General features: G+C 40.3%; 5 protein-coding genes across 13 annotated transcripts; 3 read left to right on the forward strand and 2 right to left on the reverse strand.

Annotated features, from left to right (window-relative positions):
- Positions 1–4,003: 4,003 nt before the first annotated feature.
- On the reverse strand, positions 4,004–8,520 carry LOC129187009 (cytokine-like protein 1). The gene is made up of 4 exons (XM_054785850.1): positions 8,020–8,520; positions 7,900–7,944; positions 5,909–6,055; positions 4,004–5,822 (listed from the first exon to the last, which is right to left on the reverse strand). Exons 1-4 carry the CDS (start codon positions 8,158–8,160, stop codon positions 5,721–5,723), a joined length of 435 nt encoding a protein of 144 aa, XP_054641825.1. The 5' UTR covers positions 8,161–8,520; the 3' UTR covers positions 4,004–5,720.
- A 227-nt stretch (positions 8,521–8,747) lies between these two features.
- Positions 8,748–20,392, reverse strand: LOC129186346 (limbin-like). Of its 8 annotated transcripts, XM_054784535.1 has the most exons (24): positions 20,160–20,392; positions 19,926–20,067; positions 19,755–19,824; positions 19,349–19,524; positions 19,182–19,238; positions 18,152–18,338; positions 17,966–18,066; positions 17,760–17,825; positions 17,523–17,657; positions 17,145–17,284; positions 16,603–16,927; positions 16,080–16,319; positions 15,512–15,687; positions 15,258–15,417; positions 13,706–13,882; positions 13,323–13,615; positions 13,067–13,241; positions 12,702–12,848; positions 12,214–12,441; positions 11,408–11,637; positions 11,240–11,327; positions 10,960–11,135; positions 9,734–9,886; positions 8,748–9,522 (listed from the first exon to the last, which is right to left on the reverse strand). In XM_054784535.1, the coding sequence occupies exons 4-24, from the start codon at positions 19,517–19,519 to the stop codon at positions 9,105–9,107; spliced, it is 3,843 nt and encodes a 1,280-aa protein (XP_054640510.1). In that variant the 5' UTR covers positions 19,520–19,524; positions 19,755–19,824; positions 19,926–20,067; positions 20,160–20,392; the 3' UTR covers positions 8,748–9,104. The 8 variants fall into 8 exon arrangements, with proteins under 8 accessions (XP_054640510.1, XP_054640505.1, XP_054640507.1 ...); XM_054784530.1 differs by having other exon boundaries at positions 17,966–18,063; positions 19,926–20,392; XM_054784532.1 differs by having other exon boundaries at positions 9,734–9,823; positions 19,926–20,392.
- A 263-nt stretch (positions 20,393–20,655) lies between these two features.
- On the forward strand, positions 20,656–30,276 carry LOC129187013 (evC complex member EVC). 2 transcript variants are annotated; one of them, XM_054785855.1, is made up of 20 exons: positions 20,656–21,030; positions 21,103–21,216; positions 21,297–21,383; positions 21,543–21,769; positions 21,867–21,951; positions 22,164–22,253; positions 22,892–23,020; positions 23,105–23,260; positions 23,363–23,579; positions 24,195–24,343; positions 24,531–24,629; positions 24,719–24,928; positions 25,852–25,961; positions 26,167–26,368; positions 26,918–27,133; positions 27,210–27,345; positions 28,604–28,706; positions 28,781–28,907; positions 28,981–29,077; positions 29,162–30,276. In XM_054785855.1, the coding sequence occupies exons 1-20, from the start codon at positions 20,851–20,853 to the stop codon at positions 29,311–29,313; spliced, it is 2,886 nt and encodes a 961-aa protein (XP_054641830.1). In that variant the 5' UTR covers positions 20,656–20,850; the 3' UTR covers positions 29,314–30,276. The 2 variants fall into 2 exon arrangements, with proteins under 2 accessions (XP_054641830.1, XP_054641831.1); XM_054785856.1 differs by lacking the exon at positions 20,656–21,030 and having other exon boundaries at positions 21,172–21,216; positions 21,634–21,769.
- An 883-nt stretch (positions 30,277–31,159) lies between these two features.
- Positions 31,160–36,519, forward strand: LOC129186442 (major intrinsically disordered Notch2-binding receptor 1-like). Its single transcript, XM_054784723.1, has 4 exons — positions 31,160–31,352; positions 32,168–34,169; positions 35,573–35,791; positions 35,867–36,519. The coding sequence occupies exons 2-4, from the start codon at positions 32,178–32,180 to the stop codon at positions 36,059–36,061; spliced, it is 2,406 nt and encodes an 801-aa protein (XP_054640698.1). The 5' UTR covers positions 31,160–31,352; positions 32,168–32,177; the 3' UTR covers positions 36,062–36,519.
- Positions 36,520–40,473: 3,954 nt separating this feature from the next.
- On the forward strand, positions 40,474–50,110 carry LOC129186358 (rac GTPase-activating protein 1-like). Its single transcript, XM_054784557.1, has 17 exons — positions 40,474–40,836; positions 41,131–41,245; positions 41,834–42,036; positions 42,586–42,740; positions 42,844–42,913; positions 43,127–43,180; positions 44,445–44,519; positions 44,618–44,735; positions 44,838–44,986; positions 45,207–45,371; positions 45,465–45,560; positions 45,643–45,841; positions 45,930–46,035; positions 46,112–46,244; positions 46,345–46,453; positions 46,575–46,683; positions 49,007–50,110. Exons 2-17 carry the CDS (start codon positions 41,161–41,163, stop codon positions 49,074–49,076), a joined length of 1,896 nt encoding a protein of 631 aa, XP_054640532.1. The 5' UTR covers positions 40,474–40,836; positions 41,131–41,160; the 3' UTR covers positions 49,077–50,110.
- The last annotated feature ends 3,469 nt before the right edge of the window (positions 50,111–53,579 follow it).

Here is a 53,579-nt window from a genome sequence, read left to right on the forward strand (position 1 = left end):
GCTGATGCTTAGTTTTAGGCTTACTTATTGCAGCTGCAGAAAAATGTGTAAAAAATCTAAATTTGACACACTTCTGCTCTGAATAATGTTTCAAAAACCTTTATAGAATTTTTTTTCCATGATTGCCACACTTGCAAATTCTCCGAGTCAGAAATATCCAGATCATATGAATAATTGCACGGATATAATTGCTGCTTTGCAACATTTATTAAAAAGTAATATACAGAGACGGCTACTGCACATAGTTCTGTGAGCACGTGCCCTGCACATCACACATATTAACTTTATTTTATTACACCGAAGGGCTGTTGTTGAATTGCAACACTTTCTGACCATTTCTTTCAAACTCCAATAGAAAAACAACCCTCGGTATTTCAACTTGTCAGCTTGTCGAAAGATGATAAATCCTTCATGTGAAACCTTCCAAGCGTATGTTTTCATATTTGTCTTCAATCCAGGGCCTGTTGCGTGCCCTGCTACTATTATCAATGAAGCATGCAGTTACAGAATGTTATAAATCAATGTTCAGTCACCTGCTAAGACATCAGCAGCAGTTTCTTCCAGCTATCTAAAAGATCTATCATAAGTAGCACTGCAGAAAAACAGCTGTTCTCAAATATGAGAGACAGGAACGGAATTAATAGACATGTCCTGTAATTACTCCAGAAAAGTACATCAATCTGCAGTACGTCGATATAACAATTTGATCCGTTGATCAGCCTCACATAATGGTGAGATATATTGGATATATCCGGGGTTTCTCATTTGTAATATTTACGACAAACTGAACAATAACAAACTGCATTTCCTCTTTGGAGGAATTGAGGGCTGGAAAACGCCTCTATTTTTACTGCAGTGACAAACAGCGCCCACAAGAGGGCGTTAAAAGACTTGAGTTTTACAACAATGCTCTTATTTACCACAGTCACGGCAACTAACACCACCGTGAATATTTTTAATGATTACAAGAATTTCTAACTGATCTTCCAATGTCTATTATGCAGCGTTTGTCATCTGACCCTCAACTGCGGAATGACTCCCACATACAAATAATGGAACTATTAGTTGACTGTTCTAGCATTTATAAGAAAGCGTTCGTCAAACCCTGTAAGACTGGCAACTTTCTGCAGCCACATTTACCAAGCAGCATAACTAGTGTGCAGAATGTTCCAAACATCTACTTTAAGTGGGGAAACATTTTCTTATGTTGACTAATGAGGCAACACGTCTTTTAAGGTGTAATAAAAAGTGCTTAATGTGATGGAAAATTGCCTGAGAACCCTATAAAGCAAAGTGAATCACATACTGCATCACCAGCCCTTTAATGTAAATAGGTTTGTGATCTCTACTTTACAAGCATATTTCTTTCAACAAAGTAGAGAATGATTACTGTCACCCCCTGGGCGAAGTTTTTATGATGCAGCGTTTAACATTTTTTGGTGCAGGGTCACAGAACATAAAATGGGAAAATGATCCGGTCGCCTGCTGACTGAACGGTTTGTTTTCATTTTGCCTTTAATGATACAAAACAATGTGAATTCTGAAGCCCTTTAATGATGATAATGACGATCAATAACAACAACGATTAAGCATTAGAAAACACATTTTAATAGGCCACATGCTGATGACTAACATTTTGTTTTTTTTTGCAGGATTCCTTAATAACCCACCTTCACGTGGTTCAAAAGTGCATTTGAATGAGGTTTTCTGTAGTGTGAAGAAAAACACGCTTGTCTTGACAAAGACACACTACTCTGCATGAACTGTCATGTAATTTCTACAGTACAGTGGCTCCCCGCACATTTGCCATTTTTGTTTTTGCCCCACAAAAAACGCATCTCATACCCTCATTTACAAGTATGTGATAACACAGGTAAAACGTACCCAGCACATACAACACTGTGAATAAATCCCACAATTCTTACATGTTTATGGCTTTAAGCTTCGCTGCAAATGTTTTTTGTCAAACGTTGAGATTTCGCACTTTGTTCGGCCGTCCTTGAACGCACCATAGTTGCTGCGAGAGTGAAACTTGCATACAGTATAATGTCTGTAGCGTGACTGAGTTTCCATCTGTTCATTGATCATCTTACATCATTAATTAGTGTTGAGTACCTGCATATTTTATGATTTCAAACGTGTTTAATAAGTGTGTGTGGCATATTGGAGAGAGAAGGGCAGGGTTCTGAAGCGGAATCTACTTGAATAATTACCACACTCCTATTGGAAATGTTGATCTGAAATGGGAGAACGTCAACGTCAAACTTGCGGGACGGTTTGAAGGGGCACGGGGAGAGAGCCGTGTGTCAAAAATGGATGTTTTTATGGACGTTTCAATTGCTCAAGTTTCGCCATTCACTTTGTAACCTCCACAAAAAACTGTATTCACATTTCAGCAACCATTTTATGATATCTTCTCAAAAGGGACAATACGAGAGAAATTAAACTGGGACATAACTTACAGTAAGTTACAGCTTGTGTAGCGGGATCGATTTATCCACTGAAAATACAGTGTTTGCCCCTTTCCTGATTTTTATTTTTTTTGCATGTTTGTCACACTTAAATGTTTCAGATCATCAAACAAATTTAAATATTAGTCAATGACAACACAACTGAACACAAAATGCAGTTTTTAAATGAAATGTTTTTGTATTAAGGGAGAAAAAAAATACAAACGTACATGGCCCTGTGTGAAAAAGTGATTGCCCCATCGTTAAAACATAACTGAGATGAATCGAGATCTAAAAGTCTGGAAAAGGTTATGAAAGACATTTCTAAAGCTTTGGGACTCCAGCGAACTACAGTGAGAGCCATTACCCACAAATGACAAAGACATGGAACAGTGGTGAACGTTCCCAGGAGTGGCCGTCCAACAAACTGACCCCAAGAGTGTAGCGACGACTCATCCAGGAGGTCATAAAAGACCCCACAACAACATCGAAAGAACTGCAGGCCTCACTTGCCTCAGTTAAGGTCAGTTTTCATGACTCCACCATAAGAAAGACAATGGGGGGGAAAAACGGTTTCCAAGACGAAAACCACCGCTGAACAAAAAGAGCATTAAGGCTCGCCTCAATTTTGCCAGAAAACATCTTGATGAGCCACAAGACCTTTGGGCAAACACTTTGTGGTCTGACAAGACAAAAGTTGAACTTTTTGGAAGGTGTGTGTCCCATTACATGTGACGCAAAAGTAATGCCGCATTTCAGAAAAAGAACATCATCCCAACAGTAAAAACACGGTGGTGGTAGTGTGATGGTCTGGGGCTGTTTTGCTGCTTCAGGACCTGAACAACTGGCTGTGATAAATGGAACCATTCTGCTGTCTACCAAAAAATCCTGAAGGAGACTGTCCGGCCATCTGTTTGTGACCCCAAGCTGGAGCCAACTTGGGTTCTGCAGCAGGACAATGATCCAAAACACACCAGCAAGTCCACCTCTGAACGGCTGAAGAAAAACAAAATGAAGACTTTGGAGTGGCCTAGTCAAAGTTCTGACCTGAATTCTATTGAGATGCTGTGGCATGACCTTAAAAAGGCGGTTCACGCTGGAAAACCCCCCAATATGGCTGAATTACAACAATTCTGCAAGAGACTGCCAAGTTGCTGTAAAAGATTGCAAGTTATGGCAAACGCTTGATTGCAGTTGTTGCTGCTAAGGGTGGCCCAACAGGTTATTAGGTTTAGGGGGCAATCACTTTTTCCACACAGGGCCATGTAGGTTTGGATTTCTTTTCTCCCTTAATAATAAAAAGCTTCATTTAAAAACTGGATTGATGTTGTTAAGTGTGGCCCGGTTTCCCAAGGGTGTGCTGTGTTGTCATCTATTTAGACAATAATGGCTGTGCTGAGCTATTTTCAGTACTCTACATCAATATCCATACAAACTGTACACTGCTTCACTACTCATTTCTGTAACATTGTCCGTTGGGAAGATATGCTGTAGTAAAAATGGTCAAATATGAGAGGTGTACTCACTTTTCGTAAAGGGTGAATTATAAATTTCTTAAAACCTCAGAATCTACACTTCAGTCACATTTTGATTGTGTTGAAGTATATTAAGTATGAATTATTGTCTAAATACTACCTACCCAATACCTCACTGCATGGACGTTAATATAATAAATGAGTTGGGATTAGTATAACAGCGTAACACATTATAGAAAGAGGTGTGAAGAAATACTGTAAATTATAAACTGAACTAAATCTGGATAGCACGCTGTAAAATGTACTGTAAAATGTAGAATTCTTCAAATTATTTAATCAATGTTGCAAAACCACAATTGTGTCGGTATAAGTATGCATCTGATCTTTAAGTTCGGTCAGATAATTTGTAAGTGATGTGATGGCGAATGTTAGCAAACACTACCATCTTGTGGCAGATAACGGCATTGCATGGTTTGTTTTCTGTAAATACAGTACATATGCATGTATTATTAATTTAACGTCCGTGATGGATCTTACCAGCACGTGGGAGCAATTAGGGAGATTAGGGACCTCTGTCTTCACCTCGGTTACTCCCCCATGGCAATATCTCAATGTCTAGGACGAGAGACATACAGCAACATTAAAGGATTTGCAAGTATTTCTTGGAATTACTGTTGTATACTGCATGTGCCTTTATATGTGCAAACACACAAAAACAACAACACTGTACTTCCGGGGCATTATTTACACTCAAAACAAACATACAGGAAGCAACACCGTACTTATTGAAAAGTACTCACTTTGACGCATTGTCGTGATCAGCATGAAGGTCTGTGGAGTGGCCTGATGGGGGCAGTGAGTGCACAAGCGACGCCCTCGCAATTTGACACATTTGGAGCACTTTTAAAAGGTGACATCATGGCTGCCTACTCAGTTGCGGTTGCCATAGCGAAGCATGTGGATGGGCTCAGAGGGGGTTTTGCAGGTAAACTAGGATGTACTACTTTGAAAGAAAACAAAACACTTGAAATGTTTTTGTGGTACGGGTCTCCACTGGTGGTCAGCATTGTGCTTTGTCCATTGAAAATCTGTGCCCTGGCATTTTAACATTTGGAAGCTTTGCAAGGAAGCGTGTGTAAAGTCAAGATGCCCCCAGTAATAAATCACAGACAGATAGATAATCAATAAATCATTACAAAATGAAATGTTTATTCTTGTGTACTGCATAAAGGGAAGCTTTGAAATATAGAAGACAAACAAGCATGAGGCAACTACAATTAATATGAAATGTTAAACCTTGAGCACCTATATTGCTTTCAAGCCATACAAACAATGACTTTGCAAAGTCTTGGCCTGACTGGAAGCAATGCTACTGTACATATTCCTTCCATAAAACTTTCAACAAGCATGTTCAATTTTAAAAATGGTCCCCAAAAGCTGCAAACAGTGCTCCTTTTAAGACATTTGAGTCAGAGCAAGGGTTATGGCAACACAGCCTATTTCTCTTAATGACACACAAAGCTTTGATCAGCCCTGCTAAAGTAAGCAGAGGCTAAGCCCGACTCACAAGCATTTATTATTTCAAGGTTTGCATCGGCATGGTTGGCATTCGGCAAATTTCCTGTGGAAAGTTCTGCCCTCATTGCAGGAATGTAACCATGCATGTCCACTAAAATGAATGTGCAGTTAAGTCGTACCATGGTGCTTATGGTTGAATACGTTGCTAAATGTACATTATACTTGTATGTGTGCACTGTGTATTTGAGTGCTTATTTCACGCTACTCCTTGTGTTGCTTATCTCTCCTCCTGCAGAAGCTGTAGCCTGTCCTCTGCAAAGTGAGGCCTGCTGTGTCCGGTATCGATGGCTTCGCAGTCGTCTGTGAAAAACACCAGGTCCTGCCAAAGCAATAAAGACACAAGGTCACGCTGGAGCTGCAAAACAGATGAGTCAGACCCGAAGCAGATATTTGAGATGCTCTCACCCGATAACAAATCCTTGTGATGATGGAGTACAAGTTTTGGATTTTACGTTTGAGCAGCACTATCCTGGGTCGTTCCCTGCAGTACGGGCTGGGGTGGTTGAGCACCACGTATAGGAAGTCCCGCAGCTTGGTTGTGATGCAGGAGTTCTACAATGATAAAGCCATGTTGTGTTTTGTTTTGACTGGCATTAAAAAGGTCCACAATGTCAAAAAAATTGAGCACAAGTAGGTTTAGTTTTGATCTGTTATGTTTATTTAGACTGTGTACTCGCGCTTACCACAGCATTTTGGTGCACCTGTATAATCTAAAAAGATTAAATTCAGGAGTTGTATAGAGCAGCAGCTTTCAAAGTGTGAAGCAAGCCTTTAGGAAGCCCGTTTCTGCCACTGAAAGAAAAAAAAATTCCAATGGGAAGTCATAATTATGAAATAAAAAGTCAAAATTATGAGATAAAAAGTTGAAATTGCAAGATAAAAAGTCATAATTATGTGATAACAAAGTCATAATTATGGGCTAAAAAGTTTAAATTATGAGAAACAAACTACACATGTGCCGAATTCTACGTGACAAAGGCTCCAGTGAAAGCGGCGGCACATGCACAGTTTGTATTTCATAATTTTGACTTTTTATCTCATAATTCTAATTTACCATTCGGATTTTTTTTTCCTTTCAGTGGTGCAAACAGGTTTCCATCCTCGGTTTGAGAAAATGAAGAAAAACACATTTTTCAAACATACTACCCCAAGGCTGAACTATGCTACAGCATAGTCACTATATGCCCTCCCTTCTCACAGCGTCTCCATCCGGTTACAGGTCTTCCGCTGGGCCTGAGCGCGTGACTTGCAATTCTCTACCAAAGCGCTTGGGGCAGTGTTTTTCAGAGAGTGAACAACCACAGTGGCAAACAATGGTAACTTAATAGACCTCTAGCGCGTTGTTGGAGCTGGAAGTAATCGATATTGTACATCAGTCACTCATATTTATATATTATTCATATAACTAAACCTACTTGGGACAGAAATGATGTCCGAATAAACAGCTGACCAATCACAGCTCATCGGTTAAAATTATTTGGAGGTGCATGTTAAACTCCGCCGAAGGGTTGGAGGGGGAGGAGCCAGCCGGCATTGCTCAAACCAGCGGCGTGTCGCGGTAGCATGTTAGCCTTAACTTCAGTTATGTCACAGACAATATGAATATATCATTTCTATTCCTATAGTAAGAGCAAAGAGAGTCTGGCATGATGAAATGTGCTCTACTTTTTTGAGAAGTAGGTGAGATCCCACCTGCATTGTAGCGACCCTGAAGTGTTGCTGTTATGCATGTTTGTGTTCTGGAGTGTCTGACCTGTTTTGAGTTACCGTAAACGCACCAGGTTTGGGGGGGGGGGGGTGTCGTCTGGGGCGTCAGTTGAGGAAGCGCCATGTTGTGGTTGCTGGTGAGCTTTTAGTGGCGTGGTTACGGCCGACAGTAACCATTATTGTTGCAATAAAAACGTTGTTACTCAACTACCATCTTATGGCTTTACTAGCGTCAGTGGCCACTACAGTATTATATTCTCTGTGAGGCTCACTAGTGTGCTTCAATTTCAAAACCCCTGGTATCGAGAACTGTGCCTAATAATGCTCAGTGTTGTTTAACACTGTCATAGATGCGTTCATTTAACAATATGTGTTACTGTGGTTTTAGTTTGCGCTGCAGTATAATGAGAGCTGATTCAAGCATTTTGGGACATAAGGGCAAAACATTTCAGTAACAACTACATAACAGTACAGATCAATAAGGTATTGCAGCATCGTTACCCACGAGGGTTTGTAATATCCATCCATTCTTTTTCTATGCCGCTTATACTCATTATTGTATTCCATTTACCACAACAGTGCAATTCAATTTCCATACTAGTAAAGTCAAAACTGAGCTTTAGCATTCTCACTTTTGTATTGCATTGTAGGTGTACCTAATGTCGTGACCGGTATCTACTGAAACTTACATGCACGTCAAGGAAGATGGTGGGCAGGTCCCGAGCACACGTTTTCTACCAAAACAAGACAAGCCAAATGAAAATAATGTACAGTAGACAGTGGACTGGCTCGAAGAAAATCTCGCTTACCGTGCGATGATAAGTGTGAATCTTATCCAACAGGGTCATCACTTCTTTGCTGAGGCTGAGTGCCCTGGAGTAACAAGTCGGAGGTGCACACTCCGACAGACACACAAAGCTCAAGCACACAATCGTCAATCCCCACTTCATGTTTTTGATGGTTGAAGCGCGCTGCTTGCCTGTCAGTCTGCGCGCAGGGCTACCAAAATGTTATGCGGCCACTGAAGCAGTAAAGAGGAGGACGTGAACTTTAAGTGATGGAGGGGTAGAAAAAAAGACAGATGACGTGTAAGCATAGCAACACCGAGGGAAACGTTTGGCTACTGCTGCTGTGTTTTGGAGTGCAGTAGTGAAGTGTCACTTTGAGATGAAATCCTTTACGTTGTCATGCACTTCACCAACGTAAACAGCAAAATGAACCACTGTTTTGGGGAATCGATGACTAGTGTTACACTGGATTTTGACGGGATGTGTTATGAGAGCACAGAGCCAGACAGGCACCTTGTTCCCATGTCACACCAAACCACAAAACCACAGACATGCAATGTTTTGCACTTTATGGTACAACGGAACATTTGGCATCTGACTGTGACTATATGGCTATTTATAATTTGTTCCATTTGCAAGGATTTGAAAAAGATTGAGACTATATGTTTGAGGATGTGTATCCATCTGTTGTTAATCACAATGTCAGCAAAGAAAAACACCAGAACAAGTCAACTGACTTTACTTTAGAAGTACAAAGTTGAGTGCCACATAAAACGTCATGAGTATAAAAGATACCAAGGTGAAACATACAAATAAAGTTTGGCAGGCCTGAAGGTTCAACAATGGAAATACTGCCTATTTTTTGCTAATAAAGGCAATTCAAACAATTTTTTGCGCTTCCCCTCCCCCCAAGTCTTAAAAAAATATTTGTAGTTTTTCAGCATATATTGGAAATGTATAAAAACACAGAGGTTTATTATTATTATTGCTAATTAAATGAGGAACATCTCTGTGACTTGCAACCCCGTTTCTCACCCGTAGTCTGCTCACCCATGACCCTAATGAGGAGAAGCAGTACAGAAAATGGATGGTTGGATGATTAAATGTCAGGCTTCAGATGTTGGAGCCACTAAGCTTTTCTTCAAATTCAGAAAGTTCCGTTTCTTTTTTCTCCTGGGGGAGGTAATACTAACGTGGGATTGAGGCGGATCGCGAAAGACAAACAGCCTTTCACCAGTGGCCTGGCAGATCACATCCACGTTGGCCGAGGTCGGCATCACGTCCTCTTCTTCTGCTGAGCTGTGCAGTGTTTCGTTCCCTACCTCTGTGTTCCTTTGTCTGGCAGCCTCGCTGTGCTGCTGCTGCTGTGCATTTTCAGTCATGGCTGATTTAAACTGGCGCTGCTTTGCTTTCGTAAAGCTGTCCATCTTCCCTTTTACTGCAACATCTGTTGGAAGTGGCGGGCAAGAAGAGGGAAGAAGTCTTTCCATCAGGCTTTGCCTCTTTTCCTGCAGTCTGTGAGATCTGGATGACAAAGGAGCCGCTGTTTTAAGGAGTGTAGCGTTCACAACTTCACATATATACCTCATGTACAGTGTATCATGCATCCATTGCCTGATGACATGCAAATTTCACCTCATTATCAAGCACCATGAGGCCTGTGGAGTTCATGACTACCGGAGGTCTAATTGGGCCTGATGGTGAGACATGTCTTAATAGGCATCTGGTCACTCACCTCATGCTTTCCACACAGCAACTTGGCATGTTTATCATACTTCTGTGCACAAGGTCCTCCCTCAGTTTGACAGGAAGAAGCAGGGTAGACCTGGTCAGAGTGTCATTAATGTCAACTGGATGGCTGTCATGCCGTCCATCAAATGTAAGAGAACTGTTAATAAAGATATTGATATCATAATAACCGTCAATGAAAAGGAAGGTTGCTCCAACTTTCTCTTCCCGTGACAATGACAAAACAACTATTTGCCAGCTTTATGTTAATATGTCAAACCTAATCCCTTTTCAGATACTGTAAGTGGTAAACTGGAATCAAATACCAAAAAAAGGAAAGCACAAGAGTTAGAGGGGAAAGAAAAGAAAAACACTGGCATTATTTTCATCCCTTCAGTGGTTTCCACTCAGATCCAAAGGATCTCATGCGTGAGACATTATTCAGCAGTAATTTAATCCAAACTCAACTGGGGCCAGACTTGACTAAATGATGGCTAAAACCATTTATCTCTTCATCTTGGTTTTGGGAAAATGACCCTTGTGGAACTGTTCAAACAACATTTATTGTTCCCATGTTTCTCCTACTCTCAGTGCGTTGTGTTTTATTTTTTACCTAACGACTCTCTCTTAGACAGATAGAAGTAAATGAAGGATTACAAATATAAAATCATGACTTTAAGGGGTATACTCTCACGCAGCTCTACAGCATTCATTATACTGTGCAATACTGTATTTCCTAACTTTGTGGCTTATATCAAGTCATGTTTTTTGTATTTATGTTGTGCAAAGTGACTGGCTATCACATTATTATACAATATATGACACATATGCTGCATGGAAATTGGCACTCACAAGTCAAACGAACCACACTTTATATATCACGTGTGACCAAAGTGCCACCTAAGTGTTGAGCAAAAGTATTATCCCGATAGGAGAATTAATCATAAATAAAACACCAGGCTTTCTTTTAAGATGTGTGACAAAGCCTGTTTTATACAAAGCTGCCCTCTGTAAAGAGGAAGGCACATACACAGGCCAGGCTCACCTAGCTAGGGACGGGTCGGAAGTGGTAGCATGTCAATGAGGAAGGAGGGTTTTTCTTCATGAATTCATGAAAACCCAGAACTTCATAAGCAACCGTTTGAGTACCTTTTGATAAAAAGTCGATTTTGCATAACAGGTGACCTTTAATGTATGAAATGGTCAATATCAAATCAGTGATTCGATCCTTACCCAGAAGGCTCCTGCTCTGTAGAGGATGAACCGCAGTGCTGCTTGGGGCAGAGGGCATCAGTGATGCACAAAAGTTCACTCTCAGGCATTGTGGGCACGAGCAGTCGTAGAAGCTCGAGAAGAACCTCAACAGATATCCGACTCTGTTTTACCAGTTCAACTGCAAACATTAGGTCCTGAGAAGGAGATATGATCACAGGATAACATGGTGATTACAAATAGCAAGCGAATGAAGCACGTGCACATACTGTAGAATTCCATTCATAAGTTTGTATAACACCTGATCACAGTTGGAATGAAGTCTCCTGAGCTGTATCTGTTCTCTTAAATCTTCCATTGCCTGATTGCTGGTGGTCATCTCCTGCAACCTGATATACAAGTTTGAACAGTTTGTAGGTGAACACAAAGCCTGCACTGTTTCCTTGATAGTGACAGTCTGCAAGCCCACCTCAAAGCCAGTCTTGCAATGACTTCATCACACTTATGGAGAGCCTCCTGGAGGATGTATGACATTCTACTCGTCTGCTGTAGCCCAAACAGGTTCTTCTCCTTGTCGTCCTCTTCTGCGTCATCAGCGTCAGCGTCCTCTGTGTGTGTTCGATTTGACCTACGATCCGAGTCTAGCCTACCCAGCTTTCCAATCTCGTCCTGTAGATGCTCTTCTGCTTCCTCCAAGCCCTGCAGAAAACAAGCAAAAGGTAATAATCACAAATTGAAAGTGTTAACTTCAAGCAATCTACTGACTACAACATATATGAATATATTATTTTGGCTAGAATGAGACGATTGACCATTATACACTCACTGGCCAAAATATTAGGTATGAACTAAGGCCAAATGCATGGGCTGGATGAAAAAAATAATGCTCAGTTTTGATAGGCAGAGTCAATTACAGTGTTTAGTGTTTTATGTAAAATTGTAATGCGGTTGTCATGTTGAAACTTTTTCCTCAGTGGCCCTGCTTCTATTAAATTCTATGTCCATGTGCACTTGTCCTTAAAATGTAAGAAAACAATTGTTTCAGTTAGGCTAGCGCAAATATGCTTTTTGTTGTAGAACGTACACCGAATAATTCTGAGAGCTTATTTGGGTTACTTTAATTGGCTACAAACGAGAGGTAAAATAAAACATAAACCTCTGAGAAGTCATGAAATGTCCTGTGAGTGTAAATTAATTTAAACCAAGCCATGTGCATCTCTCTGGTCACAGTGCAACACGATCTCATAGTTAATCATGAAGTAAAATCCCCCCTACCGTGCAGTGCTTCTGTATACTTTGGGCCATTTCTTGTCTCTCCAGACTCTTTGTCTCTCGAAGGTGATGAATGAGAAGGCTGTGCAGGGTGAGCAGTGCTCTGGACGTCTCCAACACTTTGGTCCTCCTCTCAGCTTTCTGGCAGTGAATGGCAGTCATCTGCATTGCCACACTGTCTGCCTGAGAACGCAAGTAATCCTCTCTCTCCTTTCTCATCTCCTCCATGACCTGCAGGATATGTTCCAGTATTCATAATAAATCAAACATCACCTCATGATCCATTTAGACAATAAATCTTATACAGTCCAATCATACACTACATAAACAAAATTGTGGATATGCTATAATTACTGATTGTTTTCACTTCCTGTAAGTGTTTCATTATTTTTGTCCATACAATATAAACTGATCAAGGGTTGCTAACATATAAAAACAGGGTTGACATATTGAACTCAGGAACAAAGACCCAACACGATTTTCTGTTGTACCTTGTCTTTAACTATGTTTTCCATCTCCCTCTCCTTCTCAAACAGTTGTATCTGCTCTTTGAGCTTTTTGTGGACATGAAACAGGTCAGCTGTGTCTTGTGTTTTCTGACTGGACTCAATGGCTTTTCCCGTGAAATGTGGATTTATCTGCAATAAAAAGAACAGAATGGCCACTGCGGAGTTTAGAAATGAATCCAAGCCTGCTGTTCTGGTGTGATTAGAAATGAACATGCCTTCTTGTTTCATAAGTCAGTCATATCACAGTGGGGCGCAATCTGGGCATAGTATCACTATCTAAGCCACTGAGGCTTTAGTGGCAAATTACAGTGAAGCACATTTATGACGCATGAGGCTGATGTGCTCACCATTTGTCGCTCGCTGTCCTTCCTCCAAGTTGAGAGGGAAGTGTGTACTTTGGTTCTGGACACGGCGTGAGACAGCATAAGGCAGCGGTCCATCACAGAAAGACATTTCTGGAACTCAAGTTTGATTCTTATCTGCTCATCATCAGAGAGAGTCAACTGGGATGAGCATAAACATCTGAGAAGAAAACATGAGAGGACTATCATGATTACGGTAGTATGACTAACTGGTGTCATTCCATACTATCAGCACCCGGACCTGAAGAAAGCTCTGTAGTGAGTCCTGAGCTCCCTCTGCTCCTGCAGCTCCCTCTCCAGGGCTTTCTGCAGGCTATCCCTGGTAGAGCTGAGGGTGTGTAAGGCTGCTTTGCCTTCCTGATGCAGTCTCTCTTGGCCTTGCAGGAGTGTGCTCCCTCCTTGGCCTGCCTCGGGTTCTACCTGTAGCAGGGAGCGCTGCATGCCTAGAGGCAGGAGAGTGAGCAGGGTCTGCGTTGTAGAGGGCTGAATGGCTTTGACCTCTGCCATGGAGATCTGGATCACACGCATGGTCACCTGGACAACAGACAAAGGACACCCCAATAGTTCAGTGTAGCCCTTTGAGTATTTTTCATTGGGTCAAGCATGTTTATATTGCTTGTGTACCTTGCGGATGTCCGCTGCAGCCTCCTCGTCAAGGTTATTGATAAGCTCAGCAAATTCCAAGCTATGAGATGTGAGTAGATCCTGCCAACAGTGCAGCTGTTGGGCTACTTCTATGCTTCCATCCTGATTTTTTGACAGACCAGACAGGTCCTTCTGTCTCTGTATGTGGACTCTAAGCTGCAGAATGTAGGACAACAAATTCAGTCTACAAATACTGTGCACCGGTTGGTTGCACTCAAATTTATACAACCAACTGTAAATTACATTTATTATTGAAAGGTGGAAACATTCAATAGATTGCCAGTTTATTATGAAATGTGACCATTTGTAATATTAGATCTGCTGAGCTATTTAACTTGTTTTCTTGGTTTATTGCAAACTACTTCAAATACCGGTAAATTTAATTTACAATGAGGCTTGAGTGCAACTGCGGATACAGCATACCAGCAGAATCTTTGACCCAACACAAGATTTGTATCTAGGGGCCAAAAAGGAGGTTTGGCAGAGCTCTCTATTGTAAAAGTTGAACTTGGAGTCAGTTCTCAAAAATGGAGTACACATTTTAGCTGTCAAACAAAGAGCCAGTAGTGAATAACGGTGTGCAATGCTGAGAAACCTTTGCCTACGTGGTTGCCTCTGGTTTTGTTAACTAAAAGGTTATCACAATAAAGCCTGTTATTATTTTATGACCATCTGCCACCAATAGACAATCTGTCTAATAAAGTTGATTTTGAGTGAATTAAGATACGATTCCAGATTCCATCACTCACTTAAAAAAATATATTTAATGGTTTCAAAACAAAATAATTTAATTTATTTTGACTAATGCTGTGATCCAGGTCTGAGAGATTATCATCTCTTCAGGAGCATGACCAGACGTTGCTGAGCATACACAATCAACATGTGATCTCAATTTTTGATTTTGAGTACTGAACTGAATCCGCTCCACAATAGGTTTCTATTGATTGCTATTTATTCTCAACAAATTATATGTTGCAGTATCAATATTTTTTGGGCAATAAATTTTCCCCTCACATTGAGCTAAAGAAATCTGCCATGATGTAGTCTTGTTCCAGTGTCCCCATAAGACTGTAATCTATATGTGGTGTTGGGTTGCCAGGTGGAGGGACGGTAGATAACAGGGGTAACATGCATAAGATAGACTTACAGGTATTGGTTTCATTTCATTTTGCTGATTTTAAAGATAATGTACATGTCATTGTACATCTAATATCTCACTATATAGATGACCTGATGCATTATAATGCACGACCAAGTCAGTTGTGGTATACCCATATGAGGTGTGCTATGAGGCAGAGTTAAGATGCCATCTACTGTACGGAGTTGTAACGACAAGCTACACAGACAGTCCCATTATAATGTGTTTACAAGTGAGGGCAATCAGGTAGCGCCAAATCTAAAACAAAAAAAAGTTGTGCCAAATCTATCTGTGGCAGTCGAAATTTATTTGTGGCGGACCACCATGAATGAATGTATAGCAAACACTGGGTTCTACATCACAGCAAACTATACGACTATAAATGCTCCAAACCATGTCAGAGATGAGCTCCCTCCTCTTCTTGATGAGTCCACATCGCATGGCTCTCTTCTCTTGGCCCAGCGCCTCATCCAGTCTCTGCCTCACCATCACCAGATCCTTCTGGGCCTTCTCCTGGAGCTGATTGAGCTGTTCTGCAGACACTGTGCTCCCTCTGGTGGGGAAGAAACCAATGTGTGATCAACTTAATAGCTTTCATATTGTGCATGAACTCATAGCAGCAAATGATTATATTACAACGCGGCAACCTTCTGACATGTGCGAACAAGTTGTCCAGATTGCAGGAGGTGCTGGAGAAGGTGTCAGAAATAAGACTATTGAGGCTGTGCAGGCTGTGTAATAGGAACTTCCTCTGGGCGTGGCGCTCAGCTAGCATATAACGCCAGTTGGCCACAACCACATCCAGAATATCCTCCAGCTGATCCTGGACACAGACAGAAATGTCATACCATGTGCTTGCAAAATAAATACCAATTTTCAGGTTGGAAGCTGTAGTAAAAGCTTCTGTACCTATACCGTTTATTTACCCTAAATCCCAATAAAAAACATTTAAACTAGAAATAAAATGTCTCCCACTGGGCATCATCCAGTTGTTTATGATACTGACACTAACAATCAGGTTCCAATAATAATGATACAGTATCCGCATTTTTCTTTTTTTTGGATGTCTTTGACCAATTTCTTGTGTTATCTCCCATTTCCCAAACATACCCACTCAGCAAACAAAAGTCTACTTTAATGCTTAAGTGTAAATTATTCATGAGCAAAACATATATACCTGTACAGTAAGTGACCATGACTTCACTGGTTGCTCACCTGACATTCAAAGTAGCTGTGCTGAAGAATCTTGGCTATGCCTGTTTCCAACTCGCCCATCTTTGTGGCCTCCTCCAGCTCCTCAGAGAAGATCTTATGAAGCTCTACACGCCGCCATTCAATTATTTGCCTCTGGACCTTCGCAGAGGCTTCTTCGTGGCGAACCAACAGGATGCGCTGCAGGTGAGCCTGGCTCAGCTTGTGCAATTTCTCCAGCAGAACATTATACCGGAGGAGCTCCTAAAGGAGTCATCATGATACACATAAACGGCTGCGTGCAATAGAAGAGATTCTTCACCAGCCAAATAAGCACAATGAATGATATTTTAAGACTTAAGAAACCACACGAGCAATATTAGGATAGTTAAGCTATGCTTTTTTGTGAGCTTACACAATGAGCACCAAGGCGCTACAGCTAAGCACCAAATTATTATTATAGCTGCAATATGCCACACAACTTGTCTACCCACATCTGCGATCTAAAGCAACTAAAGCACATATCTACTGATTATTTTAGGACAACCTGTTGATCTGCATGATGACACAGCAGTTCAGCCTGGGCCTTCTCTGCAGCTACCCTATGATGCTCTGCTTCCATCTCCTCCCTGGTCTCCAGGTTACACTGGCCTGCAAGCGCAGCCATGCGGACCCCTCGCTCCTCCTTCAGCCGACCCTCCATACCGAGCAGCTGCCCATGGAGAACACTGAGAAGTCTCTGCTGGGCCTGGGCGCTGACCTGGCCGTGAGTCCGCAGGCGGCCCAACAAGATAGACAGCACATCCTTGTGAATCTGAATCCTAGTGGCCTCCAAGTTGTTGGTGGCGTGCAGCAGTGTCGACATTTCAAGGCTAAAAGGGACAATGCATCGGCATAAAAAAATGTTAATTGTAACAGTTTGTTTGAATTTGTCATATGTGACATTCAGGAAATATCACCGTTAAAATGTCTCTATTTCCTAAAGGTAAATGATTGGAGGTAGCAAGCCAAAAATACTATTTCATTTGAATTACTGCCCTTTGACATGGTTACGTATTGGAAGATTATTGTTCGCAGTCTGCTGCTCACTTTTCCAAAGCCTGGTTCATGTTCTGTGGGTCTTCCAGCACCATAATGTCAACAATCTTGTCTTCAAAAGTTGCTTCGTCTTTCGCAGTCTCATTCATGTTACAGTCTGCATACTCTGGATCTGGATCACCTCTGTTTTTCTGATCAAATAAAATTAAAAAAAAACAGAAAACTAGTAAATTAGGTTAAACTGAAGTAAACCATGTACATATACAAATGTATGTTTTAAGTAAGTAAAATGTATTGATAGAGCAATTTTCACAGACAGTCACAGGGTGCTATACATAGCATAAGACAATAATATTATATATATTATATATAAAATGTAATAAATTAAAATATTGTTTTTTTTTAACAGTAGAGCACACATCGTATTACCTTTTGCTGGAGAAGACTCAGTCTGGTTCTGGGACCTAAGACGTTCATGGCCAGAAAGCCAAGAAACAGTAGCACCAAAGTAACAAAGAACCCGCTAACAAATCCAGCAAAGTGCACACCATGATTTGGATGAATCTAAAAAAACAAAACAAAAAGAAAATAATATAATATTGCGCACAAGTTTAATATATATATAAATATATCAACACATTCATAACATTGTACAGTACAGCTTACCCTGTCAGTGGAATTAACCCTCAATGTTAGATTAGCTGTCAATGGACCATACATGCTGACGTCATTCTGTGGGAAATGGGAAAAACAGGACTAAGTGTGTGAATAAGTGCTAATGCTCTAATGGTCTTTAGTGGTATTCACCAATAATGTATAAGGGATAAAGTTTTAAACGTTTAAAAGAGCACACATTGAACAATAGAAAGTACCTGTGATAAATTAGAGAAGGTGAGAAAAGCAGGAAGGTCCAGAACCTCACTTTTATGACTCCTTATTTGAGCAGTATAATTGACAATAATTTGAGATCCTGCTGAAAAGTTGAAATGATTTCTTTTAATATTACTGAAAACACAAATATTTAAAATGGGACGTTAAAAAACAAAACCCTGACATACCAGAAAGAGAATCAACAGCAAACATTTGGTATCCTCTTTCCACAACTCTGCCTTCAGTTCTTAGAGGCACTATTCCAAATATCGAGTCCCGAATGGCCACCTGGGACAGGTTGGTGCCGCCCACTGGACTCAGGTTGTGAATCAGAAGAAAGAACGTCAACTGTGGAGGGTCCGCGTCAGCCAGGACCTGGGGGTCAAATGACTGGTAGTAACACTCCAGAGCAGATTGGTATATTTGTAGGTCCCTTGTTATGCAAAATTGAAAACCTTTTTTTATGCCGTTTTAAAAGTAATATGTGTCCCTAAAACCTGTTTATGACCACCAAATGTAAGAAAAATCTCCCTCACCTCCTTTCAATTGACAGAAGAGGTGCTCAAATGGTACCTTTCGAAGTTCTGTGTTTTCATGATGTCATGAATGGAAAACTTCTTTCTTAATGGACATTACACCCAAGCTAGATGACCCCATGGTGTATACGTGTACCACTTCATGTAGGACAGCTTTGTTAAAAGTCAGGCTACGCTACACATCTTAAAATAAAGCCAGGAGCCACCTATCCACCTGTCAGCTATAAATGTGGAAGCTGCAAGATTTATCATTGTTTTTCTTCAGCCAAAAGGCTAACCTCGCTTGATGGTGCTGTTAAAATGTGACTGTAATGCTAGCACTGTAGCTCACATAGCTATGCTAGTGTTGTTAAAGTTTGTGTCCTCTTGTTCCTGTTGGACAACTGTATAGGTAAAAAGTGGATAAAGTGCACAATAGCTCTTCTTGGAGCCAAACACTATGTGGAGACAGGGTGGACAAACACAGCTCATTAGCATTAAAGCTACAAACACAAAACACCATGTTTCCAGCAGGGCTTACTAAAAGCACTTTTAAACTGTCTAAATTCCAGCATCCAGGCAAGACTTTGACACCTCACTTCAGTTATCGGTACACTTGTTTGCGACCTCTGAAACATATTTAAAATTGTTGAAAAATAGTATAATACTGGACTTTTAAATAGCTGCAGCTACGGTAACGTACCTGAGCACATTTGTGAAACTTGACCCCAAAGGTGGATAGAGATGTCAAACCTTGAAGCTGCAGAAACATCCAAGAGTTACCTTCAAGGCTCTTTCTTTTGGAAATGTACAGTATAACAACAGACGATGTTTGGAAAACCTTCAATTAGAAATAATACAAAACGTCACCTGAGGCAGTGTGTGGCCAGGGTTGTACCTGGTCAGTGAGCTTCTGCGCTCTCGAAGGTGTAAAATGGTTGTGATGTGGCTAAATGAGGTGTAAACTGAGTGTGTCCAAGGGCCGGAAGGAGCAGATGAAGACAGAGGCCTTTCAGAAGAATATTTATCACAAAATTCCATTGCATCTGTGTCACCCAAAGAAAAAACAATGTCACATGTGCACACATTCTAGGTTCAGTGCTAAACCATATGGACAAACGTAGTGAGCCCCCTAAAGGAAATGAACATGGAATGCTTCGAATGCTCGAATTATCCTGTATGTTTCGGTATGAGGAAGAATTTCAACACAGAGGTGCGTTGCATTACTTTTGTCCATATGTTGCGCATTGTAAACACTTCCATATACTGTACACACAGTGTCTATGAAGCTGATGCCCTGCTGGGTTCCCTCCACTATGTTTCGTTTCATGGAAGCTCAAGTTGGTCTGACAGTTGGAAAATAAAAAAACAATCCAGTAAATGCAGTGCACTGACATCGGTTTATTAATGTTAAGCAACAAACCATATTCATTAATGGGCTACTTACTTTGTTGATGGACAAAATGGTTGTACACGGTGTGGACCACCAGCACGTATACTGACATATCCCGTTACATGGACGTTGAGGGCCAGTAATAAACTCCCAAACAACGCCCGGCGTCTCTCCTCGAAAGCCATTAGGGCACAAGCTGGACGATGGAGTTGTCGGAAAAAAACACAACACCTGGAGCTTGACTAAAATAATGCAGCATATTGTGACCTTTACCGCCATCAAATGTACCTGAAACTTTGTTTTGGCTAGTTGGCCGCTGCCAGCTCTCACTCGGGAGAGCCGCTAGCCAACAACTTGCATTGTCGTGGTTGAAAAACGTAAATTAATCCCTTCATAGTTGGAGAGCAACAAGAGAACAACACAAGTCAAGTTATGCGCCCAAAGAATAATGCGCCCATTTCACATCTATTGCTTTCACCGTAAGCATTTCCCAAAGTTGGGAAGTTAGGGAAATGTTTTTCGAAACAGTCGACTGCAGTGTCTATTTCCGGTTGGGTTTTTCAAACTAAAAAAGTCACCGACGAAATAGTTCTGTTAACACGTATATATCGTTAGTCAAAATAATAAATAGAATTAGAATATATATTTTTAATAAATCGACTATTAATCCATGCTGGTTTAAACACGTATGCCCGGGTCTCCTTTTAGCGCCTAAACCTTTATATTGAAAGCAAAGTTGGTGTTGTCGCTGATTGGTTGGAATCTTATCCGAGTTTTGATTTGGTAAAAGTATAGGTACAGTAGAAGATGCAGATAGTTTTAGCAAAGATTCTTCTTTAACGCGATGAAACGCACACACAAAACTGCGGTGATATGTTGGTGGTAACAGTGACAATCGCCATTTTGTTGTCGAGGAATTTGAGGCTTCCAGCATTTTGTAACTTTTCCCGAAAATGATGCTTGATGCTCGGATTTAGAAATGTCGGAGCAGGAGCTAGCAGCCGAATGTAGTTCTGATGTTTTGGTGTCTTTTGGTGAGTCGCTGCACGTCAACACAGGACTACTGACAGTCGCCACAGTTTGTGGAGGACTATGTGGGATATTAGCTGCTGCCCTCTTGTATGTGTTTTGCCTGAAGACTTTAATTTTGACAAGACAAGTAAGCAAACGCCATTTGTATACACCACTCATTCATTTTTAATACTTTGACGCCTTTCTAACTTTTCATCAGGGTCACAATGCAAGGAGGCTGCTTGAGCCCGATGATGGAGAAGTGGAAAACAATGCCAGTGATCATGCCAGCAACAGCAAAAAGGAGGCTACGAATGCCGCAACGAATAACAAAGTATTTCCAGGGCTCTATTGTGGTTTTTCATTAAACATTGTCATTTAATGTCATTAAATTTACCATAACTCATTGACCAGGAGAAGAAACAGGCGCCTATAAATAGTGACGTGGCAGCATTTGCATCCAAAGCAAAAGTGGTGTACCCCATCAACCAAAAATACAGAGTAAGTCCATTACAAAATCTTAGCAGACATTTTGTGCAGCAGTGGTAGTATTATGTCCAAAGACATGTGTGTACTCATGAGTAAATCAATGTCTTAACGGGGCAAATAGTTAACCACTGATATGACGAGTTTTCTGTAATGTGTCAATTTGTGCGGCAGCCTTTAGCAGATGGAGCATCCAACCCTTCACTGCATGAGTGCTCCAAGTTACCAGCAATACCGAAAGAGGACTCCTCCTTGTCCTCCTTAGACAGAGAGTCAATGAGCCAAGAACTGGACAATGATGACAGCAGTCAGTTCATCTCCTCCTCAATGGTCCCCAAGAGCCTGCAGAACCAGAGCTTTGCCAGGGTTTCCCACTACCCATACACTTTGACACAAACGGGGTGTGTGTCCTACAGAGATTTTTTACCTTAACCTTGCAGTATGGCTAAAATTCAAAGTTTGTATAGCTCGCTTTATACCTGTGTATTTTTTCTCCAGCTTTGAAGCAAGGATCAACCTCCACTGTTTGGCTCTGCAAGATGTGCAGCAGCTTTACTCTCAACTTCAAGAGGAAACATATATTGTGAGTTTTTACTTTTACTTGAATTGGGATGGACAAAGAATTAGGAACACAACTCATTGTAGGTCAGTAGAGAAAACTGAGCATGACATAAGCATAAAATGCAAGACGACCGGCATAAGAAATACCTGGCAAGTGACTGAATGTTTTAAAAATGCTAAACGGATGGTATGATGGCAGTTATTTCCCTAATTAGATCATTTTTTGTGTCATAGATATACCTTCAGATGGTGAAAAAGATATTTTGCAGCCATTTTCCAACAGACAAAAATGAAGCAAAGCAAATTCTTCAATTGCAGCAAAAGGTAAACTTTTACTTAAATGTTTATTCACAAATTATATTTAATCTAAGTTTGTGTTTGAAAAATATTTAATGACTACGATGATTGAATGTTGTTATATGTCGATGCACTATACACAGTTAAGACAACTTTTGAGTTGGTGTTATTATTTGTGAAATGTTCTGGCTGGAAATGGAAAAAGACTAAAATTGTGTTGAAAGTTGTGGACTTTTCTGCTCACCCAATCTCTGTTTACTCTCTCACTATAGGAACATAAAATCTATTAATGTTCCCTTTGAACCTGGATGAAATTAGTTTAGCAGGTTTGATATATTTTGTAAAGGATTTTTCTCAAGCTACTGCAGCCCCCTGAATACTTCTGGCGCCCCCTAGGGGAGGCCTGCCTCACACTTTGAAAACCTCTGATCTAGAGCGTTCAATTCAACTTTACATTCAGGGCCTTGGATATGTCTGCATTGATAAAGTGTAGAACTTTTTGTAAAAAAAAAAAAAAAAAAAACAATTAAAAAAACATTTTACTGTATTTTCCCGCTGTGTTGTGTCATTTCCAGCGAAAAGATAACTTTATCTTAAAATTTGGCAGAGTATGAATAATTTTGAACTCTTCCCCGTATATCTTAAAGCATATGTTGTCCTTGCAGGAAGTGGCTGAGCTGAAGAAACAGTGGTCATCGGGCCATGCTGCCGGTGATAACAATTCTGATGCTCCTTGCACTTTGGAGGAAATAGAGAGAGCTCAGAAAGATTTTCTAGAATGCAACCTTCAAATGGTAAAAGGCCAGAATGCATAGAGAGAATCTGATTAAAATAATATCAAATCAGAGTTGAACGGTAACGTGCAATTTTCTTTACAGTCCAAAAGTTTTAGCAAGTTGGTGGAGGAGTTTTGCCATGTGATGAAGACCAGCAGTTTCACTGTAAATGAAGCCCTTGATGCTACTGCCTCTCTCAGCCATGCTCTACTGGAGGTCGAAAATCATCTAATGAAAGCACAAGATGCAGAACTAAAGGTGAACAGGACTAGTCCAAATTAATTAGGTTTCTGAATTGTGCCATTATTTGAGGAATTAGATGGATTGACTGACAAATGCTTTGTTGCCTTTCTTTTCAAGCGAATCCACCAGAAGCTGTTGTGGTGGGAGGAGCTGACAGGGCTTCTCCAATCTCAGCCTGCCTTGATACAGCAGGAAGGGTTTCTGAGGCAGAACTTGATGGCTACAACACTGGAGCAGCTGACCAGTGAGGACGTTTTGACCTTCAGCAGCATGGAAACAATACTTTCAGAGGTGCAGCACGCTCTTGCAGAGGGCCTTCAACAGTGCAGGGAGGGTAAGATGAATTATCTGGTGTGCTATTTATCAATATCATGGAATAATGTAATAATAATTCACCGAATAACTGCTCTACTTAAATTAGACCCAGTTTCGCCTTTCAAATAAGGTCAGGTTCTTTCAGGACAGCTGTGACTGTCCTGCTTATTACGTCATCCCTAATTGTTAGACAGCTCCATTCAGCATAGTCCATTTATAGGACACTCATTGAAATACTTGGAAATCATTTCAAACCTAGACAATCAAGGAATTACGTAAGCCTGTAAGGAGTTGGGCTTGAAGGATTATCGTTCGTATCCCACTGCAGACAAAAGTAAGTAGCATCTAGTCTGCTTACTAACGACTGTCAGGGTGCTCCTGAGCAAGGGACCAAACCTGCCTAAACTCAGTTATATGGGGTGCCCCATCATGCCTTTCCTGCATCCCTGCATGTGTGTGATCTGGTTCTGTGTGGTGTAATGCAAGCAGGACAACATAGACAGCAGACTGAAATTTAATATAAGAATAAACTGTAGCAAATGAATGCCATCATATTTTCATCCTAACTCCATCCTTAAGTGTTGCAACCTCGGCTTGTCAGGCTCACTGCTAAAAGCTTTTGGTTACAATCCAGATTACACAATCAAAACAAAGGAGTTGGTGATGGAAAAGTGCAGCAAAATAGATGCCAAGCGAAAGAAGCTTCATAGGAGCCAAGCCAAGGAGAGGAGTCGTGCGCTGGAGCTGAGACAGATTCACGGTGACTCACTGCAGCTGACAAAGGTCAGTTCATTAGGGATACCATTTTGGTACGCTATCATATGCATACTGTCCAACTGACTGTGGCACTGTGCAATGTATCAGTGATGAAATTAATGACATTGATTAATAACATTTGTTGTATTTTGTTAATCGTTTATGTAGTTACAAAAACAATGTTTAAAATGGGAACCCTGTGTGTTTCCACTAGGAGTACCAGGAGCTGCTGTTAAAACAAAGACAGCAGCTTTGTGACTTTGAGCTGCTGCAGGATGACCGTATGGCTGAAAACCTCTGTAACCTTTGGACTGTGAGCTTTTTCAAATACTATAATTTGTATTTATAATGCATACTGGTCTATGTTTGTGCTATTATCTTACCATAAAATGTCTTCTTTAGAAACTCCGCAGTAACTGGTCAAAGAGGCTAGGGGAGAAAGCCAAGTACATCTTTTGTACGTCCGTTTCTCAGTCCAAAGTGTCTGCCGAACACTGTCAAACGCTGTGGCTGGATGTGCAGCATCAGCTTGCTGCACAGCAGCAGCAGTTAGAGAGAACAATCAAATTGCAACTGGATCAAATGCGGACTCAGTTGGATCAAGAGCGACAGGTACATACAGCCTCCATTATGGTATGATGGTTTGTATTTAATACAATAACTGAAATACAACATGACACATTTTTTACATTGCATTTACACTAGAGATGCTAGATATTCTTACCAATATCCGATATATAAATATTGCCCAGCTCTTCATTTACGATACAAATAACGGATACGGTTATACAATACAGGCAACAGCTCTTTCCTCAAACTAATGTCAGGTCACATCTTGTGTAATGAATGAACACATTTTGCTTACTTTACTGTGATGTGACTGTAGCATGTTGGCCACACAGTCAGGAGATGGGGAAGACCTGGGTTCGAATCTCTGCTTGGGCATCTCTGTGTGGAGTTTGCACGTTCTCCCCGTGCGTGGGTTTTCTCCGGGTACTCCGGTTTCCTCCCACATTCCAAAAATTAGATTAGAGATTAGATTAGAAGTACCGTAGTGTCCGAGATGTACAGTATTAAAGGAAAACTGCACAATTTTATGGTTTGCAGAACCTTAAGCAGGGAACAATTAAAGAACCAAGAATAGAAATGTGAGGCGGTTACACATGCCAGTGTAACAAGTAATAATTCTCAATGCTCCACCCTTTCACGAGCGACTGTACAAGTAAAGGTTGCCTCTGAAATAGAATCCTCGTTCAAATAAAGGGTTGGTGCTATTTGAGGAAATATGATACAGAGGATTTGACGTTGTTTGCCACATCTTTAGAGATTTCTCGTCAGACATGAAAACAATATTCAACCAATCTGGTCCTAATTTTGAAGGATTACTGTTAACGCTGACAGAATTTAAGGAAAGCGTGTCTGCCAAAAATAACATTTGAGGCCTAATTTTCCAACTTATCTTCACATTACAGTAGTGTCTGTGACAGTTGTCTTATTCTGAATAGGTTTAATTAGATTTAATACATTTTCTGTAGGCATGGACTGAGTCAATGGCGCTGATGCATGCCAGCCTCAGTCGTCTGAGTAACCAGCAGATCAAGATCCTGCGAATCATGGTGCTCAGACAGAGCTACACACTTAACAGGTAACCACTGTCTAGAAGTCCCTCTGGTGTCCCTAAAGGCAACCTCCTATTGCTTGACCAAATGCTAGTCAATTACCTAGAATGCCCTACACTGATTAACATAGCAATTTCTTGGATTAAAAGAGACTACCGTAAATTTGAGCGCACCTGAATATAAGATGCACCCACCAAATGTAAAGAGAAAAGAAAGAGACCTTTCTCTCAGCCAAGTAGGGATGCTGCTGGAGAAGAAATATGAACACCTGCTGGTATCCATACAACGCCATTTCATGGCCAGACACTTCTGTCTGCACGTGCTCAAAGAAATGAGGCTGGCCAAGCTGAAGGTTCTCTCTCGGACTGACTTTCGAGCTCTGCTGATTCAGGATCCTGCCACAGTCCAGTCCTCTGTTGATTCCACGCTCAAGGTAGGGGAGAATAAACACAATGTATTCCAGATTGGACATTTGACTCGATGATATGTTAAAATACTTTTCAGATCAGATGAACTTAGCGTATTGACCTGAATCTAAAAGGTTGGAAAAGACAGTCTTACAGTATATGCTAGACGTGTATATAAGCACACCAACAGATGGCGCCAAACGACTTCTTCCCAAGGGGTTTTCTTCCTGCTACTCACACACTCCAGTGACCTGCAGAGTGGTAGCCGCAGAACAGAAATCCACTAAAAAAGTGTCACAGAGGTTGGAAAAGTTTGCAAACAACAGATGAGGATTTATGATGCAAATTTTGAGATAATAATATTAAGCACAGTCATTATAATGTTGAATTACTAAAAAATCTGACTAATGAAATATTATTTCTCAGATTTTTTTATGATTAATTGGGCCTTTTTTAAAATTAGATTTTGTATTTAAAAAATACAGGTCTTGGAAAAAGAGCGTCTTATGTTCAGGGTCATCTTACATTCTGGTCAGTATGGTAATTTACTGTTCCCTATGTCCTAACAATAATAGACCAGCAATGTCAGCCTAGCAGAGAGGCATCTGGGTCCTGAGAGCCAACTGGTGAGCCACAGTTTCCAGCAAGAGTTCTTGTCTGAGCTCGAAACTGGGACTGAGGTTCTTCAGAATCATGCACAGCTACTGCTAGGGAACGCCCTCAGCCACGCTATCCTACAGCGGATGGAAGGCCAGGCCTCTGACTCACAAAGAAAAGATGACGGCCTGAAGGTACTAAGTTGTCATTTCTTTGACAACAACTAAATTATACAAACTGCACCTGCCTTGACATTTGTTTTCGTTGTAGCACCGACTTACAGAGGGTGCATCTGAAAGCGTGTACGTGACCAAAGATTCTCTTGCCGCTCTCGTCCAAAGCTACTATTCTCACATGCAGGATATTGCCAAAAATCTGCAACCACAGCAGTCAAACATTAACCTTGGTGAGACTAACGCACCACACATTAAAACACATTACTTCTTTCTGTTGACAGAATATTATGTATGTATGAGGTGAAAAGAGGTCAGATTTGAACTACTGACACCAAAGTCAGCATTACAGTAATCCCTTTCTACTTCATGCCTCGAATTTCATGGCTTCACACTATTACGGATTTTCATAAATATATTAATTAATAAATCGTGCTGTTTTGTGGATGAATACGGCCTATTATTAGTCAATAAGTATGCACATTTAAGCAGATGTTTCTTATTTTTTGCCAAAATGAAGCATTTTCAAGCATACAAATGGCTGAGTGAACTGAAATACAAATATAAGGCTTTCAGAAAACGCATTCAAAGACATTGTGATGATATGTTGTATTCTACACAGGCCACCAGGTGTCAATAATGTTCGATGAGACGCACAATCACCGTAACAACAGGCTTTTATTGCAGGTTTAAGAATAGAATAATTCATATTTATTCCTATTAAAAAACACAGTCTACCGTTGCGGCTGTAACGCACGCCAAACTGAAACTCAACTCTGAACCCCCGACATCATTTCCTGTAACCCTGCCCACTCAGGTCCTCTAGCGGCGGAACACATTGACAGCAACACACACGAGCACAAATTTTTTTTATGTCTTAAATTATGTACTCTTGTTATGTCTACCATATTGAGTAATATATGAGTGTAAAGTTGACTATAGGGGTGTTTGTGTCTGTATTCCGTAATCAGGTTTTCTATGCTTTATCTATGGAAATTTTCAATTTAATAATAAGCAGTCAATAATAAGTTGTACTTTGCGGAAATTCACGAGAGGGTCTGCAACCACTGTGATAAACCAGGGGTTGCTGTATTGCTCTCAGGTGTGCAGCGCTTGTCACACTGCACCACTATAGGTGGAGCCAGAGTGCAAAAGAAACCTTAATTTTACTAATTTACCCAGTAACTTTCAATAAATCAGAACTCTGCCTATGTAAAGATAAAAATGCAACAATTAATTAAATTAATAAAACAATGTGTTTATTATTGTGCTTATAGTTTTGACTGCATTACACTGAGAACTGTTTTTGTTTTCTAATATATTGTCCCTCCCATGTAAAGGCAAAAATAATAGTAACAGATCTCAGTATGATGTTCTTCAGTTGTACAACTAAACCAATAAACTACTGTTTATTGCCAGTGGCCAGTGTATGAGTCATCATTTAGCATGCGTTCAATGTGTGTAACTTAACTTCACTTAATGTCCATGCAGATGAGACTGAGCACAACTGCAAGAGCAGTGAGCTGAACAAAGCTCTGCTAAGAGAGCTGGAGAACTGGGAGAAGAAACCCAACTCTGCTAAGTTTCAACAGAGGTACATCAAAGTATTTTTTTTCCCTTTTGCTTTTATTGTTGAAAAGCGTAAGCAAATTCAATTTTTCTGCTCAGAGTTGAGCTCCATAAAAGGAAGTTGTTAGAGCAGTGTGATCTGGAACCGGAGGTGGTGTGCAAGGAACTGAGACAGAGAAAAGTAGCCCAGGATCAAACCTTAGAATGGATCAATGGACAGCTACAGGTAAGGTATTATGGAGGTGCTCAGGATGGAGATGTTAATCTGTTCCTGCGAGCATTGTTGTTGTGTCCATTAGGAGGCAGAAAGAAGCTTCATAAGTGAGCTGGCAGCCTTGGCTCGGGTTTCTCTCCACTGTCCAGACTCAGAACCCAGCGATGAAGATGACAATACAGGTAAGCACACATTCTCTGGAGGGTAAAAGTGCGCATGTGAACGCTATTGTTTCTGGTGTACTTCCTGATTTTATAATTCAACAGGGGATGGTAATGCCTCTGTCATGGACCTTCTTGCCCGGAACCCAGCCCTAGATCCAGCCTTGAATCCATCACTGACTCCAACAGTTGTAGCTCCAGGCATCATGAAACCAGCAAAAAAGAAGAAAAGAGAGCGCGAGTCTCATCTCAGTTGACACCAGATCATGTTTTTACGTATAAATCCAGTAATAGAGTTTACACTCATTATTAGAATTCTCTAAATGCTCAAATTAACACCTGTATTCAGTTAGCCCCTCAGTCTCCTATAGTCACCAGCCATGTGGTCTACAAAAGCAATTAGCCATTTCTAATGGTCTCTAATTGGTGCCGGGTCAGAAAACATTGGCATTAACTGCTGTGGCTGTAGGCAACCTCCTGATGTTGTTTTTATCAACTCCACAAGATGGCAGTAGTTGCATTTGAAGAGTAGTCCGCATCCAGCAGCTTTGTTTAACTCTGCATGCCCTTTAAAATGTTGGTATTTTACACAGCTCTTGCACTAAACTGTTGGTGTTAAACTCATGTGTGTTACGCATGAGAAGTATTAATGCTGGCTAAGCATCTCCTAACCTTATAACATTGGTTCTGTTGCTGCTGTGTTGGGCAATACATAATAATAATAATAAATAAAAGTATGTAGTCAAAGAGCCCGACATTTTGCTTTTGTAAAATTTTTAAAAAGTTGTTATATGTAAAGTTAGTTTTCAAATATGAGCAATAGCAGCTTAGCTACAATTATCACCTGCTTCAAATTAACACTCCATCCTATTTGCAGTTTAGGTAAATGCCCCGGCTATAATTACAGCATTTATGGTATGTCTACGATACTGTTCAAACAAAATAAATCTGTTCTTTCCATAGCTAAAAGGTCCACTCTAGTTATAGTTACTGTACGATGAAATATTTATTAATTATTTGTCTGTTTGGTTATACTTGTATGTACACACATGGGTCATTTACTTATTTGCTTTGCACAGAATAATCATATACAAATAGTATATCATCTAAAATAGCTGGTTAATTACTTCTGCCAACAGTGAAGTCTAACTGCATGAGTGTTATATTGACAAAAGTATTGGGACACCCAGCTGTAACACCAACAGTAAATGAAAATGGAATAAAATGACTCCTACTCTTCTGGTAGGTTTTTGTTGTGTGTCTTTGGGATTTTTTTGTGAGGAGAGCTCACTGATTTTGGCTAACTTAGATTAGGTTCTTCCACACCAAACCCACCCAAGCACGCCAACATGGACCTTGCTATGTACAGGCGGGCACCAGTAAAGTATAACTATCCGAAATATCTCGGCGAGGGAAAATAAAGTTTGGGGGTTAGTTTCATGATTCTAACTCAGATGCTGACTATGGATAATTAAGGATTTAAGATGTACAGTATGTCCCTGGACTTTGTACATATCGCATATGTTGCACATTGCCTTCATAACCCAACCTCCTCTACTGCATTGATCCCCATCTGGGCCATTGCAGGATGGATGTGCTTCTGACTTTCCAGGTGAATTAGAGACATCAGTTGTGATTGGAGTAGAGTGCAACCACTCAGATGAAAGCCTTGACCCTCTCTTGTCCTAATGGGGTTTTAAGTACAACCCTTTATGGCTGATAATGTAGAGTAATGGTGAAGTCTGGGAGTGCTGGAGCAAGGGAGACAGTTCTGTTTGTAGACAGCCATCCAGCAAGCAGGCAATCTGCCCCAGATTGATGGGCTACTGTCAGTTTGGAGTGTAAGGCGTGTCAATTAGCGAACATGAATGTTTAATCTGCTCTTTTCATATTCTCAAACTGCTCTCATGACCAGTCTGGCACCTTTACAAAGAATGCTCCTATAGGTATAGACTTTTGATCCGGTCATTCAGAGGGTGTGTCTACCATCTATTAGGAGAGTGGCTGTACTGACAGTGCAGTTAATGACACTCCTCAGTGGTGGGGGAAACCGTTTTGGATGTATGTTGAGGTCCCGTAGGGGACTGCAGGGACTTGTGGGAAGATGACCTGATTTCTAATTTTCTCTCCTGCCTGAGCTGTGGGCTCGTCGCGGCTACAAACACAGGAAGACTCCAAAGGAGAAAGGCAGTATGGTTTGGACCGGATCTATTTGGTCTTTGGTCTTTATGTTGGATCTATTTTTCCACTTTTGATGGCTCCGTGAGTGGCTGAAGTTGGTATTCAATATATTCAGGTGAGTCAATATGCTCTTGAGTACCCTCTGCTCAGTCCTACACTAGATGTTTACAGTATTACTTGCAACTGCGTCGTGTCTGACTGCAAGTAAACGCAACTTGCGCATAGAATAATCATTTTTATGGACAATCGGGAATAATAACGTCAGTAAATACTCCATTAAACACTTTGACCCAGATAAACTAGCCCATGTCATGATGCTGTTAATAAAAAATGATGAAATGGAAGTGACTCAAAGACACACCGGCGTCATCGCGTCAGATGATAGGTTATTTTAGGGCCCCAAAATAAGGTCGCTTTCCAAATTTTCACTCGAAGGGCTTTTTACACTAGAGCTCGTGAATATGATTCAAATTCGACTTTTTAATTCGGTATGTGAAATTCTGAAACAGAAAAGTGTGGACATGGACATTGAAACAAAATAATATTCAAACTCTGCAAACAATTAACTGTCCCTGCATTTATTATTATAATGATGTCATATAGGTAATTTTTACATTAATATTTATTTTCTTGATATTCATTATATTCTTTTCAGTATCTTTTCTTTTTACATTTCACAATTTCTTAGCTATTCAATTATTGTCTTTTTTATAATGTAATTTTTTGGGGTACTTATGTTTTGTATTTACAAAATACATAAGAATTAATACATATAATAATATATAAAACATATATATACATCTACTACAGTTATGATGAGCAAATGCCAAACACTATAAAATATGTATATATCCACCTGCAATTTTTATTGGAAATGTCATTTGCGTTGCTGTTGTGATTACATTTGTCGTGTCTCTATGTTCCCACCAGGTGAGCAACCATGGCTAACCTACAACAGGAATACCCTGGAGTCCTCTTAGGGATCCTGGAGGAACTGGCCAATATGCGTCAATGGTTGACCTTCCAGGACCTTTGCCGCATGGTCAGCACCCGCTTTGACTTGGAACACCTCATCGAGCTCAGGAGTTTGTTGTTTGCTGCTGCTAGCCGGGACCCCTGTTTTCCAGCCACTCTTTTTAGGGACCGTGTTTCCACCAGAGGACAAGGCCTGTCACCGATAGGTGTCGCTGCTGACATTGTGACAATATTTAATCTTATTCAAATGACGGGTGGGGCCTCTGATGAGAGCCAACCAATGAGAGCTCAGACGGTCCTCCCTGTTGACCAGTCCCCGGGCCCAAGTTTGCCTGGAATCCACCAACTGAACATTCCTGGTCGGGAAAGAGCACGCGCTCACTCTGACTCCACTGGCAGCCGTATTGACCAGCACTTGCTGTTTCCAAATTCCAATTACTCTGCACGCAAGCGCGCCAGTCTTCCCCTCGAGCCTATCTCACTAGTGTCCCCTCCTCGGGTCAGGACGCGGGCTGTCTCTTTCGACTTGCCTCACACCACACTTTTGTACCCCAGTGGTCAAATCCCCAGCGAAGTCATGAAGAGTATTTACTTGCCTTTGGAGACAGACAGCGAGTCAAGTGGCGATTCGGCTCCTGCTGAGGTGTTTGAAACGGAACAGGACTCATCAGTCGACCAGAAGAGAAACATCTTCAAGAAGGACTTTCACAACCAGCCGCCTCTCATACCGCAAGTGACCGTCAACAGTGAGTCTCCCAGTCCCAAAAGGGAGAAAGGCTTTGACAACCACACTTTTGAAGTCATTCCTAACCCTTACCCCTCGCCCACCACACTCCAACAGTCTCCAGAGAAGCGGACTAAACATGAAAGTCTCGATGATTTACAGGACTCCACTTACTTCGGACCTGTATCAGTCCCTGAGCGGTCTCCGAAACACTTGCAGCCCCCCAGAAGCCAAAGGCCCATCTGGAATAACAAGAGTCACAGTCTAGAGGACCGAATCAATCCGACTAGCACTGGGTTGGGACTTGAGTCCCGTGGCGCACAACAACCAAGGCGATCAACGCCTGCGATAAGCAAACTGGGGGGTTCTTTGGGAGGTGAGATTGGAGATACTGGAATTGATGGATTCAAGGCTCAAGGAACCCAGACTGATCCTCCGGATCCCAGGCGCCTTCGTAGTCTGGTCCATGCTGATCGCCTGTCCTTCATGACTTCATTAGATGATCCTGAGTTTTGTGAGGATGACATCAGCGCCATCTTCCGCTTCTTAGATGACATAAGCATGTGCGGGTCTACGGGAGTGCTGCACCCAAATGATGGATCCGGGGGTCTTAACCAGGACACCCCAGAAGCCAGACGGGGCCGCCTAGGCCAACTTCAAAGGCTGTTTCACTCTCTGGAAAGCAGTGATGATGGCCTAAAAGCCAGCGTATGTCGACTCTTGCTCCGCATGAACCAGATTGAGCGACAACTGGAGTCACTAAATGATGTAAAGGCAGAGATTTCACAGGTGTTGTCAGCTTTGCAGCGTCTGGATGAAAAGATCCCGCAGCCTGCTGTTGGCAGTGGACAAGGCATCGGTGACCGATGGCTAGAGCCCCTCAGTGGTGTCTCCTCCTTCATGAGCCACCCTGTCACTCCCTCTGAATCATCTGAGCCTCAGCCTCTATCTGTGTCAGGACATCTCTTCCCAGCAACCAGCACTAGCAGTCTGGACTGGAACAGATGGAACAATCCCGAGGAGCAAACTGGCAGCAGCAAAGCTCAACGTGACGCAAAAGTGACTAAAGATGGGAAGAAAGATGCATCATCTTTTCGTGGCTCAAAAAATGAGGCTGGAGAGAAAGGGCGCAGCGATTCCAAGCAAGCAAACACGTCAACCACTGCAAAAGACTGGACGGTGTCTTTCTCGAAAATTAAAGGTGGAAAATCTTCGCACGGAAAAACTGGGCAGGTGGAGTATTGCTCTAACTTTGTGTGCATGAAAGGCCATAAATACAGTGGAAGTCTCTAACGTCCTGGTCGACATCACACATTTTCCCTGGCATTATTAATTTACAGTTATTTTTCAATGAAATCTGAAAAAAATAACGTGTGATTTGCAGTAATGAATGTGTTTAATTCATCACGTTAAATCAACACATACATCAACAAAATAAAAATAGGCTGTAGGTGACTATTGGACGTCCGTGAGTAACTAAAACTACTGAAGTTGATTCAAGCAATCCTATTTTAGACATGAAAAGAGCAATGGCTGAGATGGCCCGATTCAATTGTTTAGGATCAAATATGATTCTCACTGTAGGGTGTTAGAAAATTACAATACTGGTCTAAATACCTGGAACTCCAGTTTATAGCTAGTTCAGAGGAATTGCAGCGAGCCATTATATTATAGACATACTATATATTAATACAAAGATTTCACTTTGTTTGGAGCTGTTAGTAAACATGCATTATGTTAAGTACAGTATATGTAATCATGTCTTTCATTTCATTTCCTGTTATGAAATACAGTGAAAACAGGCTTATTTCAGACATAGTTGCAAATGGTGATTAATCATGATTAATTAATTTATAAACTGTGAATAATCTGATTAAAATATGTAATCATTTGACAGCCCTGGTAAAAATAACTAAAACACTTCATATTTTATATTAAGATATAAAAACAGTTCGAGCTACAGGAAGGCATAAAGTGAATGAGTCAGGTTGTTTTTTTTTCTAACAGTCCAACTTCACACAAGTTAACAGTAAAATGTCAAAGACAACAAAATACTCTGTCTTAACTTCAGAAATCACACACGACCATCCGAGGCAAAAGTATTGGAGTCATACACTGCTTTAATTTTGAATTTAAATGCGGCTTGTCCTTCTTTTGAAATTGTGTTATGAAAAAGTCCCAAAAAGCAAAACAAACACAATTATTCCTTGAATGCTTGCTGTGTTTAGCTTCCAAGGGATTTGCTGAAGTTTTGCATGATGTCATGCATGAAGGTATTTTAAATTCGCAGCTTTAGGGTTGCATTTACCTCCCAAATTTTGGTAGCTTCAGACGTTCCACTGGACGTAATTATCTCATCTAGGTGCAAAGTGCACGGTCGGAGGTCATATTTTTGGTGTATTTTATCCTATTTTACAGCTTTCCACCAAGCATTGTGGAAGCATCGTGAATAGACCATGGAAAGAAATATGATAATAATTTTATTTGCATATAACATTGTAAAAATGTCAGATATCACTGCCCCCTAAAGAACGCAAGTGTTCAGCTCTGCTGTGTACTTTTTCTGCAAGGATGCACAGCTAAGTTCATATGCATTTTTCTTCACACATTTTACAGCAAATTCTTCACTTTTCTAGTCAGATCAGTCAAGCAGAACAGCAAAATTGCTCTCCCAGAAGTCGTCCAGCCTTGTGGAACAAGTGTTTAGCTCGTCTTTGTTCGGCAACAAAGAAAGCAGCTTGACTGGTGGACTAACTTCTGGGAAGATTATGGACCCCAGACTGGCTGAAGGGAGAGGAAGGCCCATCTGGACTGTTGATGACAGAGAGGCACGAATATCTCCTTTTGATTCACAGGTAATAAACTGTAACTAGATATCTGTCATGCAAGCTCTGAAATTGTTTTTAAAAGTAAGTGTTCATGACCTGCAGGCCCATGATTCTCTAAATCCCAACAACATGGAGTTCTGGATGGACGACATCTACACTCCGGGTTACGATGCCCTACTCAGGCGTAAAGAGGCTGGCCTACGTCGGGCCAAAGTCTGCAAGTTGCTGGCACTCATTGCCGCCGCACTGGCTATCATTCTCATCGTCGTCATTCCCATTTGCACCATGAGATCATGAGGTTGTTTGATGACATTTTCTACATCTACTCTCTGTAGCTTTGTGCTTGCACGACATCCTGATGGAGATTATTTGGAGGTGACAGACTCTGACACTAGAAGCCTAAACTTGTGAACTGCAATTTTTCTGCAATAAGCATTACCAACTGAACAATAGCTTCATTGATTCAATGATTTTTATGCCTTATGCATGTTACATACGTTTTTTCCTTCCCCAGTATTATTTCTTTATACAATAAATGCACTTTTGAATATATTTTCCTTTTAGTTAATAACAATAATGGTGATATTCAAAATTAAAAACCCTGTTAAATCAGGGGTGTCCAAAGCTGTTTGCAGCTGGGTTTTTTTTTTTTTTTTACTTTCTAAAAATATAATTTCACTACAAAACTAAAAAAAAAAAAACAAAAAACAGCAGCAAAAATGGAAAAATCAGCAGTAATTTGAATAAATTCAAAATATTAAAAGGAAAAAGTTGTAATCAAATGAGAAAAATTCAGAATTGTATGAGAATAACGTCATAATATTATGAGGAAAAGTAATGTTATAGTTTAATAGCATAAAGTTGAAATGTCCAAGAAAGACGTTTTTCATAATACTATGAGAAATAAACAAAACAAATAAAGTTTACATTTTTGGAAAATTGTGTTGCGGAAGAAGTTATAATGTTACGAGAATAAAGTCAAAATATTATGGGAATAAAGTCATAGCTATGAGTAGAAAATTTAAAGAAGAAAGTTGAAATAGTTGGAAAAACAAACAAAAAACAGCACAAATGCAAAAAACAGATCGAATTTTATGAGAATGAAGTCAAAATATTAAGAGCAAAAAGTTGCAATTTTAGAAGAATGCATTTATATATTATAAATATTATGAGGAAACGTAATGTCATTTTAGTAGCATAGAGTTGAAATCTCTTTTTTTTATATATGTTATTTTTTAAAAGTAATAATTTTATGAGAAAAAATCAAAACATAATAAAGTTGTAATATTTGGAAAATTAGAACATTTATGAAGATTATTCAAGAAAGTTGAAATATTTTGAAAAAAAAAACCAACAGCAAAAATGGGGAAAAAGAGCAAAGACGGAAGTTCATCCTAATAATATGCTGTTTCACCTTCATCACAAAGCTGAGATGCAGTTTTTTCTTGAAATATACATAACTTCTTAGCATATCTACGTGTGTTGCTTTACAAAATATCAAAGGGGCACTTGCATCCTTTAATTTTTCAGTATGTGGCCCAGGGTGGACAAAGTTTGGACACCCCTGTCTTACTGTACATGACGATTGTCTGGCTCTCTCATCAGCATGAGTTTGAAATATGCAATTATGTATTTTTTTTATTGTCCTTATACTTCATCTAAGCAATCGAAACTGAAGAATGCAAGTGTTAAATCTGCACAAGGATTTTATCTGTATTATTAATTGTTTATCAAGGGTGAGCTTTCCAGAAAAGTATGTCTTGCTGCTGCTGATGTTGGTGATATGGACAAACAGAGCAGATAACCTAAAGAGGAAGCATTTTCCAGGAAATGCTCTCTTTAAGTGGGAGTTTCCACTTGTAATTCAATTAATGGGCTGTTTGGAGTGCATCCTATGTAGCACATTAGTGTTTCACTGTGCTCACTCCGCCAAGGTTTTTCCCCCCACATGCAGACTCGATAACAATTTCATTTGCCTTCCCCTCACAGTGATGAATGTGGTTTTGACTGTGGTGTGAGGTTCCATTTGGTAAAAACTTCCTGTTAACCCAAGAGATATAGACTGACTTTTGGTGCCTGGCTGTTAACAGTATAAGTGGTTGACGGATACGGTGGTGTGAACAATTGTTTGCCCCCGTCCTGAGTTCTTTTTTTTTGTTTCTGTTTCAGATCATCAAACAAATTTAAATATTAGTCAATGTCAAGGCAGCTTTTAAATGTAACTTTTTATTATTAAGGGAGAAAAAAAACCCTACATGGCCCTGTGTGGAAAAAGTGACTGTCCCCTAAACCTAATAAGTGGTTGGGCCACCCTTAGCAGCAACAACTGCAATCAAGCGTTTGCGATAACTTGCAATGAGTCTCTTACAGCGCTGTGGAGGAATTTTGGCCCACTCATCTTTGCAGAATTGTTGTAATTCAGCCACATTGGAGGGTTTTCGAGCATGAACCGCCGTTGTAAGGTCATGCATGCCACAGCATCTCAATAGGATTCAGGTCAGGACTTTGACTAGGCCACTCCAAAGTCTTCATTTTGTTTTTCTTCAGCCATTCAGAGGTGGACTTGCTGGTGTGTTTTGGATCATTGTCCTGCTGCAGAACCCAAGTTGGTTTCAGCTTGAGGTCACCAACAGATGGCCGGACAGTCTCCTTTGTGATTTTTCGGTAGACAGCAGAATTCATGGTTTCATTTATCACAGCAAGTCTTCCAGGGTCCTGAAGCAGCAAAACAGCCCCAGACCATCACACTACTGCCACCATATTTTACTGTTGGTGTGATGTTTCTTTTCTGAAATGCGGCGTTACTTTTACGCCATTTGTAATGGGACACACACCAGCCGAAAAGTTCAACTTTCGTCTCGTCAGACCACAGAGTATTTTCCCAAAGGTCTTGGGGGTTCATCAAGATGTTTTCTGGCAAAATTGAAATGAGCCTTAATGTTGTTTTTGTTCAGCAGTGGTTTTCGTCTTGGAACTCTGCCATACAGGCCGTTTTTGCCCAGTGTCTTTCTTAAGGTGGAGTCATGAAAACTGACCTTAACTGAGACAAGTGAGGCCTGCAGCTCTTTGGATGTTGTTGTGGGGTCTTTTGTGACCTCTTGGATGAGTTGTCGCTGCACTCTTGGGGTCAGTTTGGTTGACCGACCACTCCTGGGAAGGTTCACCACTGTTCCCTGATTTCGCCATTTGGGGATAATGGCTCTCACTGTAGTTCACTGGAGTCCCAAAGCTTTAGAAATGACTTTTAACCTTTTAACCTTTATCCTCAATTCATCTCAGTTATGTTATAATTTAACAGGGGCAATCACTTTTTCACACAGGGCCATGTAGCTTTTTTTTCTCCCTTAATAATAGAAGTTTATTTAAAGACTACATTTTGTGTTCGGTGGTGTTGTCATTTAAATTTGTTTGACGATCTAAAACCATTGATTGTGACAAACATGCAAAATAAATCAGGAAGGGGGCAAACACATTTTCACACCACCGTACATATGAATCTCCAAAATGTAATGAATGAATTTTATCACACCTGCAGAGTTAAAGATGAAGGGATCTATGTCATTTCAATCTGTGGTCCTCCATGCGCTTGCAGGACTACACATTGAATTTGCATGTAGTGTATTAATGAGTGACGAGTGGTTATTTCATACTATTTTACAGTATGCAAAGTAAATGTCTAAAGTTGCAGATGTTCACTGGTGGACTGCCTTTTTTTTGCTTTCTCAATTTTAGAGTATCCAACATTCTGGACAGAAACTATGCATATGACTGGAGTTCACAGTGTAAATTTCCAAAACATGTTTTCTAGTAGGACCTAAAACCTTCCCTCTTGTATTGAGCGCACAAATATGCACAGGGTCTAATGAGAGTGTTTCGCTTCAGTGCATCCTCCTAAGTGGATGTACATCTGCCATGTGTTCCCCACGAGAGTGTTTGAGGATCCATTACCAATGTTGCCACTGAAGAGGTTGAACTACATAGTCAGCACAATATGCAGGTGCTTTCTCTAAAACTTCTGTGCATTAGAGCCTCTTATTACCTTTTTCCGCCCCTCGAGATGCTTTTATGAAATTTAGACATCTCAGGTAAATACACACTTCTTCTAAATGAAAATGATGAGCAGATATTATGGCACAAGTTGGTGGTTGGCAGTGCTTTGTAAATGAATGGACAGTAGTTTAGTTTGCCTGTGTGAATAAAATGTGAATAAAACTCACCTTTGCAGGAGATTGACTGATCTGATGAATGATCAAACACGTTAAAAACATACAGGAAGTCGAAAAAGATACTGATCAAATGCGGTGTATTCATGTTATCTTTATTAGTTCCACAAATATACATGAATATTCCATTTTGAAATAAAAAAATACTGATTTTTTAAAATGCTGCACATGCATGTATTCACTGGGCAAGGCGCGTGCATAATCATAATCATTCATAATAATAGGAGTGTACACATAGACTGTGGTTGTACTCGACATTTTTCAACTCCCATTGTAAATGATCATTTGCAAAGTTTATAAACTAGTCGTCGTTAATAATAGCAATAAATCAACAGAACAAAATTTAATTAGCTCAGCACAACTAATACAATGTCAATATTTATTGATATACATTTTGTGCACTTTCGACATTTGCTTTGAATGCATTCATTATTTGTACTCGTGCGGTTATCATGTTCCTCCACATTTCCTCAATGATGTGCTCTGAAATGCACTTTTCACATCTAATTATGGGTATTTATGTTGTATTTAAAAATACACGCTAAGCTTAAATTCAATATGATATAATAAATGCGTGAATGTGGGTCTCCGGTTGAGACCAGTTGAGAACCTTTCCCTCTTCAGTTACACTGTTGAACATGAGGGGGCAGTATAGCACAAACTCCAATACAACGAACGAAGAAGACAAAACGGCGCTGATTTTGAACTTTGAAGAAGGGAGCAAACAGTAGGTGTGGCTTTCTCTGCTGCAGTACTGCCGTGGGGATCTCTGCGTTTCGTCTCTTGACATCGGACGTCGACTGGGTCATTCCATGCCAGGCACACTTTTACAGCGAATATATTGCCTAGGTAACTTTTCGCTTTTTAAGCAAAAACGTGACATGTAGCTAGTGCACCAGTGCTAACCTTACATGGGAGGTAGACATATTCGCCTGCTTACTAGACCTAGCATAAACATGATCTGTTTTATAGTAACGTGGGCACAACATTGTCTAAATACAGGGAATGTGGATTTGTTTGTAAGACTTGTACTTAACATAATTAACGTGTTATGTGTCCTTATTAATTTGCAGCAGTGTACTATTTTTTAGTAGCTTACGGCATTTTATTTAGCCTCTGTATCTAACGTTGGTTTCCATCAAGGCTAACGTGACTAGCCGCAGGCAAGACACAATGGAGTCGACTGTGGTGAACTTGTACAACCAGTTTCAGACTTTACGTTCCCAGGTGGACTGTCTGAATGAGAGCGTTGAACCACGTAAGTTATTTCCACTCATCTCTAATATTTGCCTACCTTATAGTAAAGTGGGATGGTTCTTATCTACATAGCCCTCCTTTTTTCTTTTATCTTCTTTATTTAGTGGGGAGAAACTAGCTAAGTAAGAAATTAATTGCCCAGTTTACTGTGCACATAACAAATAAGCATCTTGAATCTTAATCGAGTCACACATTTGATGGTGCAGTTTGTAGGCTACTCTGATGATTTGTTGATTTTTTTTTGAATGCATCACTTATGCATTAATAATTCACTATTAAATATTTTTTTGCATGACTATTAGTGATCTTCAGATGTAATAATATAATCTCAACATGGGGAACATTTTTATTACAGCAAAAGTACAAATTATAGAAAAACAACAAGGGTGGAACGGTTGAAAAAACAAACTAACTAAAAAGCATGGACCATGAAAATAAAAACTGTTTTACTAAATTAATCACAACAAAGATCGTGTGCCCCACTGGGGCCTTTTATGTCACAACATAATCACCACAGGACAAACATAGGCTGATGCTCATAACAAAAATCTAAATCTTTTGTCTTTTTTTTTTTCCTTCTATCATCTAGAGTTTCTTCAGATGGCTGTGAGCTTTGAGGAGTGCCGTAAGAAGTGGCTGCGGGCTGGTGAGGAGCTGCTTTCCTGCAAAGAGACGCTGGCTAAAGCAGAGACTGAGAAGGGTGCTCTGGAGGTCAGACTGAAACATGCACGCAACCAAGTAGATGTGGAGATCCGTCGGCGGCAGAAGGCTGAAGCTGTCTACGAGAAGCTGGTTGGTGACCTACTGTTTACAACTCTTACTATGTACAGCGGAACTTGACCCTGGGCAATTTTCAAATTGTTGCACGGACGTTTATTACAAGTTTGACGGACGTTGGTCTTACAACTTCTGTGCAAATGAAGCAACAGCCGTACGTCCGAGCAGCCTCAGACTTTGTGCGTGGTCTGCACGTTCTACTTACAGGTTGTATGATGGGTACGCGGGGATCTTACTCCAGCCATTTGGCGAATGCAAAAAATCGTATGTGCAGTTGTGACGTAGGCTTTAGACTACCACCACAACAAAAGCTTTGCTCTTTGAACTCCTATCATTCAAGTGTACAGATGAATTAGCTGCTGTTGAGCAAAACTGTCTTTTGAAGACAGTTTACAAACTTTGAAGACAGCTAACAGACACAGTGCTCTTTGATAGCAGATGACAGACATAATGGAGAGGTAACAGGAAGTCATAAAAAAAACCACAAACACACTTTAGATGCTGATGTCACCCCACACACTTTTTATTATGATTTTTTTTTTTTACCTCTCACCGTGCCTAAAGGAGCGTCAGCTACAGTTGATCCGGGACGTTCTGATATCAGAGAACAACGGGAACAGTGTCCACCTGAGTGAGGAGCAACGCTCGGCCTTGGCCTTCCTCAGCGCGCACTCCCAGGCTGCGCAGGCCGCTAAATCCAACCCTAACTCCAGCAGAAGGTCAGCTTTTCAAGACAGGGCTTTTCCATAAAGTGTTTTTTTTTTTTTTTTACCCAAATGATCAGAATGCCAGCATTTCAGACTGACGTTGGTTGTCTTCCAGGCTAACAACAATTGATGAATCAGCCTCCATATTATCAGGCATCAGTTTTGATCAAACAGATGACTCTCTGGTGAATTTCTTTTTCTATTTCTTAAAAAAAAAAAAAAAAAAAAAAAAATATATATATATATATATATATATATATATATATATATATATATATATATATATATATATATATATATATATATATATATATATATATATAAATAATTTTTTATTTTTTTTAGCTTCTACACATTGTATTCAATAAACCCTAGGTAAATGTGTCCTTTTCTTGTAGGAATGGGATTCTTCCGTGATGAAGACCGCAAGATTGCAGAAACGTCAGAAACGAGTGAGCGTTAATTTTGATATTTTTTGTTCTTTGATGTCCTTGTTGAAAACACTTTTTTTTTTTAATGATGGATCACAATGACAACACATCAATGTGAAAAAGTACCTGTAACATTCAGTCGAACAGTTTCTATCCTACAGGGCAGGGGTGTCCAAAGTGCAACTCAAGGGCCATTTGTGGCCTGGGGCTGTTTTTTTTATTAGATCGTGGCACAGTCTAAAAATATAATTTGAACTAGAAAATAGAAAAATTGAAAAAAATCTGCGGTAATTTTACAAGAATAAAAACAAAATATTAAGAGAAAAAAAATTGTAATCCAACAAGAAAATTTTTTTAATTATATGAGAATAATGTAATATTGTGAAAAAAACGTAATTTTGGTAGCATAAACTTGAAATGTTAAAGAAAGGCAGTTTTTTTTTTAAGTTGTTATATGAGAAACAAACAAAACAAAAGAATTTGTAATTTTTTTAGAAAATAAGGTTACAGAAAAAGTTGTTAGAGAATAAAGTTCATATTCTAACAAGGAAAAAAGTTTAAATTTTACAAAAATAAATTTGTAATATGAGGAAAAAATGTCATTTTTGTAGCATAGAGTTTAATGTTTTTTTTAAAAAGCATTATATGAGAAACAGACTAAACAAAATAAAGTTGTAATTTTTGGAAAATTAAGTTGGGGAAAAAAGTTATATTATGGGAGTAAAGTCATAATATTACGAGAAGTTAATGTACTTAAAATATATTTAAGATTATTTAAGAGTAAAGATGAAGTATTTGTGGGGGTAAAAACCCTCAAAAAAGGGCAAAAACTGAAGTCCATACTAACAGTGCGCTTTTTCACCTATTGTATATCGCAAAGCAGAGATCATTTTTTCTTTGAAATATATACAATTTCTTAGCATACATTTTTGGTTTCAAAATAACAAAGTGGCCCTTGCATCCTTTCATTTTTCACTATGTGGACCTCTGTGGAAAAAGTTTGGATACCCAGAGTATGGGGCAAAGAATAAGATAAAATACTGTGCCTGCATGTGTGTAAATACCCTGAATCTAATACCTTGTTTTGGTTTTTATTACTTCAGTCTTTCAGAGTAGGGGAATGATTAATTTGAGTAACAATACCTGAAACACAACTGAACAGGTCTGTTGAGTAAACCCAGTTTTACATAAAGTTTTATTTGTAGTTGAATGTAATGTTTCACCTCACCATTTTTTTTTTGTTTAGCACTTTTAAATCAACTAGTTTAAAACCTTTTATCCGCAGCGATCCTCCCGAAAACTTGAGGTTCCTTCACAGATGCTGAAGAAACCTCGCTCCACTGGACACCCGTCAGACAGAGTAAGTCTGTCTCACTATTATTCAGTTTTGTCGGTTGTCTGTCTCTATTATTTATTTTTTATTTTTTATTTATTAAAAAAAACGGATGTCTTTTATAGATGAATGAGTCCATAATTGCCACAACCACCATTGCTTTGCCTGTGAATGGTGGTGCTGTGGAGGCTGTCTCCACCATTGAAAGAGTCCCCTACTTCACACGCAGTAGAAAAAAGAGTGGTGAGCAATTTTTGATCACCATTTGTAATTCTGCACTGGTACAGTTTGTTGTAATAAAAGATTAAGATTGTTAAATGTAGTGTGATGTGACTGCGTTGACAGTTCCTCAATCCTGGCCTGAAACAACCTCGACTGATCTATCTGAAGCCAACAGTGAAGCACCCAGCACACCAGTCTCAGATCCCCCCAATCGCCTACAAAACCCCAAAGCCAATGGAGGAGGGAAGCAGCATCAGTTTGTCAGCAAAACTGTGAGACATTGCTATGAGCTTGCACTATTACCTAGAGCACTTGTCAGTCTACACAGCCCAATGTTGGGAACACAAACCATAACCGCCCTTTAATTCCAAACTATATTGTGGCCAACCAAAGTGAGTTGTAGCGCTTAGTTAAGTGTCATCACTCACTTACAGTTTCACGTGTACTTTGTGGTTTTGTGTAAATGTTGTGCATTTTCTTCTCCTCGCAAAGGTGATCAAATCAGAGTTCTGTGCACCATGTGGAAAGAGGACAAAATTTGGCAAGATATACCTTCGCTGTCAGGACTGCAGGATTCTGACACATCCTGAGTGTCGGGATGGTTGCCCCCTTCCTTGTAATCCTGCAGCCGTCAGCACTCCCATCAGGACTGCAGAGGTGCAGCATGCTTTTCCTCAGTGTTTCCAGGCATATTTCCACTCATCACTTTTTCAATGTCATGTTGTATAAATTAACGTAACATGTTTGCAGAGCACCCTGGCTGACTTTGCTCCCGTCACTTCTCCAAGGATTCCAGCTTTGGTCATCTACTGCATCAAAGAGATAGAACACAGGGGGCTTCATGAAGTAAGACAGCCTGTTTTATGAATAGTATTTAATCGTCATTAATTAATTAACTAATTAATTAATTAATCTCCTCTCTATCTAGGTTGGCCTGTACAGAATCTCTGGCCAGGAGCGTCAGGTGAAAGATCTGAAAGAGAAGCTGATGAGAGGAAAGACTCTGCCACAACTTAACAAGGTAGAAGACATCAACGTCATCACAGGTGTCCTCAAAGACTTCCTCAGGAACCTTCCAGAGCCGCTGCTCACCTTCCGCCTGAACAAAGCATTCATGGAGGCAGCTGGTCAGTTTCTGAGTCTGACGTCATTACCTCCACTCTGTAGCGACGAAGATTGAAACTGATTCAAAGGTTTTAACAAATGTTGTTATAGAAATCCAAGATGATGATAACAGTCTTGCCATGCTGTACCAGACCATTAATGGGCTCCCTCAACCCAACCGAGACACTCTGGCCTGCCTGATGATTCACCTCCAGAAGTAACTTTCATTCCTGCCCTTTCAGCATCTGAAGTTGACATTGGCCATTAGCTACTTCTCTATTTTGTCCTTGCAGGGTGTCTAAAAGTGTGGATACAAAGATGGATGTGATAAACTTGGCCAGGGTGTTTGGACCTACTCTTGTAGGCCATGCTACTCCCAATCCGGACCACATGACTCTCCTAAATGACACTCACAGACAACCACGGGTAGAGCGTTAGCAGTGCATTATTAAATAACTTGCTCTCTTAGTGCATTCATAATTTTGTTTGTAAGGATTGGCTTTGACTTAATTTTCTGTCTTTCCAGGTAGTTGAGCGCTTGCTCAGTATCCCGACAAGCTACTGGGGCCTCTATGCCTATCCAGATGATCTTGACGCAGACAATGCTCACCTCACTGAGACTCCAAATCGTAAAGGTACTGTGTAAGCCTGCACAACAGTTTCAAGCTCTTGATTGCTTTTGAACTGATGAATTGATTGTGTACCATTTAACAAAACTGCAATTAAGAATCCGCTGATCTCGGTGTGTTTTTTCAGTAAGCATACTCGGACCAGTGACCACTCCTGAGCAACAAATGATGACCAAGACCCCTTCGTCCGGCTCACTGTCACAGCGTATGATGCAGACCCTCTCCAGCACTACCTTGTAAGTTTACATACTGTCTCACACACATCTAAGGCTGAATTATGTCCACGTGCACAATTTGTCATCATCCAGGCTACACAATATTCTTAAACATTTTGTGTTTCCTGAAATAGAGTGTTTATAGGTTGTTTGTGTGCTGCACTGCAGAGTACAGTGAAACCGTGGTTTTTGAATGCCTTCGTTTTCGTATGTCTTGGTTTTCAGCGAAAATGTTTGCCAAAATTTTGCATCAGTTATAGTACTTTGTCTCGTTTATCATACAGTTTATTTGTATTGCACATAAACTTGTGTCTTACCCTTTCGGCATGTTGAGTCTTCTGGTATCAAAGAGGTGGACGGACTTGTCCCAGCGTTGCTTGTATGTCCAACATTCTTGGATCACACCCCGATCTCTTGATACTTAGTTTACACAATACTACGGGATCCTGTAAGGCAGTGGTTCTCAACAGGTTTGGCTGCGGGACCCACCGTCACCCCTCGCGGACAACGGCAAAAAAACAAAAAGTGCAATTCATAATACACAAATGTAACTTTTTTCTGATTAACTCAGTAGGTAAGTTTTTAGTAACAATAGGAGGTCTATTTCTTCTGTAGACTACTCCTCTGCCTGGGTCAATGGATCTAACTGGGCATGAAACTGTACCTGCCATTCTTCATTTTTGGCAGAATGCCCTATGCAAAACAACGTGAGCTGGAGCTGTGTGACGCTTGTCTTTTATACAGCGTGCTCTCCAACAGATATGAAGGCTATCTAGCTGTGTGTAGGACGAACGGCACGTCGAAGGGATAGTTTGGATTTTCTGACATGAAGTTGTATGACATCCCCATCAGCAGTGTAGTGCATCGGCAGTGACTTACCCCCCCACTTGGTTCCGTGAGCCCAGTCTGGTCGGATTTCACGTAAAGAGTTTGGCTTCACAAAACAGTATGCATTCAAGAGCAATACTTTTGCATGACAAAAATGCCGCTTTTGAAAAAAAAATCAGACCTCACAAAGCGATCAGCGTTACTTTTCTCTTTCGGCGTATCACTGCGCATTCTCACCTGTCCATTGTTGTGTATGTGATGAAGATGGCTGCAACGCTCGCATCTTCATCTGCTGTGGAACACATACTGTACGTAAACAAGATGGCTGCGATGCTCGCGCATTATCGAGTTCGTTTTTATTTATCGTGCGATTAATTGATTTATCGTGACAGGCCTTTAAATGTTTGTCCCTTTCATTCGCCATTTATTTTATATGGATTTCGAATTGTTTTCTGCATGTACAGTGTTCCCTCGCTACATCACGGTACACCTTTCACGGATTCGCTGTTTTGCAGATTTTTAAAGTGCAGTTAAGCTAGCAAACTAGCTTAACTATGTGAGCTGCTTGCTAACCACCAATAAACTATTTTGCAAAGAAACACATGTAGATATGCTATGAAGTTATACATATTTCAAGAAAAAAAACGCATCCCAGCTTTGTGCTATAGGTGAAAAAGCGTATTATTAGTATACATTTTTTAAATTTCTGCTGTTTTTTTTATATTTTCCAAATATTTCAACTTTCTTTTCAAATAATCTTTGCATATTTACTTCTCGTAGTAGTTCATTTCGATAAGTTTCACTTTATTCCCATAATATAACACTTTTTCCCCCAACCTAATGACAACTTTAATTTGTTTTGTTTCTCATAACATTACGATCTTTTAAATAAAACATGTTTTCTTTAATATTTCACCCTTATGCCACTAAGATTTTTTTTTACACAGTTATTCCTGTAAAAATATTTTCTCTTAATATTTTCTTGTAAAATGACTGCAATTTTTTTCATTATTGGGAGTTTTTTTGTTAAATTTTATTTTTAGAATATGCCGTGGACCAATAAAAAAATCAGCCATAAACGGCCCCCGAGCCACACTTTGGACACCCCTGTTGTGTGGGGCTGAGCTAGACACAATGATGTTTGTTGATTTGTTGACAAATTTTCCTTTGCAACTTCTTACTTCCTTGTTAAAATGCTAGGGGAATATGTGACTGTCTCCCATTGGAAGTTTCCATAAGTATATGCTGTCATTCTTTGTTCTTAAAACTTCCCAACCTGTCATCATATGATAGCCTGAGCATCATAAGTCTATTTAACTTAATTGCACTTGCACGAATGTAATGTGTAGATATGTAATTTGTGGACTACTTGGTGGAATCATCGTTTTAGTAAAATAATTAAAGCTACCTGGGGGCATTAATTGAGGTCTGTTAGGCCAATATTTGAGGAAATCTGATATACTTTTTAAAATAACTAACAATCCTGTTTTGTTCTCAACAATCCACCATCTTTTAGATTTACAAGCAAGAGCAAAGGATCTGCTAATGCCCGTGGAAACTTCTTCGAGTCTCCACAACTGAAGTAACGGCCAATTGGAATTTAGTCGAATGCTCGTGATTGTAGTATCTATGTATTATGTGCAGTAATAAGTTCTATTTCCACATATACACATAACTAATGTGCAATTTTAGCATATAACTGCATTATACAATGTTTTTAACCACAACTTACAGAGGAAATCTGTGACGAGTTGAAGAATTTTTGTATCTGTGATTACTAATGACTTTTTCTGAACTGTGATATCTCTTAAGCGATTCAAAGCTTTGATCACCAAGCAACCACACAGTCAACCCATTCTAAGCATCTTGTCTTTTGTGCTCAACATTTATCATCCACGGATGAGTCTGTGATTGTTACCACAGCATCTGGGATGGCAAATATGGGATTCAGCACTGGACTGAAGGGAAAAAAAAATGAAGGTTTTGGCTTTGGATGCTTGGATGGTTTGCTGATGTTTCATTTAAAAGTATATTATGTGTTTATGTTGTGTGGTAACGTATTAGCATACATACCAAAGATTATAACATTCAACACTAATACTGAATGGGAATGACGCAGTACTTGCACTGTATCTACTGTATGCAACACACAGACTACTAGGTCTTTTACTGTATGTGAATGGCCGCCACTAGAGGCCGCTGTTGTATTATTAATATGCGATTCTCAGCGCACAGGCAGTTCATATTAATGACTGTCCTTTCATTACAGTATTGAACAAATCAGTACAAATGGCTTCTATGATTCTTCTGACAATGGGAATAGCAATATTACTTTTTACACTACTGCATTTCTAAATGTATTTTAAACTTTATATGTTTTATGCCAATCTGTGCCTTTTTTTCATGTTTTACTTAGGTTTTTCTAATGAAATGTTATTTTTCCAGAGTCCTGATTTTGGGTGTACAACTTGTTTTTGCTTAAATTCCTTCCTGCTTCAAAACACTTGATGTGTGAGGCAGCCGTCCAGGACTTAGGACCTGTCTTCTGATGTTGCTGCTTCTGCCAGATATCTTATTCATTTAAATTGGACTCCAATGGAACGCCAAAAAACAAGTCCACAGTTGTGCTAAAAATAAAGCATCAAATGGTTCCTTAGTCTCTTGTGGTCATTAATTTTCTTGTCATTTGAGGTGAAACACATGCATGTGTGGGTTTTGCCAACTTTGACCACTCAAGATGTGTCTTCCATCTTGGACTTGTGTTTAATTATTAACTCCATCCATCCATTTTCTTGCGCTTATCCGGGTCCGGGTCGTGGGGACAGAAGTCACAGTATGGAAGCCCAGACTCCCCGGTCCCTGGCCACCTCTTCCAGTTCAACCAGGAGGACACCAAAGTGTTTCCAGGCCAGTTGTGAGACATAATCCCTCCAGCGTGTCCTAGGTCTGCCCCGGGCCTTCTCCTGGCTGAGTATGCACGGAACACCTCACCAGGTAGGCGACTAGATGCCCGAGCCACCTCAACTGGCTCCTCTCCATGTGAAGGAGCAGCGGCTCAACTCTGAGCCCCTCCTAAATGACTGAGCTCCTCACCCTATCTCTTAGAGCGAGTCCAGGCAGAGCTCATGACCATAGGTGAGGGTGGGAACATAGATCGACCGGTAAATTGAGAGCTTTGCCTTCCAGCTCCGCTCTCTCTTCACCACGACAGTCTGGTACAGCGACCGCATTACTGCAGACGCTGTGCCGATCCGCCTGTCGACCTCACGCTCCTACCTTCCCTCACTCGTGAACAAGACCCTGAGATACGTGGATACGTGAACGCCTACATGTGGGGAAAGACCTCATTCCCAACCCGGAGGGTGCAATCCACCCTTTTCCGACTGAGAACCATGGCCTCGGATTTGGAGGTGCCGAGTCTCATCCCAGGAGCTTCACACTCAGCTGCAAACCGCCCCAGTAAACACTGCAGGTCAGAGCCTGATGAGGCCATCAGGACCACATCATCTGCAAATAGCAGAGACAAGATCCTAAGGCCCCCGAACTGGACTCCCTTGACGCCTGGGCTGCGCCTAGAAATTCTGTTAATGAAAATTATGAACAGAATCGGTGACATTTGGTTCGGCGGTGATTATTAACTCCAAGCATGTTAGTGTGTGTGTGTGTGTGTGTTCAACGTGTTACTCCAGTCATGTTTAAATATTCTGCAATTTCCCAGCCAAACTGAGCCATTCTCAGGCTGACATGGTAATGCAATTTAACTCTTTCTTCCAAAATCTAGCTATTAATCCATAATCTATAGGGCTGCGTGAGCAGGTGATGAACAACATTTATGAGGAATTACACATAGTATCATCATTCCTTTAACGGACCTTGTTGAGCCGAGCCATTGACGTACATTCATTCTAGCCTCATTCAATAAAGACTTTCTGGCCTTCGGACATCTGAGCACAGCTTTGCAAGAGATATAAAAATATGGTGTGTGTGAGACAGTCGATCTCTTTTTTTTTTTTTTTTTCCAATCTGTAGATGAGACTCCAAAAATGTTTGCATTTCAAATTAACATTAATAGTTCATTAGCCTGAAACGATGTCTCACGTGTGCCGATCTGTCCCCTCATGTGGGGATGCTGTGTTTATTTATGGCGTACGGTGCAGCATACGCTCAGTGTCTGCAGGCGTCAAACAGCTGTCTGTGTGTGTAGCTTCCGCCATATTCCAGCCTGAGAATGCACTGTTAGAGCTCCACTCTGCTGTGGGACCACCAGGGCCAAATGAGTAACTAGTCCAATTAAGAGCTCTTAGATAAATTACAGTGTAAGCTTGTAAACACAACAACCCTAACAACGGTCGTATCATAGTCCTCTATTTACACTATATAGTGAACTGCAACGAGGACACGGTATTATTACAGTTTCTGTGAGTTGGATGCAATCAATGCAATATTGTATTCTTAAGCTTCAGTTATTGCTCTTATTGACTGTGAGCAGATCGAGTTTATGTTCGTCATCCTCCAGCTTTGTAGAGTGTTAATGCTGTCTCTGCCTGCTCCAGGTTAGGGCCAATAATGTCAGCCTCTGTGATATGTCGACTCAATAACTGCCAGTCAAAGCCAACCAATCTAATCTGCTACCATGTTAACACCAAACAAACACTACCTTGTGGCTATGAATTTGTTGCTGAAAATAGTTAATGCTACTTCATTTGGCATTTGATGTTTTATAGGGACCTAATGGACCGTTGTCTTTTTTAAAGCCAACACGCTCCATGTACAAAGATACAGACTACTGCCATATCAAGTACAGTACAGGCTAGGAATGTACTGTACCTCAGAAAAAAAGTGACGCTCCAGATTTTTTTCTGCTTTCCGGTGAATTATGTGACAGATTGGGAGATCAATATGCTTTCCGTCGAAAAAAAAAAACTATACTTGACACTAACCGCAAATAACAGTGTGGCTTGTTTGGCTTTCAGCGTGCTCTCTTCATAGGCGCTATCTCTTCTTATCCCCTCCCAACAGCACACACACACACACACACATGCATGCACTCCTCCTCCACGCCTTTGAATCAAACTGCCATCTTACCCGACTACCATGCGTGGTCGATACCTTGTTACCACAGAGAAATCAATTATCTCGACCAAGCAGCAGGCGTTCGAGGCAGTAATGAAAGAATGCTCCTTCTTTCCAGACAATGACCATGGTCATTAAATATGAATTTATCATTGGCTGATGAGATTTATGGGGCGCAATATGGGCCTGAGTTCATGCTCTCTGGCTACAAGTGTAAACTATGAGTAACTAAGGGAAACAGATTGTCACGCTGATGATGATGTGTGCCCGAAATGTCACTGAATTGATTAGGAAAGTAAAATGATGTCATCCTCTTTTAAAACTAGAACAATCGGTTGCTGCATTTTTCTTTACCCTGCCTGGCCTTCACTCTCGAATTCTTCCATTCCTTACCATAACATTGCACTGCGTCATAATGAGATGCTTATTTATTTCTTTACATTTGAACTCTGAGTCAAATCGCCACAATTTAACCAAAATAAAGAGTCTTATTTATGTGTTAAATGGCTTATCTTCTCTGATTATATCTCCTATATTGGGCAATACGAGTGTAAATGTAACTATAGGGGTGTTATTTCATGTCCAGAGGGCTCTAATAATAATAAAAATCATATTTAAAAAGTAATAAACAGGTTTTCTATGCTCTAGCTACAAAAATATTCTGTTTATTGAATCCTACTTCAAAAATAAACTCAGTTATCGGGGTTGGGTCTGGAACCAATTAACCGCGATAAACGAGGCACTGCTGTATTACTGAATAAGCTGTCCACAAACTCTATTAACCAGACTATAACACTACTATGTTAAATACAGGAAGTGAACAGACTATCAGGAATTGCAGAAACTCAGAGAAGGGGTACGATTAAATAAAGTTTGCTTCTTCCTACTTCTCTACGGACATGTTGAATTGCATAACTGAGATGGTCAATACTGTAACACTGTTAAGTATGTTAACTAAACCGTTGTCAATACCATTACCGATGCACTGCATCAAACTTATATCTGCTGTTTAATAT

The sequence above is a fragment of the Dunckerocampus dactyliophorus genome, chromosome 8 (assembly GCF_027744805.1).
Source record: "Dunckerocampus dactyliophorus isolate RoL2022-P2 chromosome 8, RoL_Ddac_1.1, whole genome shotgun sequence".
Taxonomy (NCBI): Eukaryota; Metazoa; Chordata; class Actinopteri; order Syngnathiformes; family Syngnathidae; genus Dunckerocampus; species Dunckerocampus dactyliophorus.

Coding starts and splice junctions, on each gene's coding strand:
- LOC129186358 (XM_054784557.1), top strand. CDS start 41,161: ATGGAGTCGACTGTGGTGAACTTGTACAACCAGTTTCAGACTTTACGT. Junction 42,914..43,126: donor ATCAAACAGATGACTCTCTG/GTGAATTTCTTT, acceptor CTTTTCTTGTAG/GAATGGGATTCTTCCGTGAT. Junction 44,736..44,837: donor ACGCAGTAGAAAAAAGAGTG/GTGAGCAATTTT, acceptor CTGCGTTGACAG/TTCCTCAATCCTGGCCTGAA.
- LOC129187009 (XM_054785850.1), bottom strand. CDS start 8,160: ATGAAGTGGGGATTGACGATTGTGTGCTTGAGCTTTGTGTGTCTGTCG. Junction 6,056..7,899: donor CCATCTTCCTTGACGTGCAT/GTAAGTTTCAGT, acceptor TTATCATTGTAG/AACTCCTGCATCACAACCAA. Junction 5,823..5,908: donor TCACAAGGATTTGTTATCGG/GTGAGAGCATCT, acceptor TTGCTTTGGCAG/GACCTGGTGTTTTTCACAGA.
- LOC129187013 (XM_054785855.1), top strand. CDS start 20,851: ATGTCGGAGCAGGAGCTAGCAGCCGAATGTAGTTCTGATGTTTTGGTG. Junction 21,770..21,866: donor TACACTTTGACACAAACGGG/GTGTGTGTCCTA, acceptor TTTTTTCTCCAG/CTTTGAAGCAAGGATCAACC. Junction 27,346..28,603: donor GCAGTCAAACATTAACCTTG/GTGAGACTAACG, acceptor ATGTCCATGCAG/ATGAGACTGAGCACAACTGC.
- LOC129186346 (XM_054784529.1), bottom strand. CDS start 20,150: ATGGCGGTAAAGGTCACAATATGCTGCATTATTTTAGTCAAGCTCCAG. Junction 16,928..17,144: donor ATGAACCAGGCTTTGGAAAA/GTGAGCAGCAGA, acceptor TGTCCCTTTTAG/CCTTGAAATGTCGACACTGC. Junction 15,688..16,079: donor ACAGCTACTTTGAATGTCAG/GTGAGCAACCAG, acceptor GTCTGTGTCCAG/GATCAGCTGGAGGATATTCT.
- LOC129186442 (XM_054784723.1), top strand. CDS start 32,178: ATGGCTAACCTACAACAGGAATACCCTGGAGTCCTCTTAGGGATCCTG. Junction 34,170..35,572: donor CGCACGGAAAAACTGGGCAG/GTGGAGTATTGC, acceptor TCACTTTTCTAG/TCAGATCAGTCAAGCAGAAC. Junction 35,792..35,866: donor TATCTCCTTTTGATTCACAG/GTAATAAACTGT, acceptor CATGACCTGCAG/GCCCATGATTCTCTAAATCC.